This window comes from Zea mays, chromosome 6 (assembly GCF_902167145.1).
Source record: "Zea mays cultivar B73 chromosome 6, Zm-B73-REFERENCE-NAM-5.0, whole genome shotgun sequence".
In the NCBI taxonomy this organism is placed as follows: Eukaryota; Viridiplantae; Streptophyta; class Magnoliopsida; order Poales; family Poaceae; genus Zea; species Zea mays.
In genome coordinates this window covers 80331536-80403268 of record NC_050101.1, presented here as the reverse complement: position 1 = coordinate 80403268, position 71733 = coordinate 80331536, and the positions used below count along the sequence as shown (strand labels likewise).

The 71733-nt window shown below is 46.6% G+C and overlaps 2 protein-coding genes across 3 annotated transcripts in view; both read right to left on the bottom strand.

Moving 5' to 3' along the window:
• Positions 1-49648: 49648 nt before the first annotated feature.
• LOC541646 (chloroplastic iron-superoxide dismutase) lies at positions 49649-60359 on the bottom strand. The gene is made up of 9 exons (NM_001111401.2): positions 60264-60359; positions 59339-59422; positions 59046-59234; positions 58715-58886; positions 58517-58590; positions 58395-58421; positions 58299-58322; positions 58031-58187; positions 49649-50105 (listed from the first exon to the last, which is right to left on the bottom strand). Exons 1-8 carry the CDS (start codon positions 60342-60344, stop codon positions 58062-58064), a joined length of 777 nt encoding a protein of 258 aa, NP_001104871.2. The 5' UTR covers positions 60345-60359; the 3' UTR covers positions 49649-50105; positions 58031-58061.
• Positions 60360-65651: 5292 nt separating this feature from the next.
• LOC100384449 (uncharacterized) overlaps positions 65652-71733 on the bottom strand; it is a 10401-nt gene continuing 4319 nt past the window's right edge. Inside the window, exons 3-8 of one of the 2 annotated variants that reach the window (XM_008649971.4) lie at positions 67869-67974; positions 67581-67770; positions 66867-67049; positions 66690-66773; positions 66113-66295; positions 65652-65999 (exon numbers count right to left, since the gene is read on the bottom strand). In XM_008649971.4, the coding sequence (XP_008648193.1) occupies positions 66119-66295; positions 66690-66773; positions 66867-67049; positions 67581-67770; positions 67869-67974 (740 nt within the window). In that variant the 3' untranslated portion in view covers positions 65652-65999; positions 66113-66118. The remainder of the gene's footprint in view (positions 66000-66112; positions 66296-66689; positions 66774-66866; positions 67050-67580; positions 67771-67868; positions 67975-71733) is intronic. The other variant, NM_001176985.1, reaches the window with a different exon arrangement.

Here is a 71733-nt window from a genome sequence, read left to right as displayed (position 1 = left end):
TAGGGGTCCCTTTTATAGCCCCAAGGCAGCTAGGAGCCGTTGAGAGCATTCCAGGAAGGCAATTCTTGCCTTCTATCGCCTGGCGCACCGGACAGTCCGGTGCACCACCGGACACTGTCCGGTGCGGATCTCTTTCCTATTCTGGCGCAGCCGACCGTTGAAGATTCAGAGCCGTTGGCGCACCGGACACTGTCCGGTGCCCTCTTCTGACCGTTGGCTCTGCCACGCGTCGCGCGCGGATAACGCGGCCGACCGTTGGCCCGGCCGACTGTTGGCTCACCGGACAGTCTGGTGCACCACCGGACAGTCCGGTGATTTATAGCCGTACGCCGCCGTCGAAGTCCCGAGAGCAGCCAGTTCGCCAGAGTCAGCCTGGCGCACCGAACACAGTCTGGTGCGCCGAGACTGCGCAGAGTCTTGGCTGCTCAGCCAAGTCTTTACCAAATTGGTTTTTTCCTGTTTCTAGCACTTAGACACAATACATTAGTCTCCAAAACAATGTACTAAGTCTTAGAAACATACCTTTACTCTTGATTTGCACTTCTTAAGTCTTTGGCACAAATATTACTCAAAGCATTTGTGTGGAGCACTTAATCACCAAAATCTTATAGAAATGTCCCAAGGGTACATTTCCCTTTCAATCTCCCCCTTTTTGGTGATTAATGCCAACACAACAAAAAGCAACTAAAAGAAGTGCAACATCAATGCAAATGAAAACAAGAATTCGTTTTGTTTCAAATTTGGCATATTTGGATCATCCTTTGCCACCACTTGGTTTTGTTTTTGCAAATCAAACTCAATTTCCTATCTCTAAGTCAACCACACTTGTTGAGACATAAAGAGAGTTGTTCAAAGAGAAATTGATCAAAGATTTCAAAAACTCCCCCTATTTCCCATAATCAAATATTCTCCCCACAAGAGATCAACTTTTGACCTATTTCCTATAATCAAATATTCTCCCCACAAGAGATCAACTTTTGACAAAACGAGACATTTAGAATTTTGACAAATCAAAAGTCCTAACTCTACTATTTTCAAAATTCTCAAGTGGTAGCTGATCCATTTGTTGCTTTGGCCCTTAATTTCTCCCCCTTTGGCATCAAGCACCAAAACAGGATCATTTTTGGCCCTCGAACCCCATTGCCTCACCAAAATCTTCAATTAAGAGTTAAAAAGGCAATAAGAGCATGGAGATGAACTTGGAGTTAGTTACTCTTTCATCGGAGTGCAGTGGAAGTCTTGCGTGGTCCAAGTCCACCTTTTCCCTTCCAATCCTCCTTTGAGACTAAATTAAGAAAACTCAAGCACATGGTTAGTCTCAAAGAGTCAAGTTGTAGCACATCTCCCCCTAAATATGTGCATCACTCACACATGGACTTTTGAGGTCTGGGGAGTGTTTGTACAACTTGAACACCATAAAGCAACAAAATGCTTTTAAGGAACATGACCAAGGCATAAAAACACATGTATGCTATAAATCAATCCAAGTTCCGCGAATCTAAGACATTTAGCTCACTACGCAGCCTGCAAAAGGTCGACTCGTCTAGAGGCTTGGTAAAGATATCGGCTAGCTGGTTCTCGGTGCTAACATAAAACACTTCGATATCTCCCTTTTGCTGGTGGTCTCTCAAACAGTGATGCCGGATGTCTATGTGCTTTGTGTGGCTGTGTTCAACAGGATTGTCCGCCATGCGGATAGCACTCTCATTATCACATAGAAGTGGGACTTTGCACAGATTGTAGCCAAAGTCCCTGAGGGTTTGCCTCATCCAAAGTAGTTGCACACAACACTGTCCTGCGGCAACATACTCGGCCTCAGCGGTGGATAGGGCAACGGAAGTTTGTTTCTTAGAGCTCCATGACACCAGGGACCTTCCTAAGAATTGGCACGTCCCCGATGTACTTTTCCTATCGACCTTACATCCAGCATAATCAGAGTCTGAATATCCAATCAAGTCAAAGGTAGACCCCTTTGGATACCAGATCCCGAAGCAAGGCGTAGCGACTAAATATCTAAGAATTCGCTTCACGGCCACTAAGTGACACTCCCTTGGATCGGATTGAAATCTAGCACACATGCATACACTAAGCATAATATCCGGTCTACTAGCACATAAATAAAGTAGAGACCCTATCATAGACCGGTATGCCTTTTGATCAACGGACTTACCTCCTTTGTTAAGGTCGACGTGTCCGTCGGTTCCCATTGGAGTCTTTGAGGGCTTGGCGTCCTTCATCCCAAACCTCTTGAGCAAGTCTTGCGTATACTTCGTTTGTGAGATGAAGGTGCCATCCTTGAGTTGCTTCACTTGGAACCCAAGGAAGTAGTTCAACTCGCCCATCATCGACATTTCGAATTTCTGAGTCATCATCCTGCTAAACTCTTCACAAGACTTTTGGTTAGTAGAACCAAATATTATGTCATCGACATAAATTTGGCACACAAAAAGATCACCATCACAAGTCTTAGTGAATAAAGTTGGATCGGCTTTCCCAACCTTGAAAGCATTAGCAATTAAAAAGTCTCTAAGGCATTCATACCATGCTCTTGGGGCTTGCTTAAGTCCGTAGAGCGCCTTAGAGAGCTTACACACATGGTCGGGGTACCGTTCATCCTTGGAGCCAGGGGGTTGCTCCACGTACACCTCCTCCTTGATTGGTCCATTGAGGAAAGCGCTCTTCACATCCATTTGGAACAACCTGAAAGAATGGTGAGCTGCATAGGCTAACAATATACGGATTGACTCTAGCCTAGCCACAGGAGCAAAAGTCTCCTCAAAGTCCAAACCTGCGACTTGGGCATAACCTTTTGCCACAAGTCGTGCCTTGTTCCTTGTCACCACCCCGTGCTCATCTTATTTGTTGCAGAACACCCACTTGGTTCCCACAACGTTTTGCTTGGGACGAGGCATCAGTGTCCAAACTTCATTTCTCTTGAAGTTGTTGAGCTCTTCCTGCATGGCCAACACCCAGTCCGGATCTAGCAAGGCCTCTTCTACCCTGAAAGGCTCAATAGAAGAGACAAAAGAGTAATGCTCACAAAACTTAACTAGTCTAGAGCGAGTAGTTACTCCCTTGCTAATATCACCCAAAATTTGGTCGACGGGATGATTCCTTTGAATCGTCGCTCGAACTTGAGTTGGAGGTGCCGGTTGTGCTTCTTCCTCCATTACATGACCATCTTGTGCTCCCCCTTGATCACATGCCTCCTCTTGATGAACCTGTTCATCGTCTTGAGTTGGGGGATGCACTATTGTTGAGGAAGAAGGTTGATCTTGCTCCTTTTGTTCCTGTGGCCGCACTTCTCCAATCGCCATGGTGCGTATTGCGGCCGTTGGAATATCTTCTTCATCTACATCATCAAGATCAACAACTTGCTCTCTTGGAGAGCCATTAGTCTCATCAAATACAACGTCGCTAGAGACTTCAACCAAACCCGACGATTTGTTGAAGACCCTATACGCCTTTGTATTTGAGTCATAACCTAACAAAAACCCTTCTACAGCTTTGGGAGCAAACTTAGAATTTCTACCTTTCTTCACTAGAATATAACATTTGCTCCCAAATACACGAAAGTAAGACACATTGGGTTTGTTACCGGTTAGAAGCTCATACGAAGTCTTCTTGAGGAGGCGATGAAGGTACACCCGGTTTATGGCGTGGCAAGCGGTGTTCACGGCTTCCGACCAAAACCGCTCGGGTGTCTTGAATTCTCCAAGCATTGTCCTCGCCATGTCTATGAGCGTCCTGTTCTTCCTCTCTACCACACCGTTTTGCTGTGGTGTGTAGGGAGCGGAGAACTCGTGCTTGATCCCTTCCTCCTCAAGGTACTCCTCCACTTGAAGGTTCTTGAACTCGGACCCGTTGTCGCTCCTTATCTTCTTCACCTTGAGCTCAAACTCATTTTGAGCTCTCCTTAGGAAGCGCTTGAGGGTCCCTTGGGTTTCAGATTTATCCTGCAAAAAGAATACCCAAGTGAAGCGGGGAAAATCATCAACTATAACAAGACCATACTTACTTCCTCCTATGCTTAGATAGGCGACGGGTCCGAAGAGGTCCATATGAAGCAACTCCAAAGGTCTTGATGTGGTCATCACATTTTTGGTATGATGAGAGCTTCCCACCGGTTTACCTGCTTGACAAGCTGCACAAGGTCTATCTTTTTCGAAGGTTACGTTTGTTAGACCTATCACGTGTTCTCCCTTTAGAAGTTTGTGAAGGTTCTTCATCCCCACATGTGCTAAGCGGCGATGCCACAGCCAGCCCATGCTAGTCTTAGCAATTAAGCATGCATCTAGACCGGCCTCCTCTTTTGCAAAATCAACTAAGTAGAGTTTGTCGTCTAATACACCCTTAAAAGCTAATGAACCATCACTCCTTCTAAAGACGGACACATCTACATTTGTGAATAAACAATTATATCCCATATTACAAAGCCGACTCACAGACAATAAGTTATATCCAAGCGACTCAACTAAAAACACATTAGAAATAGAGTGTTCGGATGAAATGGCAATCTTCCCTAGTCCTTTGACCTTGCCATGATTCCCGTCACCGAATATGATTGAGTCTTGGGAATCCTTGTTCTTGACGTAGGAGGTGAACATCTTCTTCTCCCTCGTCATGTGGTTTGTGCATCCGCTGTCGATAATCCAGCTTGATCTTCCGGATGCATAAACCTGCAAGACAATTTAGGCTTGGGTCTTAGGTACCCAACTCTTGTTGGGTCCTACAAGGTTAGTAACAATGGTCTTAGGGACCCAAATGCAAGTTTTATCTCCCTTGCATTTTGCCCCTAATTTCCTAGCAATCACCTTCTTATCTTTTCTACAAATTGCAAAGGAAGCATTGCAAGCTTGATAAATTGTAGAAGGTTCATTAATTTTCCTAGCAACATTTCTCCTAGACATATGATGAATGACATTTTTCCTAGGCATATCTCTACCATGCACATAGGAAGAACATGAAGCAAACATGGCATTTGAATCATTACAGTTCCTGAGAGCACCTAGAGGGGGGGTGAATAGGTGATCCTGTGAAACTTAAACTTATAGCCACAAAAACTTGTTAAGTGTTAGCACAATAATCGCCAAGTGGCTAGAGAGTAGTCTCAACAAAACACAATACCACAAGAGATCAAACACAGAGATGACACAGTGGTTTATCTCGTGGTTCGGCCAAGTACAAAACTTGCCTACTCCACGTTGTGGCGTCCCAACGGACGAGAGTTGCACTCAACTCCTCTCAAGTGATCCAATGATCAACTTGAATACCACAGTGTTATGCTTTTCTTTTCTTATCACGTTCGCGAGGAATCTCCACAACTTGGAGTCTCTCGCCCTTACACTTGAAGTTCACAAAGAAACACAGAGTAAGGGAGGGAAGCAACACACACAAATCCACAGCAAAATGCGCACACACACGGCCAAGAATCGAGCTCAAAAGACTATCTCAAAGTTCTCACTAGAACGGAGCTCAAATCACTGAGAATGACAAACGAATGCGCAAAGACTGAGTGTGGATGATCAAGAATGCTCTTAGGTTTCTTAGTGTACTCCTCCATGCGCCTAGGGGTCCCTTTTATAGTCCCAAGGCAGCTAGGAGCCGTTGAGAGCAAATCTGGAAAGCCAATCTTGCCTTCTGTCATCGGGTGCACCGGACAGTCCGGTGCACACCGGACACTGTCCGGTGCCTGATTTCCTTCCTAAAATGGCGCAGCCGACCGTTGCTGATCTGGGAGCCGTTGGCGCACCGGACATGTCCGGTGCACACCGGACAGTCCGGTGCCCCCTTCCGACCGTTGGCCCGGCCACGTGTCGCGCGCAGATTCCGCGGTCGACCGTTGGCTCACCTGACAGTCCGGTGCACACCGGACAGTCCGGTGAATTTTAGCCGTACGCCGTCGGCGAATTCCCGAGAGCGGCCACTTCATGCCGAGTCAGCCTGGCGCACCAGACACTGTCCGGTGCACCACCAGACAGTCCGGTGTGCCAGACTGAGCTGAGTCTTGGCTGTACACAGCCAAGCCTTTTTCACTTCTTTTCTTCTTCTTTCTGTTTCTAACACTTAAACAAGTATATTAGTACACAAAACCAATGTACTAAGGCTTAGAAACATACCTTTACTCTTGATTTGCACTTTGTCTATCCATGAGCATAAATTCACATTTAAGCACTTGTGTTGGCACTCAATCACCAAAATACTTAGAAATGGCCCAAGGGCACATTTCCCTTTCAATCTCCCCCTTTTTGGTGATTTATGCCAACACAACATAAAGCAACTAGAACAAGTGCAATATCACTTCAAATAAAACTCAAATTTATTTTGATTCCATTTTGGCATATATGGATCATCCTTTGCCACCACATGGTTTGTTTTTGCAAATCAAACTCAAATCTCTATCTCTAAGTCGAACACACATGTTGAAGCATAAAGAGAGTCATTCCAAAAGAGATTGATCAAAGATTTCAAAAACTCCCCCTATTTCCCATAATCAACACTTCTCCCCACAAGAGGCCAACTTTTGACAAAAGAGACAATGCAAGAGTTTTGACAAAACAAAAAGCTCTATTTTACTATTTTCAAAATTTCTCAAGTGGTAGCTGATCCATTTATTGCTTTGGCCTTTATTTTCTCCCCCTTTGGCATCAAGCACCAAAACGGGATCAATCTTGGCCCTATAACCCCATTGCCTCACCAAAATCTTCAATTAAGAGCAAATGGCAATAAGAGTTCATGAGATGAACTTGGAAAAGTTACCCTCTCATCGGAGTGCAGTGGAAGTCTTTCATGGTCCAAGTCCACCTTTTCCCTTTCAAACCTCCTTTGAGACTAAAACAAGCAAACTCAAGCACATGGTTAGTCTCAAAGGGTCAAGTTGTAACACATCTCCCCCTAAACATGTGCACCACTTTGCAACAGACTTGTGAGGTCCAGGGAGTGTTTGTACAACTTGAGCACCATTATTAAGCAACAAAATGCAGAAGGAACATGATCAAAAGCATAAACACATGTATGCTACAATTCAATCCAAGTTCCGCGAATCTAAGACATTTAGCTCACTACGCAGCCTGCAAAAGGTCTTCTCATCTAGAGGCTTGGTAAAGATATCGGCTAGCTGGTTCTCGGTGCTAACATGAAACACTTCGATATCTCCCTTTTGCTGGTGGTCTCTCAAAAAGTGATGCCGGATGTCTATGTGCTTTGTGCGGCTGTGTTCAACAGGATTTTCCGCCATGCGGATAGCACTCTCATTATCACATAGGAGTGGGACTTTGCTCATATTGTAGCCAAAGTCCCGAAGGGTTTGCCTCATCCAAAGTAGTTGCGCGCAACACTGCCCGGTGATAGTCGCCTAGAGGGGGGGTGAATAGGGCGAAACTGAAATTTACAAATATAAACACAACTACAAGCCGGGTTAGCGTTAGAAATGTAAACGAGTCTGCGAGAGAGGGCGCAAAACAAATCGCAAGCAAATGAAGAGTGTGACACGTGGATTTGTTTTACCGAGGTTCGGTTCTCGCAAACCTACTCCCCGTTGAGGAGGCCACAAAGGCCGGGTCTCTTTCAACCCTTCCCTCTCTCAAACGGTCCCTCGGACCGAGTGAGCTTCTCTTCTCAAATCAAAGCCGGGAATAAAACTTCCCCGCAAGGGCCACCACACAATTGGTGCCTCTTGCCTTGATTACAATTGGGTGTTGATCACAAGAGCAAGTGAGAAAGAAAAGAAGCAATCCAAGCGCAAGAGCTCAAAAGAACACGGCAAATCTCTCTCGCTAATCACTAAAGCCTTTTGTGGAATTGAAGAGGATTTGATCTCTTTGGTGTGTCTAGAATTGAATGCCTAGCTCTTGTAAGTAGTTGAGAAGTGGAAAAACTTGGATGCAATGAATGTGGGGGTGGTTGGGGTATTTATAGCCCCAACCACCAAAAGTGGCCGTTGGGAGGCTGTCTGTTTGATGGCGCACCGGACAGTCCGGTGCACACCGGACATGTCTGGTGCCCCCGCCACGTCATCACTGCCGTTGGATTCTGACCGTTGGAACTCCTGACTTGTGGGCCCGCCTGGATGTCCGGTGCGCCAGTATGGGCGCGCCTGCCTTCTGCGCGCGCAGAGCGCGCAATAAATGCGTCGCAGGTAGCCGTTGGCGCCGAATAGCCGTTGCTCCGGAGTTGCACCGGACAGTCCGGTGCACACCGGACATGTCCGGTGAATTATAGTGGAGCAGCCTTCGAAAAATCCCGAGGCTGGCGAGTTCCAGAGTCGCGACCCGTTGGAGCACCGGACACTGTCCGGTGTACACCGGACAGTCCGGTGAATTATAGCGCGCCGGCTCCTGGAAAATCCCGAGGCCAAGGAGTTCAGCGCGAGGCCCCCTGGTGCACCGGACACTGTCCGGTGCGCCACCGGACTGTCCGGTGCGCCACCGGACAGTCCGGTGCGCCAGACCAGGGAGGCTTTCGGGATGCCTTTAGCACTCTATTTTGAACCCAACTTTGGTCTTTTTAATTGGCTTGTTGCGAACCTTTGACACCTGTATAACTTATACACTAGAGCAAACTAGTTAGTCCAATTATTTGTGTTGGGCAATTCAACCACCAAAATTAATTAGGGACTAGGTGTAATCCTAATTCCCTTTCAATCTCCCCCTTTTTGGTGATTGATGCCAACACAAACCAAAGCAAATATAGAAGTGCTTCACTGAATTAGTTTGCATAATGTAAGTGTAAAGGTTGCTTGGAATTGAGCCAATCTAAATACTTACAAGATATGCATGGATCGTTTCTTTCTTATTTAACATTTTGGACCATGCTTGCACCACAGGTTTTGTTTTTGCAAACTCTTTTGTAAATCCTTTTCAAAGTTCTTTTGCAAATAGTCAAAGGCAAATGAATAAGATTTTGAGAAGCATATTCAAGATTTGAACTTTTCTCCCCCTGTTTCAAATGCTTTTCCTTTGACTAAACAAAATTCCCCCTAAATGAGATCCTCCTCTTAGTGTTTAAGAGGGTTTTGATATATCATTTTTGAAATACTACTTTCTCCCCCTTTTGAACACAATAGGATACCAATTGATAATATTCTTGGAAAACACAAAGTTTTTGAAATAGGTGGTGGTGCGGTCCTTTTGCTTTGGACTCATACTTTCTCCCCCTTTGGCATGAATCGCCAAAAATGGAATCATTAGAGCCCTCGAAGTGCTATCTTCCCCTTTGGTCATAAATAAATGAGTTAAGATTATACCAAAGACGAAGTCCTTTTGCTCTCTCCCCCAAAGATGGAGAGTCTCTTGGAGCAACGGCGAAGGATGAGTTACGGAGTGGAAGCCTTTGTCTTCGCCGAAGACTCCAATTCCCTTTCAATGCACCTATGACTTGGTTTGAAATAGACTTGAAAAACCACATTAGTCATAGCATATGGAAGAGATATGATCAAAGGTATATAGAAGAGCAATGTGTGCATTTTAACAAAAGAAGTTCCTAGAATCAAGAATATTGAGCTCATGCCTAAGTTTGTTAAAACATTGTTCATCAAGAGGCTTGGTAAAGATATCGGCTAATTGATCTTTAGTATTAATGTATGAAATCTCGATATCTCCCTTTTGTTGGTGATCCCTAAGAAAATGATACCGAATGGCTATGTGCTTAGTGCGACTATGCTCGACGGGATTATCCGCCATCTTGATTGCACTCTCATTATCACATAGCAAAGGGACTTTGGTTAATTTGTAACCGTAGTCCCGCAGGGTTTGCCTCATCCAAAGCAATTGCGCGCAACAATGTCCTGCGGCAATGTACTCGGCTTCGGCGGTGGAAAGAGCGACCGAATTTTGCTTCTTTGAAGCCCAAGACACCAGGGATCTTCCCAAGAACTGGCAAGTCCCCGATGTGCTCTTCCTATTGATTTTACACCCCGCCCAATCGGCATCCGAATATCCAATTAAATCAAATGTGGATCCCCTAGGATACCAAAGCCCAAACTTAGGAGTATAAACCAAATATCTCAAGATTCGTTTTACGGCCGTAAGGTGAGCTTCCTTAGGGTCGGCTTGGAATCTTGCACACATGCATACGGAAAGCATAATGTCCGGTCGAGATGCACATAAATATAGCAAAGAACCTATCATCGACCGGTATACCTTTTGATCCACGGACTTACCTCCCGTGTCGAGGTCGAGATGCCCATTGGTTCCCATGGGTGTCTTGATGGGCTTGGCATCCTTCATCCCAAACTTGTTTAGAATGTCTTGAGTGTACTTCGTTTGGCTAATGAAGGTGCCCTCTTGGAGTTGTTTCACTTGGAATCCTAAGAAATACTTCAACTCCCCCATCATAGACATCTCGAATTTCTGTGTCATAATCCTACTAAACTCTTCACATGTAGACTCGTTAGTAGACCCATATATAATATCATCAACATAAATTTGGCATACAAACAAGTCATTTTCAAGAGTTTTAGTAAAGAGTGTAGGATCGGCCTTTCCGACTTTGAAGCCATTAGCAATAAGAAAATCTCTAAGGCATTCATACCATGCTCTTGGGGCTTGCTTGAGCCCATAAAGCGCCTTAGAGAGCTTATAGACATGGTTAGGATACTCACTATCTTCAAAGCCAGGAGGTTGCTCAACATAGACCTCTTCCTTGATTGGTCCATTGAGGAAGGCACTTTTCACGTCCATTTGATAAAGCTTAAAGCCATGGTAAGTAGCATAGGCTAATAATATGCGAATTGACTCAAGCCTAGCTCCGGGTGCATAGGTTTCACCGAAATCCAAACCTTCGACTTGGGAGTATCCCTTGGCCACAAGTCTAGCTTTGTTCCTTGTCACCACACCATGGTCATCTTGCTTGTTGCGGAAGACCCATTTGGTTCCTACAACATTTTGATTAGGACGTGGAACCAAATGCCATACCTCATTCCTAGTGAAGTTGTTGAGCTCCTCTTGCATTGCCACCACCCAATCCGAATCTTGTAGTGCTTCCTCTACCCTGTGTGGCTCAATAGAGGAAACAAAAGAGTAATGTTCACTGTTGGGGCGAAGGCAAAGACGCCACCCTTCGCTCGAGGCCTTCGCTGCAGCCGCTGGTCCGACAGAGACAAAGCGGGCAGGGACACCCTTCGCAGGACTCGGCACTTTGACGAAGGCCTGCGGCGACGTCCTCCCGCGGCGTGTCCTCGTTCAGTCCCAAGGCCCACGTGTGATCTGGCCCATTGTAACGGGCCCCGCGTGGCCGCCTCTGTATTACGGGCCTAACTCGTAAAGGAATACTTGTAATTACAGTTTGTAACCCTGCTTTATGGGAATATTCTGGGGATAAAATAGGTGTCCGAGGGCACATGCGTCCTTAACACAAGACGCTGGGCACTCAGATACCTATAAATACCCCCGCACAGTGCCCGTGAGAGGCTAGATCAACAGAGCTATTGCCCCCGTGCATGTAACCCTGTTATCACCACTGTTCACCCTCGTTGGCCTTCTTGCTGCTGAGAGCGAGTTCCAACATTTGGCGCCCACCGTTCGAGCTACGACAAAACCACCCGCGATGGCACCCAAGAGAGCTAACCCCAAGGCTGACGAGGCTGCGAAGGCAGCACTGCTGGCCGCAAGAAAGGGCAAGGCCCTCGTCCTCACCCAATCCACCCACCAAGAGCCCACTGAAGACAATGTCCCCCACACCGGCGAAGACGACACCTTCCGCACCTGCGGAACCGAAGGGCAGTCACAGCCGCCCCCAAGCTTCGCCCCACTGGAAGGCGCGGACCTCACCGAGGACGGTGAGGTCCTCGGCGTCTCAACAGAAGAACAGCTGCAGCTGCGCGCCCTGCGCCTCAGGAACCGCAATCTCCAGAGGCAGAAAGAGATACTGGAGGCCAAGCGCCAGCGTGTGTCCGCATTAGCCAAAGTGCGGCAAATGATACGCGACGAGGAGCAGAAAGCCCAAGACCTTGAGCGCGAGTTCGCCTTCGTAGCCGTCGAATACTTCACCAAATGGATTGAAGCGAGGGCCGTTTCCACAATCACATCAAAGACTGCCCAAAAATTCGTTTGGCAGAACATTGTTTGCCGCTTCGGAGTACCGTCCGAGCTAACAGTTGACAACGGCAAGCAGTTTGACAACCAAGATTTCAAGGATTTTTGTTTTTCCATCGGCACCAAGCTTGCCTTCGCTTCAGTCTATCATCCGCAGTCCAACGGGGTCGTGGAGCGTGCCAATGGGAAAATCTTCACAGCTGTCAAGAAGATGCTCCTCGATGAAAAAAAGGCAGATGGACCGACTTGTTACCGGAGGCAGTCTGGGCGCTAAACACAACCGAATGCAGGGCGACCGGGTTCACTCCTTTCCGCCTTCTATACGGATCGGAGGCAATGACCCCGCAAGAAATAAAGCATGGGTCTCCGCGCACAGCTCCGTCAGCCGCCCCTGACGTGGATGAGCCAACCTCCAAAGATCTCATTGACGGAGACCGGGTCTTCGCCCTGCAGGCCTTAAACAAATACCAAGCCCAGACCAAAGCATGGCGCGACCGCGCAGTCATCCCAAGGGAGTTCAGCGCGGGGGACCTCGTACTCATCCGAACAGCTCGGACGGAGTCCAAGGGCAAGTTGGAGCCCAAGTGGGAGGGCCCCTTCATAGTCAAAACAAAAGCCTCCCCCAGCGCTTACAGGCTCACAACGCCAAATGGCGAGGACCTGGAGCACTCCTGGAACATCGACAACCTTCGTAAATTTTTTGTTTAAATACTTAGGGCTGAGTTCGCCCTTGTAATTCACCACAAAACAATCTTGTACCGGCCCACACTCTTTTCCTCCCGGGGGGTGAGGTTTTTAACGAGGCGGAGCCATGTAATATATGTGAGAAAAATCCCCCGCAAAAGCATGTGTCGAAAAAAGACCGCAACAACGGTCTTCGGCATTCGACCAATTCGAAGTCACCGCGAGGCTAAGCGCTAGCCACCCTCGCGTGCGACCAATCCGCGCAGAAGTCGCCTAAGGGTGCAGCCGGACTTAGCACAACAAGTGCGCAAAAGCCGTAGTCTATCGCGAAGACTACCCGCGCAGAAGTCGCCTAAGGGTGCAGCCGGACTAAGCACAACAAGTGCGCAAAAATCCGAAGTCTATCGCGAAGACTATCCGCGCAGAAGTCGCCTAAGGGTGCAGCCGGACTAAGCACAACAAGTGCGCAAAAATCCGAAGTCTATCGCGAAGACTATCCGCGCAGAAGTCGCCTAAGGGTGCAGCCGGACTAAGCACAACAAGTGCGCAAAAATCCGAAGTCTATCGCGAAGACTATCCGCGCAGAAGTCGCCTAAGGGTGCAGCCGGACTAAGCACAACAAGTGCGCAAAAATCCGAAGTCTATCGCGAAGACTATCCGCGCAGAAGTCGCCTAAGGGTGCAGCCGGACTAAGCACAACAAGTGCGCAAAAAATCCAAAGTCTATCGCGAAGACTATCCGCGCAGAAGTCGCCTAAGGGTGCAGCCGGACTAAGCACAACAAGTGCGCAAAAATCCGAAGTCTATCGCGAAGACTATCCGCGCAGAAGTCGCCTAAGGGTGCAGCCGGACTAAGCACAACAAGTGCGCAAAAAATCCGAAGTCTATCGCGAAGACTATCCGCGCAGAAGTCGCCTAAGGGTGCAGCCGGACTAAGCACAACAAGTGCGCAAAAATCCGAAGTCTATCGCGAAGACTATCCGCGCAGAAGTCGCCTAAGGGTGCAGCCGGACTAAGCACAACAAGTGCGCAAAAATCCGAAGTCTATCGCGAAGATTATCCGCGCAGAAGTCGCCTAAGGGTGCAGCCGGACTAAGCACAACAAGTGCGCAAAAATCCGAAGTCTATCGCGAAGACTATCCGCGCAGAAGTCGCCTAAAGGTGCAGCCGGACTAAGCACAAGCGCGCAAAAATCCGAAGCCTATCGCAAAGACTTCGCGCAAGAGCCGCCTAAGGGCGCAGCCGACCCAGTACAACAAAAGCAGAAACGACACCAAGACCAATTATAATCATACTGGCACAGCATAATCAATCACACCAGACAAAGTACACAGCGCCCTCGCAGGCACAGGCACGCGAGGGCACACAACTCCATTTTACAAGCCCTTACACATACACAAGCGAGGGCACCACGCCCTACATCGGCTCAACCTTAGGAATAATCCCCATCTCTCTATAATTAAACAACATTATCCTAAGCTCCTCACCCGCAAAAAGGCTTCGCAGCTCCCCTTCCCCTGCACCCGCGGCGGCCGGCAAAGACAGCAGCTCCTGCCGACCAGCCCTACTAACGCGAAGTCGGGCCCCTTCCTCCGCACTAATCCTACGCTTTGCAACCGCCCTTCGTCGTCGGTGCCCGGTGCTAGGACCGGGCACGTCTGGCGCGTCCGCAGCGTGTGGCGCAGCCTCCGCCGCAGCCACGTCCAAGGCCGCAAAATAATCCAAGTCCTCCTCCGAAGACTCCTCAGTCCACTCAACCGAGCTCCCAGAGTCAGCAAAATCAAAAAACTCAGAAACAGACCCACCATATTCATTTCCATCTTCCGCGGTCGAAGCCGCCAAAAACTCAGTAGTAGCGGTTGCGTGCGCAGGCCCAAAATCTTGAACCTGCGCAGCAACCAAAATTCAGTACAACATCCAAAAATTCCTCAACCCTGAACACCACCTATGCCACCTGCGAAGGCCCTGCCGCTGCGGGAGCCTCCGCCGAGGCCTCCGCCGCTGCCTCCGCCCCCACCTCCGCTGGATCCTCAGCGCTCGGCACAGCAGCTGCGGGGGCATCGGGCGCGCCTTCGGCCACCTTTGGGGGAAGGTCTTCGCCGGCCGCAGCAGGCGCAGGGGCGCCTGGTGCATCTTCCGCAGTCTCCGGGGTCGGTCCCGGGGCGACTCCAGTCGCGGCCTCCGCAGGGGTCGTCTCCGGGTCAGGCAGCGCGCTGTTCAGCGCCCCGAAGTCGTCCACCCGCTCGCCGCGCTCCGCCTAAGACAAAACGCACAAAAATTCAGCAAACACATGCACAGACCGCATCCAGCAAACGCCGAGCAAACGACAACGTTACCTGAGCCCTCGCAGCCTCGGCCCGCGCCCGGACCACCTCACAACCGTATGAACCCCACATCCGGTCATAGAGGGCCCCGGCGGATTCCTTCACCATGGGGTCTTCGACCTCAAAGATATCTCGCCCAAAATCCTCATCTGCCTGGTCGAGGGCCTCAAAGTGCTGGCAGCCTTCGCGAGAGAGCGCGTTCATTGCTGCCTCGCAGGTGACCAGGGAGGTGAACGATATCAACCCCGCCAAGACAGCGGGGAGCTCCTGCAGCTCCTCCTGCACCCATTCCAGACAGCGAAGTCCGGCCTCTCGCTCCGGCACCTCGAAGTCACCCGTCCGCACACCCAGCTCGCGATATGTAGTCATGAGCTGCGTGCGCGTCCGTTCGGCCTCCGCTCGCATCGCGGCCTCGGCCCCCTCCGCGCGGCTCTCCAGGGCAGTAAGCCGCCGCTGCAGCTCTCCGGCGAGCTCCTTGGCGATATTGCCTTCCGCCCGCGCCAGCCTGGCCTCCGCCTGAGCAGCCTGCTCTTTGGCGATGGCTTCGTTGGCCTCCCTCCTCTCCCCCGCCAGCTGGCGCCGGAGGTCAGCCTTCTCCTTCTCCAGGGCGGCCACCTTCTCCGCCAGTTTGCGGCACTTGCTGTCGGAGGCCGACTTCTCACGGACAGCGTCAGCATGTTGCGTCCGAAGTCTCTCGACCTCGGCAGACAAAGCTGCCGTAAGGGCCCCCGACGCGGTGCGGCTGGTGAAGTCAGCCACCTGCAGAACACACGTAAGGCCGTTGCGTAAAAAAAAAGAGGGGGGCGGAGAGGGCATAGCTCGGCGGACCTGACTCAGCGCCTCCGTCGCTCGACTCAACGCCTCCGTCGCTCCCTTCAGCCGGCGGGTCGCCACGCCCGCCTCGTCCCTGACCAGCGCAAGGGCAGACACCTCGCCTCCGGCGCCAAGGGTCTCTCCCCCCGCCTTCGGCGCTGGCGCAGCCGTCGCGATCGCCGCGCCAGGCACAACTAGAGCAAGCGGGCCCTCGTCCGACCCTGCAACGCGTCAACAAATTAAAAAAAATGTATATATATTTATATAGACTTACCCCCAAGATAATCCTCCACATTAATCTCGGTGCCGAAGTCGGCAACGCGTTTGCCGGGCGGCGGTAACGTTCGGGCCGCCTTCGCAACCTCCGCCACTCCGCTGACAGACGGCACCACCTTCGTCAGCTTGGGGCCTCCGGCGCCCACCGTCACCTCCGGCGCCTTGCCAGGCGCAGAGGCGCCCACCTTCGCCGGCAGCGGCGGCTTGCCTCCGCCGGAGGCCTCAGCCTTCGCCGTTCCCCGCTGCCTTTTCGGCCAAGCTTCGTGAACCCTCACAGTCGCCTGGCGTTTTCGCGCCGCCCCTTGGCGATCCTTGTCCATCACTGCCCACACAACATGACCGATATTTCGTCCATAAGGAAAAACTCTCCACCGATGAACCATACGAGATGTAAAACAGTCCTCCTCAGCCGCGCAGGGGATAGGAATGTCTTTAGGCCAACAACCCCCGGTAACCCTCAGCATCCGAGCCGAAGACTCCCGGAGCTCGGGCGAAGACATCCTCTCCCCCGGGGCCGCACACGTCCTCATTAACTCTCTAGCGAAACTATCAGACACCCCAAGTCTTCCCATCGCAGTACCTAATTTTCTCTTTTTCGAGGAGGCGGCGGCCACCAGCGCAGGGTCGCCTCCAGTCTCCACCGCCGGTTTCTTCCCACGGCGGTCCGCTTCGTCTTGACCAGGGTAGCCGTCGTACGGCAGTTGATTTAATTCGAAGACCCTGTTCAAACGTTCATTTGACCCGCGGATGTCAAAGCTGCGCTGGCCTTCCGTCCTCGGCACGTAACGCCCCACGAGCCGCACCGCCAAGTCCTCCACATCACGCACAAAGGCGGCCGGGTCACGGTTTCGCAAATTCAGTGCGAAGGCAGGACTTCGCACCACCCTTCCTCCGTGAAAGGGCATCTGGCGAGGGCATACTTCGCCCAGCGCCCAGCCGTGCGCCAAGGGCCAGACCCCGTACGCCACGAACTCTTCAACTAAATCTCGACCGCTGCTCTGACCGGCGGCGCACCGAAGGGCCCCTTCGTCTGCATCCTCTTCTGCCACTTCAAAAGGCGGATACGCAGAGTAATAGTGAGAGCACATTTCGGACACGGGGAGCCCTTCATGGCCTTCGACAGTAGCCTCAGCAACATAAAACCAAAATTCATTCCAATTGCCCCACTTGTTGCGGGCGCACGGGACCAACTCCACTACTGGCATTGTGGTCTTGCCGGTCTTCGGCGCGAATGTGCATGACCCGAACTAGGCAACTCCGTCCTCAACCATCCTTTTCTGCCAATGCAAACAATAATTCTTCGCAAAAACTTCAACTGACGGCTGTCCGCCGTACGAAGTCGTCGCCCAGACATACTTCGCCAGCGCCACTATGGCGTTCGGTGTCAGCTGATGTATTTGAACGCTGAATCTACGCAGGACTTCGCCGACAAACCGGTGCGCAGGCAAGCGGAGTCCGGCGACGAAGAACGCCTCGAAAACAACCAACTCGCCCTCCGGCTCGGGGACTTCCTCCGTCCCCGGAGCACGAGCGACTCCACCGCCAAAGTAGCCCAACCGCTGCATATCTTCAATACGGGCTGACGTCATCCGTGACACACCAAATTCAACAGAGTCGCCGGCGCGCAACTCCTCCACCATCACGTTACTCAACGTCTCCTCAGACGAGGCGGCGGCCGGCGGCGTGGCGTCGGCGGAAGAAGAAGAGGATGGCATGGCTACGTACCGTCGTCGGCGGCGGGCGGCCTGCTTCACTCGAGCCAGAACGCCGGCGAGCAAAGGGAGCAGCGGAGGAAAAGGAGCAGCAAGACGGCGGGCGGCTAGGGTTTTACGGAGCGCGGAAGGCAGAGTTCAAACAGCGCCGCCCCCGCCCCCTTTTATAGGCAGGCCGCGACGCTTCGGGAAACCCGCAATCCAACAGTACGCCGTCCATCAACGGTCACATCAAAAACCCCCGCGGAACCACTTCGAGCGAGGGCAGCGTCTCCGCCATCTAGCGACGTCTTCGGCACCAGGTGACTTTGTCGAACTGGTCCCTCGGAGGGCAAATGTTGGGGCGAAGGCAAAGACGCCACCCTTCGCTCGAGGCCTTCGCTGCAGCCGCTGGTCCGACAGAGACAAAGCGGGCAGGGACACCCTTCGCAGGACTCGGCACTTTGACGAAGGCCTGCGGCGACGTCCTCCCGCGGCGTGTCCTCGTTCAGTCCCAAGGCCCACGTGTGATCTGGCCCATTGTAACGGGCCCCGCGTGGCCGCCTCTGTATTACGGGCCTAACTCGTAAAGGAATACTTGTAATTACAGTTTGTAACCCTGCTTTATGGGAATATTCTGGGGATAAAATAGGTGTCCGAGGGCACATGCGTCCTTAACACAAGACGCTGGGCACTCAGATACCTATAAATACCCCCACACAGTGCCCGTGAGAGGCTAGATCAACAGAGCTATTGCCCCCGTGCATGTAACCCTGTTATCACCACTGTTCACCCTCGTTGGCCTTCTTGCTGCTGAGAGCGAGTTCCAACATTCACAAAAATGTGCAATACGAGATCTAGTAGTTACCCCCTTATGAATGTCGCCGAGGATGGTGTCGACGGGGTGATCTCGTTGGATTGCTTGGTGGACTCTTGGGTGTGGCGGCCTTGGTTCTTGCTCATCCTCCTTTTCTTGATCATTTGCATCTCCCCCTTGATCGTTGCTGTCATTTTGAGGTGGCTCATCTTCTTGATCTTCTTGTTCAACATCTTGAGCCTCATCCTCAATTTGAGTTGGTGGAGATGCTTGCATGGAGGAGGATGGTTGATCTTGTGCATGTGGAGGCTCTTCGGATTCCTTAGGACACACATCCCCAATGGACATGTTCCTTAGCGCTATGCATGGAGCCTGTTCTTCACCTATCTCATCAAGATCAACTTGCTCTACTTGAGAGCCGTTAGTTTCATCAAACACAACGTCACAAGAAACTTCAACTAGTCCTGAGGACTTGTTAAAGACTCTATATGCCCTTGTGTTTGAATCATATCCTAGTAAAAAGCCTTCTATAGTTTTAGGAGCAAATTTAGATTTTCTACCTCTCTTAACAAGAATAAAGCATTTGCTACCAAAAACTCTAAAATATGAAATGTTGGGCTTTTTACCGGTTAGGAGTTCATAGGATGTCTTCTTGAGAATTCGGTGAAGGTATAACCGGTTGATGGTGTAGCAAGCGGTGTTGACCGCTTCGGCCCAAAACCGATCCAGTGTCTTGTACTCATCAAGCATGGTTCTTGCCATGTCCAATAGAGTTCGATTCTTCCTCTCCACTACACCATTTTGTTGTGGGGTGTAGGGAGAAGAGAACTCATGCTTGATGCCCTCCTCTTCAAGGAAACCTTTGATTTGAGAGTTCTTGAACTCCGTCTCGTTGTCGCTTCTTATTTTCTTGATCCTTAAGCCGAACTCATTTTGAGCCCGTCTCAAGAATCCCTTTAAGGTCTCTTGGGTTTGAGATTTTTCCTGTAAAAAGAATACCCAAGTGAAGCGAGAATAATCATCCACAATAACTAGACAGTACTTACTCCCGCCGATGCTTATGTAAGCGATCGGGCCGAATAGGTCCATGTGTAGGAGCTCCAGTGGCCTGTCACTAGTCATGATGTTCTTGTGTGGATGATGAGACCCAACTTGCTTTCCAGCTTGGCATGCGCTACAGATCCTGTCTTTCTCAAAATGAACATTTGTTAGTCCCAAAATGTGCTCCCCCTTTAGAAGCTTATGAAGATTCTTCATCCCAACGAGGGCTAGTCGGCGATGCCAGAGCCAACCCATGTTAGTCTTAGCAATTAAGCATGTGTCAAGTTCAGCTTTATCAAAATCTACCAAGTATAGCTGACCCTCTAACACACCCTTAAATGCTATTGAATCATCACTTCTTCTAAAGACAGTGACACCTACATCAGTGAATAGACAGTTGTAGCCCATTTGACATAATTGGGAAACAGAAAGCAAATTGTAATCTAATGAATCAACAAGAAAAACATTTGAAATGGAATGGTCAGGAGATATAGCAATTTTACCCAAACCTTTGACCAAACCTTGATTTCCATCCCCGAATGTGATTGCTCTTTGGGGATCTTGGTTTTTCTCATATGAGGAGAACATCTTCTTCTCCCCGGTCATGTGGTTTGTGCATCCGCTATCGATGATCCAACTTGTGCCCCCGGATGCATAAACCTACAAAACAATTTTAGTTCTTGAATTTAGGTACCCAAACGGTTTTGGGTCCTTTGGCATTAGACACAAGAACTTTGGGTACCCAAACACAAGTCTTGGAGCCCTTGTGTTTGCCCCCAACAAATTTGGCAACTACCTTGCCGGATTTATTAGTCAAAACATAAGATGCATCAAAAGTTTTAAAAGAAATGTCATGATCATTTGATGCATTAGGAGTCTTCTTCTTAGGCAACTTAGCATGGGTTGGTTGCCTAGAACTAGATGTCTCACCCTTATACATAAAAGCATGATTAGGGCCAGAGTGAGACTTCCTAGAGTGAATTCTCCTAATTTTGCTCTCGGGATAACCGGCAGGGTACAAAATGTAACCCTCGTTATCCTGAGGCATGAGAGCTTTGCCCTTAACAAAGTTAGACAAATTTTTAGGAGGGGCATTAAGTTTGACATTGTCTCCCCTTTGGAAGCCAATGCCGTCCTTGATGCCCGGGCGTCTCCCATTATAGAGCATACTTCTAGCAAATTTAAACTTTTCATTTTCCAAGTTATGCTCGGCAATTTTTGCATCTAATAATGCTATATGATCATTTTGTTGTTTAATTAAAGACATGTGATCATGAATAGCATTGATATCAACATTTCTACATCTAGTGCAAATAGAAACATGCTCAACATTAGATGTAGAGGGTTTGCAAGATTTTAATTCAACAACCTTAGCATGTAACATATCATTCTTAGTTCTAAGGTCGGAAATAATAGAATTGCAAACATCAAAATCTTTAGCCTTAGCAATCAAATTTTCATTTTCTACTCTAAGGCTAGCAAGAGAATCATTCAATTCCTTAATCTTAGCAAGCAAGTCATCATTATCATTTCTAAGATTGGGAATTGAAGCATCACAAACATGAGACTCAACCTTAGCAATTAAACTAGCATTTTCATTTCTAAGGTTGACAATGGTGTCATGGCAAGTGCTTAGCTCACTAGATAGTTTTTGACATTTTTCTACTTCTAGAGCATAAGCATTTTTAACCTTAACATGTTTTTTGTTTTCTTTAATTAGAAAATCCTCTTGGGAATCCAAAAGGTCATCTTTTTCATGAATAGCACTAATCAATTCATTTAATTTTTCTTTTTGTTCCATGTTAAGATTGGCAAAAAGGGTAAGCAAGTTATCCTCCTCATCACTAGCATTATCATCACTAGAGGACTCATATTTTGTGGAGGATTTAGATTTAACCTTTTTCCTTTTGCCGTCCTTTGCCATGAGGCACTTGTGGCCGACGTTGGGGAAGAGAAGCCCCTTGGTGACGGCGATGTTGGCGGCGTCCTCGTCGGAGGAGGACTCGGTGGAGCTCTCGTCGGAGTCCCACGCGCGGCACACGTGGGCATCGCCGCCCCTCTTCTTGTGGTATCTCTTCTTCTCTCTTCTCTTGCCCTTCTTGTCGTTGTCCCTGTCATTGTCACTTGATAATGGACATTTAGCGATAAAGTGACCGGGCTTACCACACTTGTAGCAAACCTTCTTGGAACGAGATTTGTAATCCTTTCCCTTCCGTTGCTTAAGGATTTGCCGAAAGCTTTTGATGATTAAGGCCATCTCTTCATTGTCGAGCTTGGAGGCGTCAATTGGTTGTCTACTTGGTGTAGACTCCTCCTTCTTCTCCTCCGTCGCCTTAAATGCCACCGGTTGCGCTTCGGACGTGGAGGGTTCGTCAAGCTCGTTGATCTTCTTTGAACCTTTAATCATACATTCAAAGCTCACAAAATTCTCGATAACTTCCTCGGGTGTCATTAGTGGGTATCTCGGATTACCACGAATTAATTGAACTTGAGTGGGGTTAAGGAAGATGAGAGCTCTTAGAATAACCTTAACCACCTCGTGGTCATCCCACTTTTTGCTCCTGAGGTTGCGCACTTGGTTCACCAAGGTTTTGAGCCGGTTGTACATATCTTGTGGCTCCTCCCCTTGGCGAAGACGGAAGCGACCGAGCTCCCCCTCGATCGTTTCCCACTTGGTGATCTTGGTGAGTTCATCACCCTCGTGCGCGGTCTTGAGTAGGTCCCAAATCTCCTTTGCATTCTTCAACCCTTGCACTTTGTTGTATTCCTCCTTGCTTAAAGAGGCGAGGAGTATGGTTGTAGCTTGGGAGTTGAAGTGCTCAATTTGGGCCACTTCGTCCGTATCATAATCCTCATCCCCTATGGATGGTACCTGTGCTCCAAACTCAACAACATTCCATATACTTTTGTGGAGTGAGGTTAGATGGAATTTCATTAAATCACTCCACATAGCATAATCTTCGCCATTAAAGGTTGGCGGTTTGCCTAATGGAACGGAAAGTAATGGAGTATGTCTAGATGTACGAGAATAGTGTAAGGGGATCTTACTAAACTTCTTGCGCTCTTGGCGCTTAGAAGTTACGGACGGTGCATCGGAGTCGGAGGTGGATGTTGATGAAGTGTCGGTCTCGTAGTAGACCACCTTCCTCATCCTCTTGTGCTTGTCGCCTTTCCGATGCGACTTGTGGGAAGAAGATTTTTCCTTCTTCTCCTTGTGGTGTGAGGAAGATCTTTTCTCCTTCCGTTTGGAGGAGTCCTTCTTTTTCTCCTTCCTCTTGGTGTGGGACTCTTCCGATGAAGTGCTCCCTTGGCTCGTAGTGGGCTTATCGCCGGTCTCCATCTCCCTCTTGGTGTGATCTCCCGACATCACTTCGAGCGGTTAGGCTCTAATGAAGCACCGGGCTCTGATACCAATTGATAGTCGCCTAGAGGGGGGGTGAATAGGGCGAAACTGAAATTTACAAATATAAACACAACTACAAGCCGGGTTAGCGTTAGAAATGTAAACGAGTCCACGAGAGAGTGCGCAAAACAAATCGCAAGAAAATGAAGAGTGTGACACGTGGATTTGTTTTACCGAGGTTCGGTTCTCGCAAACCTACTCCCCGTTGAGGAGGCCACAAAGGCCGGGTCTCTTTCAACCCTTCCCTCTCTCAAACGCTCCCTCGGACCGAGTGAGCTTCTCTTCTCAAATCAAAGCCGGGAATAAAACTTCCCCACAAGGGCCACCACACAATTGGTGCCTCTTGCCTTGATTACAATTGGGTGTTGATCACAAGAGCAAGTGAGAAAGAAAAGAAGCAATCCAAGCGCAAGAGCTCAAAAAACACGGCAAATCTCTCTCGCTAATCACTAAAGCCTTTTGTGGAATTGAAGAGGATTTGATCTCTTTGGTGTGTCTAGAATTGAATGCCTAGCTCTTGTAAGTGGTTGAGAAGTGGAAAAACTTGGATGCAATGAATGTGGGGGTGGTTGGGGTATTTATAGCCCCAACCACCAAAAGTGGTCGTTGGGAGGCTGTCTGTTTGATGGCGCACCGGACAGTCCGGTGCACACCGGACATGTCCGGTGCCCCCGCCACGTCATCACTGCCGTTGGATTCTGACCGTTGGAACTCCTGACTTGTGGGCCCGCCTGGATGTCCGGTGCACACCGGACATCTCCTGTTCATTGTCTGGTGCGCCAGTATGGGCGCGCCTGCCTTCTGCGCGCGCAGAGCGCGCAATAAATGCGTCGCAGGTAGCCGTTGGCGCCGAATAGCCGTTGCTCCGGAGTTGCACCGGACAGTCCGGTGCACACCGGACATGTCCGGTGAATTATAGTGGAGCAGCCTTCGAAAAATCCCGAGGCTGGCGAGTTCCAGAGCCGCGACCCGTTGGAGCACCGGACACTGTCCGGTGTACACCGGACAGTCCGGTGAATTATAGCGCGCCGGCTCCTGGAAAATCCCGAGGCCAAGGAGTTCAGCGCGAGGCCCCCTGGTGCACCGGACACTGTCCGGTGCGCCACCGGACAGTCCGGTGCGCCAGACCAGGGAGGCTTCCGGGATGCCTTTAGCACTCTATTTTGAACCCAACTTTGGTCTTTTTAATTGGCTTGTTGCGAACCTTTGACACCTGTATAACTTATACACTAGAGCAAACTAATTCCCTTTCACCCTGCGGCAACATACTCGGCCTCAGCGGTGGATAGGGCAACGGAGGTTTGTTTCTTAGATTTCCACGACACCAGGGACCTTCCTAAGAATTGGCACGTCCCTGATGTACTCTTCCTATCGACCTTACATCCAGCATAGTCGGAATCTGAGTATCCAACCAAGTCAAAGGTAGACCCCTTTGGATACCAGAGCCCGAAGCAAGGCGTAGCAACCAAATATCTAAGAATTCGCTTCACCGCCACTAAGTGACACTCCTTAGGATCGGATTGAAATCTAGCACACATGCATACGGTAAGCATAATATCCGGTCTACTAGCACATAAATAAAGTAAAGACCCTATCATTGACCGGTATGCTTTTTGATCAACGGACTTACCTCCTTTGTTGAGGTCGGTGTGTCCGTCGGTCCCCATCGGAGTCTTTGCGGGCTTGGCGTCCTTCATCCCAAACCGCTTCAGCAAGTCTTGCGTGTACTTCGTTTGAGAGATGAAGGTGCCATCCTTGAGTTGCTTCACTTGGAACCCAAGGAAGTAGTTCAACTCGCCCATCATAGACATCTCAAATTTCTGCGTCATCACCCTGCTAAACTCTTCACAAGACTTTTTATAAGTAGAACCAAATATTATGTCATCGACATAAATTTGGCACACAAAAAGATCACCGTCACAAGTCTTAGTGAAAAGAGTTGGATCAGCTTTCCCAACCTGGAAAGCATTAGCAATTAAGAAGTCTCTAAGGCATTCATACCATGCTCTTGGGGCTTGCTTAAGTCCATAGAGCGCCTTAGAGAGCTTACACACGTGGTCGGGGTACCGTTCATCCTCGAAGCCAGGGGGTTGCTCCACGTACACCTCCTCCTTGATTGGCCCATTGAGGAAAGCGCTCTTCACATCCATTTGGTACAACCTGAAAGAATGGTGAGCGGCATATGCTAGCAAGATACGAATGGACTCTAGCCTAGCCACAGGAGCAAAAGTCTCCTCAAAGTCCAAACCTGCGACTTGGGCATAACCTTTTGCCACAAGTCGAGCCTTGTTCCTCGTCACCACTCCGTGCTCGTCTTGTTTGTTACGGAACACCCACTTGGTTCCCACAACATTTTGCTTAGGACGAGGCACCAGTGTCCAAACTTCATTGCTCTTGAAGTTGTTGAGTTCCTCCTGCATGGCCAATACCCAATCCGGATCTAGCAAGGCCTCCTCTACCCTGAAAGGCTCAATAGAAGAGACAAAGGAGTAATGCTCACAAAAATTAACTAATCGAGATCGAGTAGTTACTCCCTTGCTAATGTCACCCAAAATTTGGTCGACGGGATGATCCCTTTGAATCACCGCTCGAACTTGGGTTGGAGGTGCCGGTTGCGCTTCTTCCTCCATCACTTGATCATCTTGTGCTCCCCCTTGATCATACGCCTCCTCTTGATGAACCTGTTCATCTTCTTGAGTTGGGGGATGCACCATTGTTGAGGAAGAAGGTTGATCTTGTTCCTGTGGTCGTACATCACCAATCACCATAGTTCGTATAGCGGCCGTCGAAACATCTTCTTTATCTACATCATCAAGATCAACAACTTGCTCTCTTGGAGAGCCATTAGTCTCATCAAATACAACGTCGCTAGAGACTTCAACCAAACCCGATGATTTGTTGAAGACTCTATACGCCTTTGTATTTGAGTCATAACCTAACAAAAACCCTTCTACAGCTTTGGGAGCAAATTTAGAATTTCTACCCTTCTTCACTAGAATGTAGCACCTGCTCCCAAATACATGAAAGTAAGATACATTGGGTTTGTTACCGGTTAGTAGCTCATACGAAGTCTTCATGAGGAGGCGATGAAGGTAGACCCTGTTGATGGCGTGGCAAGCCGTGTTCACGGCTTCCGACCAAAAACGCTCGGGGGTCTTGAATTCTCCAAGCATCGTTCTCGCCATATCGATTAGCGTCCTGTTCTTCCTCTCTACCACACCATTTTGCTATGGTGTGTAGGGAGCGGAGAACTCGTGCTTGATCCCTTCCTCCTCAAGGAACTCCTCCACTTGAAGGTTCTTGAACTCGGACCCGTTGTCGCTCCTTATCTTCTTCACCTTGAGCTCAAACTCATTTTGAGCTCTCCTGAGGAAGCGTTTGAGGGTCCCTTGGGTTTCAGACTTATCCTACAAAAAGTATACCCAAGTGAAGCGGGAAAAGTCATCAACAATAACTAGACCATACTTACTTCCTCCTATGCTTAGATAGGCGACGGGTCCGAAGAGGTCCATATGTAGTAGCTCCAGGGGTCTTGAAGTGGTCATCACATTCTTGCTATGATGCGCTCCTCCCACTTGTTTACCTGCTTGACAAGCTGCACAAGGTCTATCCTTTTTGAATTGCACGTTAGTCAAACCTATCACGTGTTCTCCCTTTAGAAGCTTGTGAAGATTCTTCATCCCCACATGTGCTAAGCGGCGATGCCACAGCCAGCCCATGCTAGTCTTAGCAATTAAGCATGCATCTAGACCGGCCTCCTCTTTTGCAAAATCAACTAAATAAAGTTTGCCGTCTAATACACCCTTAAAAGCTAGTGAACCATCACTTCTTCTAAAGACAGACACATCTATATTTGTAAATAGGCAATTATATCCCATATTGCATAACTGACTAACAGATAACAAATTATATCCAAGAGACTCAACTAAAAACACATTAGAGATAGAGTGCTCATTAGATATTGCAATTTTACCTAACCCTTTTACCTTGCCTTGATTCCCATCACCGAATATTATTGAATCTTGGGAATCCTTATTCTTGACGTAGGAGGTGAACATCTTCTTCTCCCCCGTCATATGGTTTGTGCATCCGCTGTCAATAATCCAGCTTGAACCCCCGGATGCATAAACCTGCAAGGCAAATTTAGGCTTGGGTCTTAGGTACCCAACTCATGTTGGGTCCTGCAAGGTTAGCACAAATATCCGTAGGGACCCAAATGCAGGTTTTGTCTCCCTTGCATCTTGCCCCTAATTTTCTAGCAACTATCTTCCTATCCTTTCTACAAATAGCAAACGAAGCATTTAAAGCATGATATATTGTAGAAGGTTCATTAACTTTCCTAGGAACATTAACAACATTTCTCCTAGGCATATTATGAACAACATTTCTCCTACCAACATTTATATCATGCACATAAGAAGAACTAGAAGCAAACATGGCATGAGAATTAAAGGCATTATATGCATTACAACTCCTATAACCATTTCTAGATTGTCTCCTATCATAGTACATAAAGGCATGGTTCTTTTGCACATTACTAGCCATAGGGGCCTTCCCTTTCTCCTTGGCGGAGATGGGAGCCTTATGGCTTGTCGAGTTCTTGGCTTCCCTCTTGTAGCCAAGTCCATCCTTAATTGAGGGGTGTCTACCAATCGTGTAGGCATCCCTTGCAAATTTCAGCTTATCAAATTCATTCTTGCTAGTTTTAAGTTGGGCATTAAGACTAGCTAATTCCTCATTTAATTTGGAAATTGAAACTAAATGATCACTACAAGCATCAATGTCAAAATCTTTACACCTATTACAAGTTTCAACAATTTCTACACACGAATTAGATTTATTAGCTACTTCTAGTTTAGCATGTAAATCATCATTAAAACTTTTTAACGTAGCAATAGTTTCATGACAAGAAGATAATTCACTAGAGAGCATTTCATTCCTCTTAATTTCTAGAGCAAGAGATTTCTGTGCTTCTACAAATTTATCATGTTCTTCATACAACAAATCTTCTTGTTTTTCTAAAAGCATATTCTTGTCATTCAAGGCATCAATTAATTCATTAATTTTGTCTACCTTGGTTCTATCTAATCCCTTGAATAAGCATGAGTAATCTATCTCATCATCATCACTAGACTCATCCTCACTTGAAGAATCATAAGTACTAGTATGAGTGCTTACTTCTTCTCTCTTGCCATGAGGCAAGTGTGACGCTCGTTGGGGAAGAGGGATGACTTGTTGAAGGCGGTGGCGGCGAGTCCTTCATTGTCAGAGTCGGAGGAGGAACAATCCGAATCCCACTCCTTTCCGATATGTGCCTTGCCCTTGGCCTTCTTGTAATGCTTCTTCTTCTCCCTCTTGTTCCCTTGGTCCTGATCACTATCATTGTCGGGACAGTTAGCAATAAAATGACCAAGCTTACCGCATTTGAAGCATGAGCGCTTTCCCTTGGCTTTGGTCTTGCTTGGCTGCCCCTTGCGACCTTTAAGCGACGTCTTGAAACGCTTAATGATGAGGGCCATCTCCTCATCATTGAGCCCGGCCGCCTCAACTTGCGCCACCTTACTTGGTAGCGCCTCCTTGCTCCTTGTTGCCTTGAGAGCAATGGGTTGAGGCTCATTGATTGGACCGTTTAGAGCGTCGTCGACGTATCTTGCCTCCTTGATCATCATCCGCCCACTTACGAATTTTCCAAGTACCTCCTCGGGCGTCATCGTCGTGTACCTGGGATTCTCACGAATATTGTTTACGAGATGAGGATCAAGAATGGTAAAGGACCTTAGCATTAGGCGGACGACGTCGTGGTCTGTCCATCGCGTGCTTCCGTAGCTCCTTATTTTGTTGATAAGGGTCTTGAGCCGGTTGTAAGTTTGGGTTGGCTCCTCTCCCCTTATCATTGCGAATCGTCCAAGCTCGCCCTCCACCAACTCCATTTTAGTGAGCATGGTGATGTCGTTCCCCTCATGAGAGATCTTGAGGGTGTCCCATATCTGCTTGGCATTGTCCAAGCCGCTCACCTTATTGTACTCTTCCCTGCACAAAGATGCTAATAGAACAGTAGTAGCTTGTGCATTTCTATGGATTTGTTCATTTATAAGCATAGGGCTATCCGAGCTATCAAATTTCATTCCATTCTCTACAATCTCCCATATGCTTGGATGGAGAGAAAATAAGTGACTACGCATTTTGTGACTCCAAAATCCGTAGTCCTCCCCATCGAAGTGTGGAGGTTTGCCAAGAGGAATGGAAAGCAAATGCGAATTCGAACTATGTGGAATACGAGAATAATCAAATGAAAAGTTCGAATTGACTGTCTTCCTGTAGTCGTTGTCGTCGTCCTTTTGGGAAGAAGTAGATTCATCGCTATTGTCGTAGTAGACGATCTCCTTGATGCGCCTTGTCTTCTTCTTCTTCCCATCTTTACGCTTGTGGCCCGAGCCCGAGTCAGTAGGCTTGTCATCCTTCTGCTCGTTGACGAAGGACTCCTTCTCCTTGTCGTTGATCATGATTCCCTTCCCCTTAGGATCCATCTCTTCGGGCGATTAGTCCCTTCTTGAAGAGAACGGCTCCGATACCAATTGAGAGCACCTAGAGGGGGGGTGAATAGGTGATCCTGTGAAACTTAAACTTATAGCCACAAAAACTTGTTAAGTGTTAGCACAATAATCGCCAAGTGGCTAGAGAGGAGTCTCAACAAAACACAATACCACAAGAGATCAAACACAGAGATGACACAGTGGTTTATCCCGTGGTTCGGCCAAGTACAAAACTTGCCTACTCCACGTTGTGGCGTCCCAACGGACGAGAGTTGCACTCAACTCCTCTCAAGTGATCCAATGATCAACTTGAATACCACAGTGTTATGCTTTTCTTTTCTTATCGCGTTCGCGAGGAATCTCCACAACTTGGAGTCTCTCGCCCTTACACTTGAAGTTCACAAAGAAACACGGAGTAAGGGAGGGAAGCAACACACACAAATCCACAGCAAAATGCGCACACACACGGCCAAGAATCGAGCTCAAAAGACTATCTCAAAGTTCTCACTAGAACGGAGCTCAAATCACTGAGAATGACAAACGAATGCGCAAAGACTGAGTGTGGATGATCAAGAATGCTCTTAGGTTGCTTAGTGTACTCCTCCATGCGCCTAGGGGTCCCTTTTATAGTCCCAAGGCAGCTAGGAGCCGTTGAGAGCAAATCTGGAAAGCCAATCTTGCCTTCTGTCGTCGGGTGCACCGGACAGTCCGGTGCCCGATTTCCTTCCTAAAATGGCGCAGCCGACCGTTGCTGATCTGGGAGCCGTTGGCGCACCGGACATGTCCGGTGCACACCGGACAGTCCGGTGCCCCCTTCCGACCGTTGGCCCGGCCACGTGTCGCGCGCAGATTCCGCGGCCGACCGTTGGCCCGGCCGACCGTTGGCTCACCGGACAGTCCGGTGCACACTGGACAGTCCGGTGAATTTTAGCCGTACGCCGTCGGCGAATTCCCGAGAGCGGCCACTTCATGCCGAGTCAGCCTGGCGCACCGGACACTGTCCGGTGCACCACCGGACAGTCCGGTGTGCCAGACTGAGCTGAGTCTTAGCTGTACACAGCCAAGCCTTTTTCACTTCTTTTCTTTTCTTCTTCTTTCTGTTTCTAACACTTAGACAAGTATATTAGTACACAAAACCAATGTACTAAGGCTTAGAAACATACCTTTACTCTTGATTTGCACTTTGTCTATCCATGAGCATAAATTCACATTTAAGCACTTGTGTTGGCACTCAATCACCAAAATACTTAGAAATGGCCCAAGGGCACATTTCCCTTTCAGTTCCTATGAACATTTCTAGAATATCTCTTATCACCATAAATGAACGCATGATTCTTTTGACTACTATTAGTCATAGGAGCCTTCCCTTTCTCCTTGGCGGGAATGGGAGCCTTATGACTTGTTAAGTTCTTGGCTTCCCTCTTGAAGCCAAGCCCATCCTTAATTGAGGGGTGTCTACCAATAGTGTAGGCATCCCTTGCAAATTTTAGTTTGTCAAATTCATTCTTGCTAGTCTTAAGTTGGACATTAAGACTAGCCACTTCATCATTTAACTTTGTAATAGAGACTAGGTGTTCACTACAAACATCAACATTAAAATCTTTACACCTATTGCAAATTACAACATGATCTACACAAGAGTTAGATCTATTTGCTACTTCTAGTTTAGCATTTAAATCATCATTAACACTTTTTAAACTAGAAATGGTCTCATGGCAAGTAGATAGTTCACAAGAAAGCATTGCATTCCTTTTAACTTCTAAAACAAGAGATTTTTGTGCCTCTACAAATTTATCATGTTCTTCATACAAAAGATCCTCTTGCTTTTCTAACAATCTATTCTTATCATTCAAGGCATCGATTAATTCATTAATCTTATCAATCTTAGTTCTTTCTAAGCCCTTGAACAAACGAGCATAATCTATTTCATCATCGCTAGATTCATCATCACTAGAAGAAGCATAAGTAGTCTTTCGAGTGTTTACCTTCTTCTCCTTTGCCATGAGGCAAGTGTGATGCTCGTTGGGGAAGAGGGACGATTTGTTGAAGGCCGAGGCTGCGAGTCCTTCATTGTCGGAGTCAGACGACGAACAATCCGAGTCCCACTCCTTGCCAAGGTGTGCCTCGCCCTTAGCCTTCTTGTAAGCCTTCTTCTTTTCCCTATTCTTCTCTTGTTCCTGGTCACTATCATTATCGGGACAATTAGCGATAAATTGACCAATCTTACCACATTTGAAGCATGAGCGCTTCCCCTTTGTATTGTTCTTGTTGGGATGCTCCTTGCGACCCCTTAGCGCTGTCTTGAAACGCTTGATGATGAGGGTCATCTCTTCCTCATTGAGCCCCGCCGCCTCAACTTGTGCCACTTTGCTGGGTAGCACTTCCTTGCTCCTCGTTGCTTTGAGAGCAACGGTTTGAGGCTCGTGGATTGGGCCATTCAACGCATCATCAACGTATCTTGCTTCCTTGATCATCATCCGCCCGCTTACAAACTTCCCAAGTATTTCCTCGGGCGTCATCTTGGTGTACCTAGGATTCTCACGAATATTGTTTACAAGATGTGGATCAAGGACAGTGAAAGACCTTAGCATTAGGCGGACGACGTCGTGGTCCGTCCATCGTGTGCTTCCATAGCTCCTTATTTTGTTGACGAGGGTCTTGAGCCGGTTGTACGTTTGGGTTGGCTCCTCACCCCTGATCATTGCGAATCTCCCAAGTTTGCCCTCCACCAACTCCATCTTGATGAGCATGGTGACGTCGTTCCCCTCATGCGAGATCTTGAGGGTGTCCCAGATCTGCTTGGCGTTATCCAGGCCGCTCACCTTATGGTATTCATCCCTGCACAATGATGCTAGAAGAACAGTAGTAGCTTGTGCATTTTTGTGAATTTGTTCATTGATAAATATGGGACTATCAGTACTATCAAATTGCATTCCACTCTCTACTATCTCCCATATGCTTGGATGGAGAGAGAACAAGTGACTACGCATTTTGTGACTCCAAAATCCGTAGTCCTCTCGATCAAAGTGAGGAGGTTTACCAAGTGGAATGGAGAGTAAATGAGCATTGGTACTTTGAGGAATACGAGAATAATCGAAAGAAAAATTAGAGTTAACCGTCTTCTTTTTCTCGTGGTCATTGTCGTCGTTGTCCTTTTGGGAAGAAGAGGACTCGTCGCTGTCGTCGTAGTAGACGATCTTCTTGATGCGCCTCTTCTTCTTCCCTTCCTTCTTCTTTTGACTTGAGCTAGAGTCAGTAGCTTTGTCGTCCCTCGGCTCGTTGAAAATAGTCTCCTTCTCCTTATCGTTGACCACCATCCCCTTTCCCTTAGGATCCATCTCTTCGGGCGATTAGTCCCTTCGTGAAGAGAACGGCTCTGATACCAATTGAGAGCACCTAGAGGGGGGATGAATAGGTGATCCTGTAAAAACTTGAAACTTAATGCCACAAAACTTGATTAGGAGTTAGCACAATAAAGCCAAGTGGCTAGAGAGTTCTTGCAAGACACGATAACCACAAGAAGATCAACACAGATAGGCACAGAGGTTTATCCCGTGGTTCGGCCAAGTCCAACACTTGCCTACTCCAAGTTGTGGCGTCCCAACGGATGAGGGTTGCAATCAACCCCTCTCAAGCGGTCCAAAGACCCACTTGAATACCATGGTGTTTTGCTTTGTTTACTATATCCCGCTTGCGAGGAATCTCCACAACTTGGAGCCTCTTGCCCTTACAATTTGATGTTCACAAAGAAGCACAAAAGTAAGGCTGGGATGAGCAACGCACACAAGACACAAAATCAGAGCACAACACGCACACAAGTCACAACTCGAGCTCACAACACAACCCAAAGAGTTCTCTACTCAAATGGAGCTCTAGTTGCTATCACAAAGAATCGAATGCGCGGAATTGGAGTCTTGGTGCTTAGGAATGCTTAGAGAATGCTTGGTGTACTCCTCCATGCGCCTAGGGGTCCCTTTTATAGCCCCAAGGCAGCTAGGAGCCATTGAGAGCATTCCAGGAAGGCAATTCTTGACTTCTGTCGCCTGGCGCACCGGACAGTCCGGTGCACCACCGGACACTGTCCGGTGCCCCCTTCTGACCGTTGGCTCTGCCACGCATCGCGCACAGATAACGCGGCCGACCGTTGGCCCGGCCGATTGTTGGCTCACCGGACAGTCCGGTGCACCACCGGACAGTCCGGTGATTTATAGCCGTACGCCGCCGTCGAAGTCCCGAGAGCAGCCAGTTCGCCAGAGCCAGCCTAGCGCACCGGACAGTTCGGTGTGCCCAGACTGCGCAGAGTCTTGGCTGCTCAGCCAAGTCTTTACCAAATTGGTCTTTTCCTGTTTCTAGCACTTAGACACAATACATTAGTCTCCAAAACAATGTACTATGTCTTAGAAACATACCTTTACTCTTGATTTGCACTTCTTAAGTCTTTGGCACAAATATTACTCAAAGCATTTGTGTGGAGCACTTAATCACCAAAATCTTATAGAAATGTCCCAAGGGTACATTTCCCTTTCAGGTTGTAACAGGCCGGGCAGACGAGCTCGGTCAGCTTTGGATTGTTGACAGATGAGGCAATGCGAAACGAACTGCTCTACTGCTTTTTTCATACCTTTCCATGCAAACAGTTGCTTCAAGCGAGCATATGTGACGGGAAACCCGGAATGACCACCAACTGCTGACGCATGCAATGCTGCAATTAGGTGATCCTGAAGAGGAGCTGACTGTCCCACCCATATTCTTCTTTTATAACGAAGAAGACCATCTCGTAAGGAATAATGAGGCACAGCCGATGCATCAACTACTAGTTTGACAAGGAGATCTTTGGCAAATGGGTCATGTGTATATGAATCTATAATTTCTGAAACCCATTGAGGAGTACACGAAGAAATGGCCAAATAGTCACTTGACATCTGTGGATTGCGAGACAACGCATCAGCAGCACCATTATCTATTCCTTTTTTATACACAATGCGATATTGTAATCCCAACAACCGTGTAAACATCTTCTTTTGCCATGGAGTGTGCAACCTTTGCTCATCCAACTGTGCCAAACTTCGATGGTTTGTATGAATAATGAATTCCTTGAGTTGAAGATAATGCCTCCAATGGTCAACTGCAAGGATGATGGCCAAAAATTCTTTCTCACATGTGGACAAGCCTTGATTGCGAGGACACAATGCCTTACTCAAATAAGCTATGGGATGGCCGGCTTGCATGAGGACAGCACCTACTCCAATGTTGCTGGCATCTGTTTCCAAGATAAACGGTAGATTGAAATTTGGTAATGATAATACAGGGGCCGACACTAATGCCTCTTTCAGAGCTGTAAACGAATATTCATGAGAAGATGTCCAAACAAACAAGACTCCTTTCTTTAAAAGTGACGTTATCGGTTTTGCAATCACTCCAAAGTTTCTCACGAACCGTCGGTAATATCCTGCCAATCCCAAAAAACTTCTTAATTCTTTCACATTGGTTGGACTAGTCCACTTAGCCACTGCCTTAATTTTTTCTGGATCTATTGATACACCGGCAGCAGAGATTATATGCCCCAAGTAAGCTAACTGCTGCTGTGCAAATTTACACTTAGAAAGTTTGATCTGCCAATGATCCTTTCGCAACAGTTCCAAGACCAACTGCACATGCTCGATATGCTGTTCAAAACTGGTACTATAAATAAGAATATCATCAAAAAATACCAACACACAACGGCGCAATAAAGATGATAAAGTTGCATTCATTGCCCGTTGGAAGGTAGCCGGGGCAATAACTCGAAATTCATATTGCCCTGAGTGAGTTTGAAATGCAGTCTTATGCGTGTCACTGGAATGTAGCCTGATTTGGTGATATCCAGCTATTAAATCCAAGCTTGTAAACCAAGAGGCTTGACCCAACTCATCCAATAATTCTTCAATGACCGGTACTAGAAATGACATCTTGACAGTGATAGCATTGAGATGCCTAAAATCCACACAAAATCTCCACGTGCCGTCCTTCTTCTTGACTAACAGGACCGAAGAAGAAAAAGAACTGGAACTTGCTTGAATAATGCCAGTGTCAAGCATGATGGCAATTTGGCGTTCAATTTCATCCTTAATCGCTGGAGGATAGCGATAAGGTCGGACGTGCACTGGAGTCGCACTGACGATCAATGGAATGACATGATCACAGTCACGGATTGGTGGCATACCAGTAGGTGGTTCAAAAACATCTAAAAAATTGGACAGCAGCTGCACCATGGGTGTGGGCAAACTCATTTCATTGAACCTGGGCAACTCCTTTGCAATCGTAGCCACCTGCACCACCGCTCCAGGTTGCAGAACAGCCGAAACACCATATAAAGTAACTAATGACTGTTGATAAGGAATGCATACCCACTTGTGTAACCAATGAATGTGCATGGGGCTGTAAGAAGATAACCAATCCATGCCCACAATAATGTCGTAGACAGGTAAGTCCAGCACACATAAATCGGTAATAAACACACATTCTTGCAGGGACCAACAAGCACTCTTGATTTGATGAGAACACTTAAGACGAGTACCATCAGCCACCTGAACTACTACCGGTGCCAGCAGCTTTGTAACAACAGATAGTTGGGATGCAACTCGAGCTGCAATGAAAGAGTGAGAACTGCCAGAATCAAGCAAGATACACACTGGAATATTCTGAATCAGCCCTTGAAATTTGATTGTCTGATTTGCTTCATTTCCTTGCACAGCCGCGAGTGACACTGCTAAGCATTGCGGCTCCACTGGTGTATCCTGAACACAAGCAGTAACTGAAACAACATCATCCTCTTCGGAAAATAATCCCCACACTTCCTGTAATGCATGAAGCTGCACTGTCGGAGGACACTGGTGGTCCCTCGACCACTTCTCAGCACACCGTTGACATAATCCTCGAGCTCGACGATAGGCATGGAGACCAGCCATCTTGTCATCAGAAGCACGAATTCTGCTTGGTTCAGTGTGGTTGACATCATCAGCCAGAGAAACATTCCTGTCACCCCTTGGTGGTAACGGTAGAGGCAGAGGTTGCTTTCCCAAACTTGAATTCAATACTGGTACTGAAGGACGACGAAATTCCATCCGTTTCTCCGGCATCGCCACCTCTTCCTGCAACAATGCGAGAACACAAGCAGTATCGACGGAAGATGGGCGTTGCAAAAGCACAATAGCACGAATATCTGAACGCAATCCATCCACAAATCGTTGCACAAAATATAATGGATCCATTGGCTTGTCGTACGCCACCAAATTATCCATCAGCTGCGAGAACTGATCCACATACTCGGCCACTGAAGCAGTCTGCCGAATACGGAATAATTTGCGAATTAACGCCTCATGTTCATCCTTGCCAAAACGTTCCAGCAGCAAGCGGCAAAACTCGTGCCAATCCAACACACGCGACGACTCTTCTAGAGATGATAACCAGCGCGCCGCCACCCCAACAAAATTCATGTACGTTACCCGCACCCAAAGCTGAGGCTCAACTGAATACATAACGAAATAATCCTGACTGCGATGGATCCACAGTTTTGGATTCTCGCCATCAAACACAGGAAAATTCAGTTTAGGTAAGCGACCACGAAGTTCACCACTTAGCCCCCCCCCATGAGTATTGGATCAGTGCTCTGAAACTGAACAGGCGTTTGATGTACAACTGGAGAAGCAAACAATGGTGGATTCATAGAGGTGAACGTACCCTTGTCCGGGGGAGGGAGAAGAGTCGTTACCGACCCAAATCCCATCTCCCGGTTCCTTGATTTGAAGCGGTGCCCACAGGGCGAAGCAGCTGTCGATCCAGCCGGAGGACGCTCGCCAGCTGATGGAGCAGGCGCGAGGACGCCTGGCATGGATGACGGCTTGTCCACCAGCGCGCGCTCCTAGTGCTTGGAAACCCTTCCGACTTCCAATCGCAAATCGTCGACGATTCCCTCCAAGTTCTGGCGCCAATCTTCGAACAGGCCTGTGGTCTTCTCCAAGGCGTTGATACGACCTTCCTGCGCCGCCACCAACCCTTCCTGTGCCGCCACAAGTGTGGAGATCGCCTTGTCCTGTGCAGCGAGGCGTCGACCCACTTGGCATCGTTATCGGTGAAGCGCCTTGCGATCTCGTCGAGGATGATTTGTGTGTCGGGGTTCATGATGACTTGACGACGGCGCAACCTGGTGAAGTGCTCGTGATGCGCCGATGAATCCAGTGCGCGGAAACTCAATTTGCCAGAGATCGGTACCTCTGATACCAATTTGTTAACACTTCTCTTGAGATTGGATGGAATTATAGAGAAGAACAACAGAGAGAACAACGAGGGAGACAGAGGGTAGTTCTTCAGTTTAGAAGTGGAATAATATTCTGTTACAAGTTATTCCCTCAATCTCTCTCTCATCTATTTAAGTCTCACGCAATACTTCCATGAAGTTGATCCACATCGGCCCAGTCACCATCTTGTTGCTACGCCTGGGCCTGGTCGACCGCGCGGCCCATTGGGTGCATCATCTGGTCTAGAATGCTCCCGCTCTTTGCTTTGTTCCTCGAGTGCCTCGCCTGTGTCACTTACACGAGCGCACGGGTGGTGGCCGCCGGCTGTGCCGAGCACCGTCATGGCCGCGCGCGGTATCCGTTGACGCGGCAGCGGCAGAGCACCTGCCGTCTGGCGGAGATGTACAAGGAAGGAGGTGATTCGGATGGTGTCCGGCGCGACGATGGAGGTAGAGAGGAGCCTGCATTAGGATCTTGAGTTAACTAAAGGGAAGAACGGATTGGACAAGTAGTGGGGATGATAGAAGCTCTACATTAGGATAATGTGTATTTCTAGGAGGCACAGGCAATCTTGTCTCACTGCGCAGCAAGGCAACGTCATTGGGCTTGTGTGAGATAATGTGGTTAAAAGACTTTTTCAAGCTATCTCGAGTAAACAGCGTAGCTACAGTTCAAAACAGTGTTCTGCACGCCCAGTTTGCAAGATTTTGCTGGAGATAGCCTGAGCTATGAGTGCTGACGAATGGGACTATGATGCTTTATTGTGACAACACTGTGGCCATCAATATAATATGCAAACAACCTTACTCAACTCGACCGTACAAAGCATGTAGACATTGACAGGTTCTTTATTGAACAGGAGCTAGCTAGATAGTGGAGTGTTAAGGCTAGAGCACATCAAGAGCCGAATGCTTAAAAGACATAGATCCTAGAATGAGTTAAATTATTATAACAAGAGAGATATGACGAATATTTTTGTTCTATCTCAACAAGTGTTGCTGGTATAAAAAAAAAGAATCTTCGTAAAAGGTCTTTGCGAAAATGGTATGAATAAAGAGGAGCGAGCGTGTTGAAGAAGGCACCACAGTCAAAAGCAGCTTTGCTACAGTACAGTCGACAATGATTTGCAGCAATTACAAGGGGATGAGGAGGATTGGGGACTGAACAATGCGCAGGCCTCAACTTTTTACGATGGGTGCAGAGAACACCCATGGCATTCGATCGACTGTTCACCAGGCTTGGAAGTTGGAAGTGCAAATTGGACGTCAAGATCAGGGGAAACAGAACAGCTGGGAAAGGGTGTGTGTTCTTTGTCAGCTAGATAGGAATATTATGGTATCAAATTCACCAGGAATGTCTGCTCACCATCTTACTGGCGTATTTTGAGTACGCTCACAGTGATTCAGAAGTTTCCTGCTGAACTATTACAGAATCTGGCGCCAGAAGCATCCAAGCATAGCTCAGTCTGCTTTCTCATGCTCGTCTCCAGTCGTGTTCTCTGTACACTTTATATTCTTCTCTAAGGGCTAGTTTAGCAACCCCAATTTTACAAGGAATTTTCATTTTCTCAAAGAAAATTAGTTTATTTTCACTTAGAAAAATAGAAATCTCTTGAGAAAATAGAGTTCTCAAACTAGCCTTCAAAGATTTTTTTTTCTCTATATCACATTCCTCATTGGCAATAATCTCTATATTTCGTCCTCTATATATAAATACATATATTAAATACATGTTTTGTTCTAGATTTTATATACGTATTTGTCAATATTAAAATGGATAGGGAGAACGAAAATCTCTATATATAAAGGATAGAAAATCGTGTTACATATTTAGAAAACTCTATTGGAGGATATAGAGGAGAAAATATTTCCTATATATAGGGCGTAGACTCTTTTATCTCTCTTTGATGGAGTTAGAAATGCATTGTCGATCTCCTTTTCAGCTAAGCTTGATGTGCATATTATAGGATGTTTGGGACTGCTTCATTTCACGAAATCCTGCTTAACTCCAGAAAACAGTAGCCAAACACCTTCAGCTTCAACGACTCAACTTTATAGAAAAAGGTGAAGTTGGGGCTAACTTCACTTTTTTCACGAAGCAGCAAAAAAGGTGCTTCACAAACGCTGAACTTTAATAAACTCGTGAAGTTAGAGGATAATTACCCATCATTGCCGATAAAAAACGTTTCATTCCGGTGTTATGTTCTCTTATCACATACTGTTATCACCATGGAGCCAACCCTAGACGATTCTGCAACCAAGAAGAGATCGTGCCGACGGAGGTTCCTTCGTGTGGTTCAGGCGTGGCGGCACTCGGCGCAGAGCCTTCTTTAAGCGCCGCAGGGCCGGCTCTAGCCCTAGGCGAGAGGGGCGTCTAGGGCCCAAGCATCTAAGGGGCCCATAAAATATATGTTTCTTATAAGTTTTTGGGTAATCATGATCTATGGAAGTGTTATATAATTTTTATAAATACTTTTTATGATAACTCATCTGATGTTGATAATAATAATTTTATTAGTGAATTTTAAGTCTTGCAATAACTTTGTTGGATGCTTTGATGACAGTATTCAGTAACTTAGATTCTTCAATTCATTACATGGTAGATTGTTATCCAAATATCTGTATTACATATTGGATTTTTGTAACACCCTAAATCTCATTTTGAGAATATAGTAAAAAAAATCTCTTTAGAACTCCCATAACATTTGAAGTCTCATCTCCCTACTTAAAAACATTTCCTTAAGTGGATAAAATAATAAATAGAACCATATTTGGCACTCATGTTGGAGTTTTAATTGTATGAGCATTTAATAATAAAAAAAATAAATATAATAATGGAATTGAGAATTTAAAGCTAACCTAAAAATGTGCACTTTAGAAAATTGGAAATAATATGTAAAGCAAGAGAGGAAACACGATGCAAAATAGAATAAATCGAGGAATAAAGAAAATGTATCCATACTATATTAAGAGGAATTGTGCATATAAATGTGAAGACAAATTTTCCATGAACTTTGAATTTCAATAGGAATTGGAAATTGAAAACCAAATTCAAATTAGTAAAGGGAAATTCAAATAGAATAAAAGAAAAGGAATTATAACCTACCTGGGCCGCAGACTATTGATTTTGGCCCATCATCCCTTCACTCCCGCGCAGCCCATCTCCTTTCCTTTCCCTTTTCTTTATTCCTGGCGCTTACGGGTGGACCCGGTCTGTCAGCCGTGTGGCGTGTGCTCGCGCTCCCTTCTGTCACCGCCACGCGGGCCCGCTCGTCAGCAAGCCCCTTCCACGCGCGCAGACTCATGTTTCTCTGTTTGTGAGCCCCCTTTGTCAGGAGCATCTTCCCTACCGTAACAGACGCAGCGATTTCTCTGCGGTCCGTTTCGCCGGGATCTTCCGCAGCTTTCGGATCTCGCTGTTGCTCCGCTCGGACTTCCTTGCTCCCTATAAGACCCGCCCGACCGCCGTCGTGAATCGCGTCACAAATCGAGAAAAGGAGAAGGAGAGTTCGTCGTCATCGGGTACGACTGTGGGAGCCGTGGTCGCCGTCTCTCGCGTGTGCCGTCGTTGAACCTTCGATGACTGCTCTGTGAGGTTCGATGGGATTCAACGAAGATGTACAGGGGCTTACCAGGGCCGGGCGTCAAGCACGGCGTGGCCAATTGCTCACCGGAGCTCGGCGGACAGCTCTGGACTGCATCCTGCCGTGGGCGGGTGCCTTCGCGACCTACTACCCCGGTATAATCCCACCCCTAGCTTTGCCTCCCTCTGCTCCTCGTGATGCCCTAAACCGCATAAGAAATAGCTCGTGGGGACTTCGATTTGGGGCTCGCCGGCCATGGGCGCCGCCGTAGGGGTCTGCGTCTCCGTCCTCTGCCAGGTGTAGAAGACGAAGCTTTCGCGACCGTCGGATCGGGCGCGGGCGGGTAGGATTAAAACGTGGGATACCCCTTCGCGCTTTAGATCTAGACCGTAGGATGGAGATCGTAAAGTTCAGATTAGATCGTATCTATTTAAATCCGTGCCATTGATTCCTAATCCAGCGCTCGATATCGTGTACCGATTCGTAAACCTCAGCGATCTAATCCGGGCCCCTGATTTCCGATCGGACGGCCGAAAATCCTAGATACCCCCTTCGCGGTGCCATTTTGCTAAAGAGCCCCTCCACTTGCTAGAATTAGAACCCGCCGTCCACCCTAGGGCTAGGATGAGTCTGTGGACTACTTCTGATTTTGCCCCTATGCTTTCCTGTATTTGAGGCGCAGTCCAGGAATTAAATAAAACAGGAAAAATAGATTTAGAAATTGAATTTTGAGTATAAAAACAGTTGTAAAACTTGTATAATTCATATTTTATTCATGTTAACTCCAAATTAGTACATTCAAATTTCTATAATTCTATAATGTTATTGTTTATCGCCTAGTGCCTCTATTTTGACATAAAAGCCACTTTAAAATTTATATCCTAATTAATCTTGTATCAAACACATAAAACCCTAGTAAATTCATAACTTCTCCGTTCTAACTCCGATTTGATCTGTTCAAGTTGCGTTAGTCTCATAGCAATGTGTAGATTATTATCACGCAGTTTATTCTCATGTTGGGTATAATGTTAATTTTGCCTATACCATGTTTGTCTGTATTGATACGTTTAGCAGTGAGGACACGTGTCATCTGAAGAGCAAGTTGGTACCTGGAATCTCAAGTGCCAGGCAAGTTGTGCCCTTGATCACTTCTTTTTACCCAGCCATGTTCTGATTAATCATAATGATCTGCATAGGTTAATTTTGATGGGACCCAATAGGTTACCCTAGTTTGATTATCTTTATACCTTGTTACCACTGAACTTTTTGGGTAGTACTTGCTAGTGCTTTATGTGGTTTTGGGTATGAAGATACATTACTCATGATTATATTTTTGTTACCCGTTGTTATTTATCGTTCATGATAAGATCATTATGTTAATTGGAACATGGAGCGACCACCCGGGAAAACAGTGCTACCACAAGGGTTTAATGGGACGCCCTTGGCTGATTAATTAGGAAAGCTAGTGGAAGACTACCTTACCCGAAAGGGGCAAGGGCAGTAGGGGAGTGGTCAGTGTAGGGAGGCCCTCGGGAGGATTTTGCTGCGATGGCGGTCCTGCAAGGGATTCCTGCATTGGAGCTTCCTATAAACTGTAGCGGGTTTTCTGAAGCTAGTGGAACTTTGTAAAGGCCTCGTAGTGTTACCCTGCCTCGCCTCCTCGGTAGAGGTGTATGGGAAGTCGCGATCCCTTGGCAGATGGGTAACATGACTTGTGGGTAAAGATGCGCAACCTCTGCAGAGTGTAAAACTGGTATATCAGCCGTGCTCACGGTCATGAGCAGCTCGGACCCTCACATGATTAAATTATGGAATTAAACTCAATTTGTCATATGCATTGCATCGCAGGTGATGTTGTACAGGTGATGTTGTTACTTTTGTTCTACTATTTAATTGGGTTGGTATTTACTTATACTTAGTAATTGCTAATAAAATTTTGACCAACTTTAAAAGCAATGCTCAGCTCTAACCATCCTCTTTGGTAAGCCTTACACTTCACGTGAGCTCCCACCTTTGGCGAGTTCATGCACATTATTCCCCACAACTTGTTGAGCGATGAACGTATGTGAGCTCACTCTTGCTGTCTCACACCCCCCCCCCCACAGGTCAAGAGCAGGTACCACAGGATGAGGCGCATGGAGGATGCTGTGACGAGTTCGTGAGAGGTCTAGGTCGTCGTCTCCCAGTCAACTTTGGGTTGCTGGATCGTTTCCTCATATGATGTAATTATTTAATTATTTTGTATAGAACTCCTGTTATATAGTAAAGATGTGACATTCGATCCTGTGCCACTATGCATCATATGTGTGAGACTTGGTCCCAGCACACCTGGTGTTTATGTTCGCGCCCGGGCTTTGGACCCCTAAAATCCGGGTGTGACAGAAGTGGTATCAGAGGAATGTTGACTGTAGGACGAAACCTAGATAGAACTGGACAACCATTATCTACTTACCTTTACTTTCTTTACTACTCTGATTCTTTCTAAACTTTTCTTAATCTTTCTCATCTATTTCCGCTTTACTCTGATTATTCTTACCTTTTCTTTCTAAAGACAAATGTGGATTTCACACTTTGAAATCCGGTGCCTAAAGTGACTTTTAGGATAGGAGACCTACTCTTAGGAACAAAAAAAACAAATTTTTTTTTATTTATATGCTTGAGTGCTTGTTCTTATGATACTTGTTTGATTTGGATCTTTGATTGAGTGTGATTAGTTGTGGAGTAATATCCACAATTACATCTGCACATACATATAGGCATAAATATAAAAAAAATAAAATTCAAGATAAAAACAACCTAGAATATATCAAACCTAATGTATTCATCTTATCTTAAAAGATTCTCTCTTATCCTAACAGATACATCTTATCCTGATATACCTATCTAATCTAAACTAGTCTTGTCACATTCAGTCTAATCTAGATCCCATCTAAATTAATGTAATCTAATGTGATCTAAACTAATATGGTTAATATGATCTAATCTAATATGATCCAGTCTAAAGTGAGTTACTAACAGGTTAGTTAATCTGGTGATATGGGTTAGACGCTGCTTCAACAAACATAACCTAACCTAAATTAATGTCATAGACCAACTTGTCTGTAAACAACAATATAACCTACATCACAGGCTGCCTAGTCCATTTGTTCCAAAAGCAAAATACAACTCTGTTCAAACCTACCTACCTCGTGTACCCCGACTATCCTAACCATATGTCCTTAACTCGGATGGCACCTCCAAGAAGAAAGACCAAAGAAGACCAACCACGTCAAAGAAGGATAAGCATCAACCCAAGCCTTCAAAGATCAAGCCAAATCATCAGATGAATCAAGATCCGCAATCTGGGATGAAGTCTTTCTTTACCCTACTCTTTCTTACCCACAACTATTCACACCTCTAGGACATCTTTTATCCTACATAATGGGGTGGCCATACATATGCCTTCCTAATCACCTGATAATTTGATATAGTCTGGAAAAAAAATCTTTGGCACTAGAACTAATTAGAAACTGAAATCTAGACTACAAGCTAAACTTGTTGTATCCTCTTTCTTACAAATCTCGAGGACGAGATTTCTTTTAAGGGGGGTAGGATTTGTAACACCCTAAATCTCATTTTGAGAATATAGTAAAAAAATCTCTTTAGAACTCCCATAACATTTGAAGTCTCATCTCCCTACTTAAAAACATTTCCTTAAGTGAATAAAATAATAAATAGAACCATATTTGGCACTCATGTTGGAGTTTTAATTGTATGAGCATTTAATAATAAAAAAAATAAATATAATAATGGAATTGAGAATTTAAAGCTAACCTAAAAATGTGCACTTTAGAAAATTGGAAATAATATGTAAAGCAAGAGAGGAAACACGATGCAAAATAGAATAAATCGAGGAATAAAGAAAATGTATCCATACTATATTAAGAGGAATTGTGCATATAAATGTGAAGACAAATTTTCCATGAACTTTGAATTTCAATAGGAATTGGAAATTGAAAACCAAATTCAAATTAGTAAAGGGAAATTCAAATAGAATAAAAGAAAAGGAATTATAACCTACCTGGGCCGCAGACTATTGATTTTGGCCCATCATCCCTTCACTCCCGCGCAGCCCATCTCCTTTCCTTTCCCTTTTCTTTATTCCTGGCGCTTACGGGTGGACCCGGTCTGTCAGCCGTGTGGCGTGTGCTCGCGCTCCCTTCTGTCACCGCCACGCGGGCCCGCTCGTCAGCAAGCCCCTTCCACGCGCGCAGACTCATGTTTCTCTGTTTGTGAGCCCCCTTTGTCAGGAGCATCTTCCCTACCGTAACAGACGCAGCGATTTCTCTGCGGTCCGTTTCGCCGGGATCTTCCGCAGCTTTCGGATCTCGCTGTTGCTCCGCTCGGACTTCCTTGCTCCCTATAAGACCCGCCCGACCGCCGTCGTGAATCGCGTCACAAATCGAGAAAAGGAGAAGGAGAGTTCGTCGTCATCGGGTACGACTGTGGGAGCCGTGGTCGCCGTCTCTCGCGTGTGCCGTCGTTGAACCTTCGATGACTGCTCTGTGAGGTTCGATGGGATTCAACGAAGATGTACAGGGGCTTACCAGGGCCGGGCGTCAAGCACGGCGTGGCCAATTGCTCACCGGAGCTCGGCGGACAGCTCTGGACTGCATCCTACCGTGGGCGGGTGCCTTCGCGACCTACTACCCCGGTATAATCCCACCCCTAGCTTTGCCTCCCTCTGCTCCTCGTGATGCCCTAAACCGCATAAGAAATAGCTCGTGGGGACTTCGATTTGGGGCTCGCCGGCCATGGGCGCCGCCGTAGGGGTCTGCGTCTCCGTCCTCTGCCAGGTGTAGAAGACGAAGCTTTCGCGACCGTCGGATCGGGTGCGGGCGGGTAGGATTAAAACGTGGGATACCCCTTCGCGCTTTAGATCTAGACCGTAGGATGGAGATCGTAAAGTTCAGATTAGATCGTATCTATTTAAATCCGTGCCATTGATTCCTAATCCAGCGCTCGATATCGTGTACCGATTCGTAAACCTCAGCGATCTAATCCGGGCCCCTGATTTCCGATCGGACGGCCGAAAATCCTAGATACCCCCTTCGCGGTGCCATTTTGCTAAAGAGCCCCTCCACTTGCTAGAATTAGAACCCGCCGTCCACCCTAGGGCTAGGATGAGTCTGTGGACTACTTCTGATTTTGCCCCTATGCTTTCCTGTATTTGAGGCGCAGTCCAGGAATTAAATAAAACAGGAAAAATAGATTTAGAAAAGGAATTTTGAGTATAAAAACAATTGTAAAACTTGTATAATTCATATTTTATTCATGTTAACTCCAAATTAGTACATTCAAATTTCTATAATTCTATAATGTTATTGTTTATCGCCTAGTGCCTCTGTTTTGACATAAAAGCCACTTTAAAATTTATATCCTAATTAATCTTGTATCAAACACATAAAACCCTAGTAAATTCATAACTTCTCCGTTCTAACTCCGATTTGATCCGTTCAAGTTGCGTTAGTCTCATAGCAATGTGTAGATTATTATCACGCAGTTTATTCTCATGTTGGGTATAATGTTAATTTTGCCTATACCATGTTTGTCTGTATTGATACGTTTAGCAGTGAGGACACGTGTCATCTGAAGAGCAAGTTGGTACCTGGAATCTCAAGTGCCAGGCAAGTTGTGCCCTTGATCACTTCTTTTTACCCAGCCATGTTCTGATTAATCATAATGATCTGCATAGGTTAATTTTGATGGGACCCAATAGGTTACCCTAGTTTGATTATCTTTATACCTTGTTACCACTGAACTTTTTGGGTAGTACTTGCTAGTGCTTTATGTGGTTTTGGGTATGAAGATACATTACTCATGATTATATTTTTGTTACCCGTTGTTATTTATCGTTCATGATAAGATCATTATGTTAATTGGAACATGGAGCGACCACCCGGGAAAACAGTGCTACCACAAGGGTTTAATGGGACGCCCTTGGCTGATTAATTAGGAAAGCTAGTGGAAGACTACCTTACCCGAAAGGGGCAAGGGCAGTAGGGGAGTGGTCAGTGTAGGGAGGCCCTCGGGAGGATTTTGCTGCGATGGCGGTCCTGCAAGGGATTCCTGCATTGGAGCTTCCTATAAACTGTAGCGGGTTTTCTGAAGCTAGTGGAACTTTGTAAAGGCCTCGTAGTGTTACCCTGCCTCGCCTCCTCGGTAGAGGTGTATGGGAAGTCGCGATCCCTTGGCAGATGGGTAACATGACTTGTGGGTAAAGATGCGCAACCTCTGCAGAGTGTAAAACTGGTATATCAGTCGTGCTCACGGTCATGAGCAGCTCGGACCCTCACATGATTAAATTATGGAATTAAACTCAATTTGTCATATGCATTGCATCGCAGGTGATGTTGTACAGGTGATGTTGTTACTTTTGTTCTACTATTTAATTGGGTTGGTATTTACTTATACTTAGTAATTGCTAATAAAATTTTGACCAACTTTAAAAGCAATGCTCAGCTCTAACCATCCTCTTTGGTAAGCCTTACACTTCACGTGAGCTCCCACCTTTGGCGAGTTCATGCACATTATTCCCCACAACTTGTTGAGCGATGAACGTATGTGAGCTCACTCTTGCTGTCTCACACCCCCCCCCCCCACAGGTCAAGAGCAGGTACCACAGAATGAGGCGCATGGAGGATGCTGTGACGAGTTCGTGAGAGGTCTAGGCCGTCGTCTCCCAGTCAACTTTGGGTTGCTGGATCGTTTCCTCATATGATGTAATTATTTAATTATTTTGTATAGAACTCATGTTATATAGTAAAGATGTGACATTCGATCCTGTGCCACTATGCACCATATGTGTGAGACTTGGTCCCAGCACACCTGGTGTTTATGTTCGCGCCCGGGCTTTGGACCCCTAAAATCCGGGTGTGACAATTTTATTGGCCATTTTTATGATCATAGCCTCAACTGAAACAAGTTTCTCAAAGTTAAAGTTATTAAAAAAAAGTTAGAGGTCAACTATGTTGCAAGAAAGATTAAATGGCTTAGCTACGTGTTCTATCGAGAAGGATACGTCGAAAAATGTTGATATGAACATTGTCCTCAGATTTTGCTTAAAAAGGTTTTCGACGAAGTTATTTATTTTAAGAGATATTAGAGCTATATGTGATCTAAAATTATAATTTAGAATACTCTAAATTTTGTTCTCACTTATATTTGTAATAATTCACCATTATTTTATGGTTCTTATTTTCTCTATATTTTACTATAATTATTATTACGATTAAAAAATAAGAGGCTCAAACATCTGCATTGGCTAGGGCCCTCCAAAACCGAGAGCCGGCCCTGGTGGCCGGGCGGGGTATCCAGCTCAGTGGCAGGCGGTTCAGTCGCGACGGGTCAACACGGCGAGACGGTGCTCCTCTTCGTGGCGGCTCACCACATCGCGGCGGCGCCCGGTGGCGTGCCATCGCTGAACGCAGAGTATGAATCAGGATCTGATGTCTCCATGGATGGCCTACGGGATGGTCCTGTTGGAGATGTTTACTGGAAGAAGGCCAACTGGCAGCTTCATCGACGCTGTGGCAAATCTTATCGGCTTTGTGAAGATGGCTTATTCTGATCATCTACTTGAGATACTTGATACGCTGTTTAGATGAACTAAGCTAGCAATCAGGTGGCTACAAGTTTGCTAATTTCCATTGTGAAGCTCCGATTTATGGAAGGTCTTTTGTTGGTTATTGGTAAATCAAGTATATATTTTTTTTGAAGCAAAATCAAGTATATATATTGAAGCTGTAAATAAAAACAGCTACATACATCATTCAAGGGTACAAGAGACTTTTCTAAACAAAATCTCATTTTAGTGAAATTGAAGTTGGTCTGCAAACCAAACAGTTTTATAAACTGTGCAACTTCGAAGCAGAGCTGCTTAACTCTAAAAGTTTATGAAACTAAGCTAGTTTGTATGGAGCTGAGCAGTGCCAAACACTGAAACACCCCCTCATCTTAAACACTGAAACACCCCCTTATCTTCAACAGACCAACCACTGCCGCTGTAATAAACTACTACACGGTTACACGGTTCTCAAGGTCTGCACGTTTTGGAATTGGATGGCTATAGTATTGCATTCAAGTTCAGAAGTTTCAACTTCCTTCCAGACAAAAAAAGTCCATGCTTGCAGCGTCTGATACAAGTAAAAGATTTCCCTGCAGTCCAAAACTAACAGGTTTCTCAACCAGTAAAACAAGAATATTGTTCCGTTCCATTCTGCGTTACGCTACAACAGAACCCTAGCATGATGAAGTTATGAAAACACAGAACCAGGATTATTCTAACAACACTATGGAAATAATAGCCGTCTAGAGAAAGCACCATGGCTTCAAAGCCCAAGTTGGATCACTGCCTCACTGCCAACTCCAGAATCTACCAGCTCCATAGCTTCTAGAGCTGTTTTGTTGCATGTCTTCAAACTGGATGCTGACTAGTGATTTCCTTGTAGCAATATCCAAGGGCAATGGTGAAATCCCAGCAGCTTATCTTGGCGTGTATGACATTGGGGTGATAAGCATTTCTTGTGAGACATGAGATTTTCCAACTCTCTGGTTCCTCCAGCAGGATTTGATCCGATGTATCCGAAGAATGCCTATTCAGTGGATGGAAAACAAGGGATCAAACTCGTAAAAATTGCACACTGAATAACATCATAACATGATAGAAGATATAAATGTCTGCTTTTAGATGAGGTGACAAAAGGGAAGATAACTGGACCATTAGCCATCCTCTGTGGGCCTGAGTATAGTGGATGCAAGAACATCGCATCAACTAGCTAAAGGTAGTTAATGCATGGGCATCCAAACAAGCCCAGTATAGTGGATGCCATTGTTTAAAAGGCGTCGCCTGGCGTCCAGCCAGGCGACAAATTTGGCTAGGCGTCCGCGCCGCCCAGGTAACATCGAGTATGGCATCCGCCTAGGCGCGGTAGGCGTCTCGGCGACGCCTTTCTCCCTCTGGGCGACGCCTTAGCCTAGGGTTTGCATTGGGCTAGGGTTTGCACTGGGCTTTAGGCGCGTTTTGGGCTTCCCTGTGCGCGCGCGGCAAATCCTCTTTCATGTGCGCCGCAAATTTCTTTGCGCACGCTCTCTGTCCTGCGTGCGGCTGCCCTGCGCGCGGCAAATCTCTCTGCTCCCTGCGCGCGCTCTCCCTCTCCCTGCGCGCGCTCGCGGCTGCTCCCTGCTCTGGGCGCGCGACTGCTGGTGTGCTGGCTGCTGCTCGTTGGTAGGTCTCCTCCCCATCCCCGCTTCCTCCTCCCCTGCGCGCGCTCTCCCTGCGCGCGGCGGCTGCTGCTTGCTCCCTGCGTGCGGCTCCCTTTGCTCCCTGCACACGGCTGCTGCTGGGCGCGGCTGCGGCTCCCTGCGTGCGGTTCCCTGCTCCCTGCGCGCGGCTGCTGCTCCCTGGCCGCGCCCGCTCGCGGCTGCTGTGCTAGCTGCTGGTAAGTCCTACTCCCCTCCTCATAATGATGTTTCTCATCCCCTCCTCCCCTGCTTCCCCTGTTTTCAGACTGTGCAGCGAGTAGGTTTCTGTCAAGTGTCAAGACTGCAGCGACTAGTGACAAGCCGACAACATAATGTCTTCTCGAAATGAAGCTCCATCTTCTGTGGCTGGTGAGTATGACTGTAGAAAGGAAGAATGGACTGAATCACCACACACCCATTGAGGGTGGGGAGCCTGTCATATATAGCCAATAGGCATGCATGGAAAGTACATGTATGGAAGGCTATTCCCTGTACAAGGAAACAGACCTAGGCTATAGATAGAAAGTAATCCTAGGCTATACAAGGCAGCTAGCCAATCTAGGGGATTACAATCAATCGCAATCAGGCTCTGATTGATCCTGATATATACATATCCTAATACCCGCCCGCAGTCTGAGCGGGAGAATCACGGACGCAAAGACTGGTCCGAAAATCGGTGAAGAGCTGTACGGGCAGACCCTTGGTCATGATGTCGGCAAACTGGTGCGTAGACGGAACATGAAGAACTCGGAACTGCCCCAGAGCTACCTTCTCACGGACGAAGTGGATGTCGATCTCGATGTGCTTCGTGCAGCGGTGATGGACTGGGTTGGCTGCCATGTACACAGCGCTCACATTGTCACAGTAGACCACGGTCGCGTGCGGGATGGAGATGTGCAGCTCATGTAGTAGCTGACGCAGCCAGCAGCACTCGGCAACAGCATGGGCCACAGCACGGTACTCTGCTTCGGCGCTGGAGCGAGAAACAGTCGTCTGACGCTTGGACGACCATGACACCAGATTGTCGCCGAGGTAGACGCAGAAGCCGGAGGTGGAGCGACGCGTGTCGGGGCAGCCGGCCCAGTCGGCATCGGAGTAGGCTGTGAGCTGATCAACGGCGCCGGGTCCCAAGTGCAGACCTGCCGACAGGGAGCCCTTGACATAGCGCAGGATGCGCTTGATTAGCGCAAGGTGTGGCTCGCGAGGGTCGTGCATAAAGAGGCAGACTTGCTGGACAGCATAGGCCAGGTCCGGCCTTGTCAGGGTGAGGTACTGGAGAGCACCAGCGAGGCTCCGATACTCCGAGGGGTTGGCGACTGGAGCGCCCTCGGAGGCAGACAGCTTGGTCCGGGCATCCACTGGAGTAGCTGTCGGGTGGCATTCAGACATGCCAGCGCGCTGGAGGAGATCAACGGCGTACTGCCGCTGAGAGAGGAACAGTCCACTGCTGTCTCGTGTCACCGAGATGCCGAGGAAATGGTGGAGATCCCCGAGGTCCGTCATGGCAAACTCCGACGATAGGCGGGAGGTGACGTGCTGGAGAAGAGCTGGTGATGATGCGGTGATGATGATGTCGTCGACGTAGAGGAGGAGATAGGCCATGGCGTCTCCCGTCTTGTAGATGAACAGGGAGGCATCCGTTTTGGAGGTGGTGAAGCCAATGCTTCGGATGAAGCTGGAGAAGCGCTGATTCCAGGCTCGCGGTGCCTGCTTAAGCCCATACAAGGACTTCTGCAACAGGCAGACAGAGTTAGGTGCAGCGGGGTCGACGAATCCTTTCGGCTGCTCGCAGTAAACAGTCTCCTCGAGGTTGCCGTGGAGGAAGGCATTCTTCACGTCGAGCTGCCGGATGGGCCAGTCTCGGGACGCAGCAATGCTGAGGACGGTGCGGATCGTGGCCGGCTTGACGACTGGGCTGAATGTTTCGTCGTAGTCGACGCCTTCCTCCTGGGAAAAGCCACGAACGACCCAGCGTGCCTTGTGCCGGGCGAGGGAGCCGTCGGAGTGGAGCTTGTGTTTGAACAGCCACTTTCCAGTGACAATGTTCGCACCAGGCGGCCGAGGTACAAGGCGCCAAGTGCCGTTGTCAATCAACGCCTTGTACTCGTCCGCCATCGCAGCACGCCAATTTGGATCGGCCAGGGCACTGCGATAGTTCGCCGGAATTGGCGAGGCGACGGAGGCGGAGAAGCCGAAGCGCTGGACAGTGCGGAGGGAGCCAGTCTGTGAGCGTGTCACAGGCCGGTTTGCTGCAGTAGATAGGAGCCGAGCCGCTGGAGCCGCTGGGGGCGAAGCTGGTGCAGCCGCTGTTGGCGCTGGAGGTGCAGCAGGCACAGGAGCCACCTCCTCGGTGACCGGTGCTGCTGGGGGCTGGGCGCGGCGAGTGTAGGTGCTGCCGAAGCGTTGGCCACCAGGCGGAGGAGCCGCCGACTGCCCCACTTGGGGCCCTCGAGCGCCCAGCTGTGGCCCGCCCGCAGGATGAACCCGGGGGCCGAGCTGAAGGATGGCCGGGTCTAGGAGCACCTGGAGATCATCCTCGCTGCTGGCAGCGAGCGATGGAGGAGTGCTTGCTGGTGCCGGCAAGGAGGTGAGGTCCTGCATCAGAAAATCAAGTGACGACGGCATGGAGCCCGCCGATGGTGCAGCCGAGAATGGGAACACAGACTCATCAAAAATGACATGGCGCGAGGTAATGATGCGGCGAGTGGACATGCCAAGACAGCGATAGCCCTTGTGGGAAGATGGGTATCCGAGGAAGACACAAGGAGTGGATCGAGGGGCGAGTTTGTGGGGGGAGGTGGCAGTAAGGTTCGGATAGCAGAGACATCCGAAGATGCGAAGGGAGGCGTAATCTGGGAGTGTGCCGTGAAGTATGTGGTGAGGTATTTGGTTTTGTATGGAGGAGGGGCGCCTATTGAGGAGGTAAGTTGCTGTTGCGAGGGCCTCAGCCCAGTATGGAGGTGGCATGAACGCATGGAGCAGCATGGTGCGGATGGTGTTGTTGGTAGTGCGGAGCATGCGTTCGGCCTTGCCGTTTTGTGGTGAGGTATAGGGGCAGGAAAGGCGGAGAGTAATGCCATGACTAGTGAGGAAGGAGGTGGTGGCATGGTTGACAAACTCGGTCCCATTATCAGCTTGGAAGGATTTAGGTGTGGTACCAAACTGGGTCTGAGCGTATGCAATGAAGTCAATCATGTGGCGGTGCACCTCAGATTTGTGACGAAGTGGGAAGGACCAGCTGTAATGGGAATAATCATCGAGTATAATAAGGTAATATTTGAACCCAGAATTGCTTAGTACGGGAGATGTCCAGACGTCGCAGTGAAGTAAATCAAACGGAGCATGAGTTACAGATGTTGAATGACTAAATGGGAGGCGCACATGCTTGCCTAGTTGACAGGCATGGCAGAGGCATGGCGAGTTTTTATTGTAGGAAATGACCGACATGCTGCGAAGTTTGGCGAGGCTGGAAGGACCGGGGTGGCCGAGGCGATGATGCCACAATGACGACGTGGTGGCGAGGCTGCAGGAGGGAGCTGTGGTGGAGGGGTAGGTGTAGAGGTCGCCACCACTATTGCAGCGAAGAGTCACGCGCCCCGTCCGGTTGTCCTTGACAGAAAAACCGGAAGCGTCAAATTCAATTGAACAAGAGTTGTCACGGGTGAATTGACGAACAGAAAGGAGATTGCGCACAAGTGCAGGTGCAACCAGAACATTGTTAAGACGGTAGGTAGAGGTGGGGGAGGAGAGTGTGGATGTGCCACGGCAGGTGATAGGTATGGTGGTGCCATTTCCAACTGTGATGCCGAATGGGGGAGGGGGGAGACGGGACAGGAGTATACCAGCCGAAGACGACATGTGAGTTGTGGCGCCGGTGTCAAGGACCCAAGGAGAGGACCCCTGGAGGGACATCTGGTTCAGTGCGGCTATGAGGCCAGCCTGATCCCAGCCGCCCTGCTCTGCCATTGGTGGAGCAGGGTTGTCGGAGTACTGGACAGGGGCCAGCGCAGTGTGCGCCTGGGCCTGAGTGAAGGGGCCGAGGATGCCAGGACTGCGCCAGGCTGGGGTCGGCACCGGCGGGCGCCAGGGCTGCTGATGCACCCCGGCGGTCCAGGGGGGGTAGCAGTACCAGGGGGCGGCAGGAAACCTGGGACCGCCGCCGGAGTGGGATCCGCCCTTGCCTTTCTTCTTCCAGCGACCGCCGCCACCACCTGGGTTGCCGCCGCTGTTGGAGCGACTGCCGTGACCGCCCGGTCTGCTGGCTGTGGAACCGCTGCCGTTGGTGGTGGGGGCGGTGCGGCAGCCGGTGCCGCATGATGCGTGGAACGCCGTCTGGTCCGCAACCGTGCCTTCGTTGGCGAGGCGGAGTTCCTTTAGCACGAGCTTCTCGCGAGTGGTGGCGAAGTCCGGCAGCGGGTGTGAGTCGGCGATGTTGTCGGCGGTGCTGGCGAAGCGTGGGTTGAGGCCACGGAGGAGGTTGAGGACGAGCTCCGCGTCAGTGATGGTGCGGCCGACATCGCGGAGCGCGTCGGCGGTGGCCTTCATGCGCTGAGCGTAGTCGTTGATGGAGGAGTCGCCCTGAGTCATCGAGTGAAACTCGTGGCTCAGAAAAATGGCGCGTGGAGCCTTGTTGGCCTCGAAGAGGCGCTTTATGGCGACCCAGAGTTCGCGCGCGGTCTGGTTTGGAGCCGCGGCGAGGCCGATGACGTCGGGACCAGCCGAGCCGAGAAGCCAGCTGCGAACGCAGGCATCGGCGATGCCCCAAGAAGGATCTGTGGGACGGGCTTCCTGCAGTCCGTCAATATGCGAGAGGAGAGCGAATTTGCCACAGAGAGAGGTGAAGAATGGTTCCCACTGGTTGAAGTTGGGTTTTGCCAGCTCAAGAGTCACTGGGATATGATTCTTGACATTGATCGTCGCATAGGGGGCGACAAATACAGCGGGGGCAGGATTGGTGGCTGCGTCGGTCATGGCGACCTAGGAGGGAGAAGAGGCGGCGCAGCAGGGAGGTGGTGGCGCTGCGGCACAGCAGGGTGGGGATGGTGCGGCAGCAGGGAGGGAAGCGCAGGATCTAGAGAGCTGATACCATGTAGAAAGGAAGAATGGACTGAATCACCACACACCCATTGAGGGTGGGGAGCCTGTCATATATAGCCAATAGGCATGCATGGAAAGTACATGTATGGAAGGCTATTCCCTGTACAAGGAAACAGACCTAGGCTATAGATAGAAAGTAATCCTAGGCTATACAAGGCAGCTAGCCAATCTAGGGGATTACAATCAATCGCAATCAGGCTCTGATTGATCCTGATATATACATATCCTAATAATGACCCGAAGAGCGATCCTGCCCGGAAGCCACGGAAGTCTACTGATCCAGGGTGGAAGTATAGATTTTGGCCAGATCTTCAAAATAAAGATAAGGTGGAATGCACCCTATGTGGTCAGGTTGTTAGTGGAGGGATAAAGAGGTTAAAGCAACATTTGGCAGGGGCATATGGAGATGCAAAGTTATGTCCCAAGGCTAGCAATGGAATAAGGAAGGAGATGACAAGTTATTTGGAGGCAAACAATAGAAAAAGACCAATGTTTCTAGATGAAGATGATGAAGATGATGAAGTGGTGGAGGTGGCAGCAGCAGATGGGGCGAATGATACATCTGTTGTGGAGTCTCAAGCATCCAAGGTACAGCCTAGTTCTGGTACAGCAGCCAAAAAAAGACAATCGACCTTGCAATTTAAGGCAAACAGTAAAGCACAGCCAAAGACAGCCAAGTCCGTAGCTGAGATGTTGCGGAGAACACCAGAGGAGGTGGTGGATGAGAGACTTTCAGGCTCTTATCAGCCCACAATCTTGTCCAGGTGGTGGATGAGAGACTTTTGTAACCAATATTTCAGAATTAAATGACCAGGTGTTTTCTCTTTTCTTATTTTGTAGATCCATACAGAGAAAAGAAACCGATTGTTGCATAAGAGGTTGAATTCTATTGTCTTCATTTCCTACAACAGAAAGATGAAAGTTAGGTTCCAAAAACTACGCCGGAAGAAGTGGAAAAACTTTGATCCATTGGTTCATGAGGACTTCAACTGGGACAATGAGTGGGCTGATTCTTTGCATGTAGTCCCTGAAGGTGGGCGTGGGTGTAAGTGTGACCTTACATGGGACCTTGTGGATAATGCCATTGGAGCATCACAAGCACTTCATGGCCGAAACTTACCAAGAAGAGCCCATAATGTGTATTCAAGAAGAAATTCTGTTGCTGCACAAAATATGTCAGAGGCTGAAGAGGAAGATGAAGATGAAGAAGATGTTCCACATGATGATGCGGAAATCACAGATTGTGAAGATGAATCTAATGGTGGCAATGATGGTGAAGAAGGGGAGGCACCCAATATCCCAGGAGAGTTTGATGATGATTTTTGAGCGACGGGAAAATAGCTATTGCTAGATTGCATTAGCATATTTGCTGCATTACTAACTGCAGCTAGTTACTATTAATTATGTCATTACAAACTATCTATGTGGCTATTTCAGATTTGGTATTGTGCTGTTTTAAATTTTGTGACTTGCTATTGTTCCTTTAGAAACTACTTTGTGGATATTTCAGATCCACTATTGTGCTATTGTGAATTTGTGATGATTTCTAGTTTATGAGTTGTAACAGCTGTTTGGTTGCTTGGTATTTGGCTACTAAGGCGTCGCCTAGGCGGTCAGGCGGTGGCTGGGCGCCTAGTTCCGCCTAGCCGCCTTTTAAACCATGGTGGATGCAAGAACTAGCTAAAGGTAGGATGCTTTTTTTTGATTTATTTAGTTTATGAGGGACTGGGTGCTTTATAGCAGCATTCCTTGCCAATAAAGATCAACCAAGTGCTACTAATGTGACAGCGACAGCCTCTAATTGTCATCTCAGTTCAGTGGCAGGTTAAGCCTTGGGCACGCACGACTCCCTGGCCTTAGCTAAAATAGAAAAAAGAAAACCTTTACATAAAACCTCCATGTAACCTGAAATCTCATGGTGCATGAACATCAATCTCAATACTAGTATTCTGTTTCGTCATGTACTAGTTTTCCAAGAAAAAGTTTTGTCGTGCCATGAGAGAGCACTACAAACCTATGAATATGAATTGAATTTCCATTAATTTCTACTATTAAAGGTTACTCAATAGCTGGGAAAAAAGCACAAAGAAACTAAACAGTGTCCCTGTTTCCTGCATTGAAGTACGTGATTAAGATATATATGTGCTAGGTGCAATGCATCAAAGTACTGAATTCTTACCTCACGATGATAACTAGGGTGTATCTGTAGCTCAAGCCTCTGGGATATTTGGCTCACCAAGGTTCACAAAAGACTCTGCACGCATCATGCGTAGAGTGACAGTATGCCAAGAGACAAGATGGTCCATAAAGTTTGTGACATATGTTAGCTTATCATCCTGAAAAGTTGACAAACAAAGAACCATAGAAGTTTTCTGCTAAGCTATAACTAACTTGTCAAAATTCAAAATTAAGTGTTAAGGACCAAAAAAGAGAACTGGAGCACACACCTTGTAGTCTAAGTAGTAAGCGTGCTGGAGATAAAAGGAGAAGAGTCAATATTTGGCACGAAATAAAATCTAAAAACTCATAGTCCATGTCCTTACCTCCCACAAGTCTAGGCTGATGATTGGCTGCAATTAGAGAATATGGGATGTCATTGCAAAGTTTGTACTCTAAACATTTTAGAAAACACAAAAAGAGGAAAAAGGGAGTCTAGTAAACATACAATGTCACCAAAAGCAAGTGGGGAGATAGCATTTCGTGTATGAACAACCGAAAGCTTTCTCTCATTTCTCTTCACTGCAACAAATATTCAATGGAATATAAACTGAACTTATAAACTTGCTTTAGAAAGAGCAATTCAGGAAATCAGTAGCTTGAATCAGTGGTGCCTGTACTTCAGAAAAAATAGAAAGAAACTCACAGACAAGCCAAACCCAACCAGACCCTAACAGCTGTAAGGCTGAGCGGATAAACTCTTCCCTAAAATTAGTAAACGAGCCAAAATCCTTTTCAATCTGCTGCAGCACACCTCCCTCAGGTAAGCCACCACCTTCTGGTTGCATTGATTCCCAGAAGAAGTGATGGTTCCAGACCTGCATGTCAGAAGACAGAAGCTTGGAACTCCAAAAACCATCCTACTATTGGCGAAAGCACAAATTGCATTATTTTTCTTTTTGAAAGAAAACAAATGACAGGCAGAAGATGGTCAGTGCAAGCAAAATATAATGAACGGGGTATCATAAACGAGTTACCTGTGCTGCGTTGTTATACTCTGGTAATGGATTGCCATTGTTATAAGCTTCTTTTATCAGATCCTCCAGAGTGTATCCATACAGAGGGCTGGTAGCCAACTGCTTATTCAAGCCATCCACGTAATCTTGATGGTGCTTACCCCAGTGAAGTTCAACTGTCCTCTTGCTCATATAAGGTTCCAGAGCATCCTGAACGCCGTACCACAAAACAAAGGTACACAAAGTTTAAATCAGGGCATTCCTTTAATGGCAGCACGCAAATCTTTGTGACTGGAGTCAACAGGCTTACAGACCAGTTTATATGGTGGGGTTGTGAGACCGTAATAGGACACAACTTTTGAAAATCTTCGAGATAGGCCACCCTGCCTCTGTATTTTCTGCAATAAACATCAGGCACAAACAGCATATAATCTCAAAACATATGTCTGCACAGCAATTTCATTGATTTCACTGCTTTAAGGTTTGTGAAAAGTCAGCAAAAGCTCAAACAAACTGGGCCTTAAACCAGCAATATCAATTCAAGGCCAAGCATGCTCATTGAATAATGAAAAGTGCAATTTAGCCTCGTAAAAAGCTAAGGTCATCTGAGCAAATTAGGACATGTTTGGATGAGCTCAATTCTAATTGATCAATAAAAATACAATTCAATGGAATTCCTTAGGACTAGTTACTAGTTGGGCTAAAAATTAGCTAAGGTTGTCTAGCTAGTTGGCTAACAGCTAGTTAAAAACTTGACTAAAAAAACTCACCTATTAGCCCTTCTGTTTAGATGCGCTAAAGTTAATTTATATCCAGTTAACAATTTTATCAAACACGCCCTTAGGCAGTCTCTTAAGAAGGAAAAGTCATCTAACTTGGCAGTCAAAATGACGTTAGTTTCCAAGTGACATAAGTGAGAGACTGAGAGTTCCTAAGCATGTGAAACACACGTCGAACATGCGGATCCTTATGCTAGAGCATTAGATTAGGTAGGCAGCCCGGCAAGCCTCCGGAACACCACAGCTAACGGCAGAATCATCCCACACCACTCACTCTGCCCAGTCGCCGCGAAGCGCCATGGCGGGCAGCGTACTGGGTTCAGGGTGGGGGCACAGGGGCAGCGACCACAGTAGGAGTGGCTCCGCCTCTCGCAAAATCAAAACGAACAGGAATGCAGCGAGAAGGGGGTAGAAAAAGAAGGGGGGGGGGGGGGGTAGTAGAGGGTCCCACGGGGCTCACCGAGCGCAGTTTCCGCTGCTGAAGCTTCACACCCGCCGGCGGCGAGGGGTGGAGGCGGAGGTGGAGAGCGGAAGCCGCCATTTTTCCTGCGCCGCGCTATCCAAATTCCCACCCCGCGGAAGCCGAAACCGGAATTTCACCGCAAGTTTGCAGATCAGCCCAAAACACTTTCACAAAGACCCCTGTTGGATCGCGATTACTAATCTGGATCCTGTGTTTTTCAAAAAGACACCTAACTTGGATTGCGACTAGTATTAATCATTGTCCACATATTTTTATAAAAAAATCCCTAATTTGGATCTCGAGCATAAATCGCGACTCGATAGTTTTGCATATTACCCCTAATTAGATTTGTTCGATGCAGTTTTCGTAGATTAGCCCCCGTGTAGGGAAAAGTCGCCATAGTTTGATTGTAGTCGACCACACTAACCAAAGGAGACTTGGAGGAACCATTACTAGAACTTTGTGTTCGAAGTAGCTTGTCTATCATTACCAATAGAGAGTGGTCACTATATCTTCTTCTTCATCACTGTCACATGAATACAAATCATTTGTTCAATCAATATCAGTAAGCCAAACACTAACAATGTAGTATTTATCAACCTTTTCTTTCTCGTGGAATTGCCTCTTCTTGCTATCTATTTTCTTGAAGGCTTTATTGGTTTTCTTCTCATAGTCACTCAAGTCATCTTTCTTGTCTTTGAACTTATTTTTCTTCGGATTAAAACATTGGTAAGCAAAATGATCAAGTTTATCATAATTGTAGCAATCCATCTTTAATGTGGGGTTTCTCTTGCTACTAGTAAAGAATTTATTATTTCTTGAATCAAATTTGATATCTTATTTGTTAGATTCTTTTAATATCTATGTTTTATTCTTCACCAACTATTTGTACTAGACAAATCTCGCGCTTTTCCAATGGCTAGTTCCAAAAACTAGTTGTTACTGTAACAGTATTTGGTGTTCACATCAATGCCACACCGAACACGTTGAGTGAATGCAACGCTCGAGTGCACGGTTGTAGACCTCTTTGAGAACCATATTTGGTGGCACATCGGACATGTTCGGTAAGTATTCGGTCTCTCATACATAGTTTACAACATCTCTAAGTATCTTGTCTGATAACTCTTTGAGAACCATATTTGAGAACCATATTTGATGTCCACCAGACATGTTCGGTGCCACTGCAACACCGCCAACTCACTTGTTATGTTCACTTTTTGAGTTGGGATTGGTTTCAAACTTCTCGTAGACTCCCATGGGTTTACCTAGCACTAGTTTTCACAAGTGTGCATCACCACTTCTAACTAGACTTGCCTAGGCCAAGCTATCTGTTATATGCCCCCCTTTATAGTACACCAAAGGAAAAAAATGAGGTCCTAACACTATTCTAAGGGCATTTTTGTTTAAGCTTTTTTCTAACGAGCTTTTTTTAGAATCTGGTTGTGGGGAGAATCTAAGTATCGTGGGGATTATATGCGGAGGAAAATGAAGGGGGTCCATAGGGTTTAGGATCTAGGAAGTGGTTGATTGCTCTAATCGCGACGATTATGTGTTCACGTTGATTTTGGATGGTTTTTACCAAAGCGATTCCCATAGAAGCGGGCAAAAAAGTTGAGCATTTGGCAATCGTAGTACCTTCTAGTGGCCAGAATCAGCAAAAAACTGAAATAACAGGCCCTAAGTGTCTAACAACTACATTGATACTTGGAACTAGTTGGTCATTAACCTTCTCGTTTGTCCTTTGGAAACCAAAAATTGATTTCTATCAATAGAGGCACAAAATACCACATAAGCCCAATCCTTCTCCATTATCACGGCCTAACCCACTTTTTTTGCAAAACACATGTTAGTCATAATAATCCTATGTTTTCATTAATCACCAAACTCAAGTAGGGTCTCAGATGCTTTCACCATTCTCAGATGTGTTATTAGATCCTCCATAGTTAGTCATAACTCCTCCGATTGGTTAGCCAAAGTATGAGACAACATATAAAAGCAGGGGCGGATATTGGGCCTGGGCCACCTGGGTCGTGGCCCGGGTCGTAGCCCAAAAAAATTTTATATATATAGTAGAGATTTTGGCCCAAAAAAACCCTAACAGGTTGTTTTCTGTGTCCCTGTGCCAAAGCCAGCCGCCAACCGCGAGATCGACGAGAGCACGGCTAGCAGAGAGAGGCGCAGCCGCGCAGAGGCGGTACTGCGGCATAGCACGCGAGCTCTGAGCAACAGGGAGCAGCACACCACTGCAGAGGCCAGAGGGCGCAGCCGCGCAGGGGCTAGGCCGCCAGGTCGTAGTCGCGTGCCCGCGTTACCCGCCATTTGCGTCTGCTAGCCGCGTAGGCCGAGCAGCAGACTAGCAGAGCGCCTCTGCTAGCCGTCAGGGACCAGGCCAGCATGCTGCGTGGCTGCGTGGCTGCGTGCCTTCTCTGCATCTATGAGACTCTGCTAGTCTACCTCTCTGCGCCGCTGCGCGCTAGGCAGCCAGGCAGTTGCTGACCGGTACGTTCTCTTGCGTCTCTTTTTCTCATATTTTTTTAACTAGTAAATAACAAGCTAAATACTAGATTGTTAAATGTTTCTCAAAATTCAGAATCAAAAATGAAGAGGACAAAAACATTGAGATCGTTTTATTGTCCGGCTCCTACACCTTTGAGAGTCCACATGCTTTTTACATACATTGCTTTGCACACCAATTGCAATTAGTGGTTGTTTCAGTTGCTAAGCCCCTGTTTGTTTCAGCTTTTTGGAGCTTCTGGCCACCAAAAGCTGCTGCGGACTGCCAAACGCTTAGCTTTTCAGTCAGCTTATATAAAATTTGTTTGGGTAAAAACCATTTAAAATCAACATAAACATATAATCGGTTGAGTCGTTGCAATAGTAGGAATCCATCACTTTCTAGATCCTGAGTCTTATGGACACCTTTATCTTCCTCCGCACGTAATCCTAATGATACTCAGATTCTCTATACAGCCAAATTCTCCGCACAGCTAGATTTTCAGAAAAGCTGGTCAGAAAAAAGTTGAACCAAACAAGCCCTAAGTGTTGCGTTTCTGTATTTGATTTCTTCCAAACGTGCAACTTGATTGTGAATAGTGTTAATGCTTCTTGTAAGAGAAGGGATCAATTGGCTCAACAACACCATGACAAACTTGTGAACATGTTGGAAAGGGGGGAAATTTTTTCAGGTAGAGGGAAAATCAAGAAACCAACCTAGCACGACCTGGGGATACTCGATGGGGTTCACATCATAAAACTTTATGTCGTATTGTTCTCATGTGGGATGCTATTCTAGAGGTATTAGAGATTGTGGCTGATGATGGCTCTAATGGGGATAAGAAATATATGGCTTCTAGTTTGTTGAAACAAATGGAGAGCTTTGAATTTGTGCTTATTATGCATCTCATGATGAGGTTATTAGGCAAGACTAATGATTTGTCACAATGTTTGCAAAGAAAAGATCAGAATATTGTCCTTGCTATTGGATTGATTGGAGCCACATTGCGGAATATTAGTTAAGTACGTGATAGTGGATGGGAAGAATTGTTTGAGGAGGTAAAGACCTTTTGTAACCAACATAACATTATTGTACCAAAGATGGATGATACAATTACTGTCCGAGGTCGCTCAAGGGGGCGTGGAGGTCAATTAGTGACTTACTATCATCATTTCAAAATGAGATATTTATTGTTGTGTATGATCAAGTTATTGTGGAATTAAACAATCGTTTCACTGAAAGATCTACTCAATTATTGAGATGCATTTCGTGTCTAGATCCAAGAAATTCATTTGTCAGCTATGACAAAGCTCAGCTGATAGAATTGGCTAAGATTTATTCTGCAGCCTTCTCTCAATATGACCTCTTGATCCTTAGAGACTAACTCGATATATTTATTGTTGATGTGAGGGGTAATTCTGATTTTGCAAATTGTGAAGACCTTGGTAATCTGGCTATTAAGATGGTGCAAACCGAGAGACACCTAGTTTTTGCATTGGTTTATCGTCTCATTGAATTAGCCTTAATTTTGCCTGTTGCAACTGCCACGGTTGAAAGAGCCTTCTCAGCTATGAAAATCATCAAGACAGAATTGAGAAATAAGATGGGAAATGATTGGTTAAATCATAGAATGGTATGCTATATAGAAAGAGATATCTTTGCAAGAATTCAAAGTGATGATATTTTATATCATTTTCAAGAATTGAAGAGTCGTATGAAAAAGCTACTTCCGCAAAGTTCAAGTGGTATATGTTTGTGGTCACTTATACATTTTTGTATTCATTAGTTATATTGTCATGTTGTATCTCTCATTTTATACAAATATTTAACTTGCAATGTATAGGTTCAAATTCACGTGCTAATGTTGATGAAGTTATTAGAGGTGGGGAAGGACCAAATCATCTCTAATTAGGTATTTTTAAAAAAATTTACCAAGTTTATTGTATTTTTGGATGCTGAATTGAAGTAAATACTATCTTAATCTATGTTTATGGTATATTTTGTTTTAGCGGTATATTTAGCCGCACAATATATTAGAGGTTGTTTAAAGTAACCTTAGAGTGGCCCGGGACGTTAATTTTATAGAGCTCCGACACTGATATAAAGTATCAGAGCTTGTTGGCCAAATAGAGGACTCTTCGGATACAAACAAGGATGCACTTCTCATAGAGATCCAGGTTTCACCGTGCACCTTAGTGCTTGATGACATGACAACATCTACCCCTCTAAAGCATCAGAGTTTCCGGTGCTTGACAGCCAAGGAGGAGAGAAGAGAGTATGTGAGGCGTTATCAGATCCTCCATAGTTAGCCAAGGTCTAGATTTGATTGCTTTAACCTAAGTAAATGTTACATGTGAAATAAAGGAACCAGTAGCAGTCACGGAAAAAAAGTAGGTAAAGCAAAGGGGGGAATCCAACTTATTGGCCATTCTCTAACGACTCTCAGAACGGTTGTCGAGCGAGCCTTTGCACTGGTCAACAAAGCCACAAGCACGGAGTAGGATATTGGATGGCTTGATTCATGGTGTAAACAATTTTAGGTGATCCACCATGTCAAAATGGCAAATAATGAACCATACTTGATCCTTATACAGATCAAGAACCACACCCAATCCAAAGTGCCAAATCTTAAATCATTGTGTTTATAACCCCTTTTCGTTACTCATTCTTTATTTACTTTAGACATTTACTTTTGTTCGATTAACTTTTTGCTTTTATATTATTTGAATTGTCAGTCTAGAATAAGGTTATAAGAATGAATAATACTTTTATTAAAAGGGGGGGGGGGGGGGTGAAGCGAGTTATACGATAAAATTTGATTATTGTGAAGACTTCTATATTAATCCAACGCACTCTATCCTTTTGATCAGAAGAAGATGCTTTCATCGGACTTCACAAAGACAACAAAATTCCGCACTCAATGTTTGCTTAAAACGGCGATGTGGTTATCTGCTAACACATCGATGTTGTGATGAAACAATGGCTCACCCCGTTAATTGGGCAATCAAACAATATATTACTAATACAACATAAATGGTCTCAATGTACCCATCATGGGTGTAACAAGCACACTACATGCTCAGCTTCTGAGCAAAGGTTTCAGCAACGGCGTCGTGAGGTTCCGTCTTTCCATCTGATTGATGATGAACAAGGGTAAGATTGAACCATGTTATCAACTAAAGCAATGCAGCATGCTTCATGTGTGAGCATCTGTGTCACAGATCATTATGCTGGCGAACCTGAGGTAATTTCTCAGGCAATAGTAAATACTGTGGCATATCTCCAATTTCTGTATGATACTACTACTAAAAATTTGAATGTGCGAAATTTGTAAGCATATTATAGTCTTTACCTTGTTCTACTCTAAGTACATCTTGGTTTTGACTGCTGGGTGCTTCCTGCCAGATAACTCGTGCAATTCATATGTGAACTCCATATCCATAAGCCGATGATTTTCCTTCGAGCGAACCATCGAGAAGGAAACGTTAACGTTGTCTCCTTTAGTCACACTCAGAGGTGGAGTCAGCAAGAATACCTTGAGAAGGAAAAAAAACAATGTTCTGATCAAGTTTTCTAGACCAGTTAACTGTTCCATGAGCAGTGTGCATTTCAATAACGGCAAAACCAGCTGAAAGAGTAGCTTGTTTTGCAAAAGTTAACGCCTCAAATAAAAGCATTCATTTGTAGAGCAGTTCTGGTGAAATCAACATGTTTTTTTAAAGTTCCTTTTTTCCCCTTCTCTTTTATTTTTTTAAGAGAAGCTTTGCCCTCTGCCTATATAAATTCAAAAGGGAAAATATATAGTTCTTTTCCCTCCATTCGCAAAATTTCTTTTGTTAGCAGTCAATGTTTAGAGGTCGCGGGAGAAGAGAAGATCGAAAATTTAGTAACTACAGGCTATAGCTGGTAACAGATTCCAGGAAACCAACCTGCTGACCCCAATGAGTTCCACCATGCTCATCTGGCGCTGTAGTTAATTCAACTTCCTCCACCCCAGGGTTTTGAGCACTACCCTGAAAATTATCGTAAACATAGCAAGCACCATTCTTAAGTAAAGTGTAGTTCAGTCATAGCATGTAGTGGGTTGCAGTTTAAGTCTGACATACTCGAAAATGAACATCAAACCATCCAGCCAGTGCTGATAATCTAGCTTCCATTCTGATTGGCAATGTGACTTGTGCTCTGACTTCTCGGATCTCATCGACAGTGGCTGTCAAGCAATCAATTTCCTTGATAGCTGCAGGTTGACCGATAACTTGGTTTGGATGAAGATTGTTCCATATTGAAGACTGCAGCAGAACAAAACCATATGCACATTTAAGTGTGTGGAAAAGAAACACTTGCAAGCTGATTCCCCAGCAAGAATCTATTGATCCCCTTAAGCAAGTGCAGAACTAGCAACTGAAATTATACCCAGACTTCAGGTTAAACAATCTAGGGCATGATTCAATGTGTACTAAATCAATAGAGTTCAAATTTCAGTGGAGATAAATGTAGGCTGTATAACTTTGCAAGCAACAGTTCATCCAAAATATTGCTAAAGATTCGAAGGATCATTGTTTCCCTAAATTGAGTGTCGTAATTACTCAGAAAGTGCAACAAAGAACATTATTATACTTAAAAGACATATACATTACCATAATAACAATATACTACCTCCGTTCTCGAATATTTGTCACCAGCTAGTTTATTTTTGAACTAAAACACGACAAATAAAAAAGAACGGAGGGAGTACAAGTCATTCATAAGTTAAGATAACCTGAATTTTACATTCCAAGACTACAGTCATGAACTAGAAGAGAGAGATAAAGGTGTCATGCCTTCAAATAGTATTTTTCATGTTCTGCACGATATGCCTTTGTCAAAGCATTCATGTTGACACCATAATAAGTTTGAGTGTCCTGAACAAACAGGCTCCAGTCATCCATAGCAATATCAAAATCTTCCCTCTTCTTGTCACCCAAACCAGTTCTTATGGGTGCTAGCCACATCCGAGCATGGCTAGGATACCTGAAAAGGAATGATCTTACGCTTAGTAAATCTGTGTTCTGCCTGCGACAAAGAACTCTGGTAGGTGCTTATTAACATAACTTCCAGGATAGACTTACATCACACCATCTGGCTTCAACCAGCGGTCACGTGCGCAAATGACGGAATCAAACATGGACTCTCTCAAAAGAAAGTAGCCCATCCACTCTGATATAATGACATCAACTGCCATCAGAGACAACAAAAAGTACCAGTAGTCAGTATTCTGAACATCATAACTTCCATGTTCAGATTAAAAAATTTAACTTTTATCTTGATATGAGCAACCACGCCTATGTTGTCTCAGCATATGATGGTGCAACATAGCCTGGTCCCAAGTCCAGGTACAAGGAGGAGGGTTGCATTAGGCATGGCGAGACAGCTATAAAAATTTAGCCACTTAAAATGGAGATGAAACCCAATAAAAAACCGTTGGGCGTAACCTCTTAGCGACGCGCCATGAGCCCGGGGTATGGTGTTAAATGGGCAAGGGCCGGGACGCCACCCCCTTGGTGGCGCGCCGTGTCGTGATCTGGATGCGGTGTCAAGTGAGCAAGGATCAGGTTGTCGCTTCCTTAGTGGCGCGCTACATCGGCGCCCGGGTGTAGTGACAAATATGCAAGGGTCTTCACATCTGTCTCAACGGGTGTGAGGGGTAAGGAAGCTAGTTGAGCCGACTAGGATCCGTGTAGGTAGTTGGAACGTAGGTCCCTTACAGGTAAGCTAAGAGAGTTAGTCGATGCAGCGAGAAGGAGGCATGTTAGTATCCTATGTGTCCAGGAGACAAAATGGAAAGGGCAAAAAGCAAAGGAGGTGGAGAACACTGGTTTCAAACTATGGTACTCAGGAACAGTGGCAAACAAAAATGGAGTAGGTATCCTGATTGATAAGACCCTCAAGGATGTAGTGGTGGACGTCAAAAGGCAGGGGGATAGGATTATCCTAGTCAAACTAGTTTTGAGGGATGTAGTCTTGAAAATTATAAGTGCATATGCCCCTCAGGTTGGTCTCAGTGAGAGCGAGAAGAGAAAGTTCTGGGAAGACTTAGATGGCATGGTCAGAGCGGTACCAACCAATGAGAAGCTTTTCATAGGAGATCTCAATGGTCATGTAGGTTCAACAAATGTAGGTTATGAGCTGGCTCATGGAGGTTTCGGGTATGGTAGTAGGTATCAATGAGAGGATATTTTGGACTTTGCTGTAGCCTACAACCTAGTGATAGCCAACACTTTCTTCAGAAAGAGAGATTCTCATTTGGTGACTTTTAGCGGTGGCCATCGTTCGAGCCAGATCAACTTCGTGCTCATAAGGAGAGAAGATAAACAACCCTGTTTTAATTGTAAGGTGATACCTGGAGAGAGTGTCGTGCCCCAACATAATCTTGTGGTGGTTGACTTCCGTTTTCGGTTCAGTACCCATAGGGTTTAACAAGCCAAAATTGCGAGGATGAAGTGGTGGAAACTCAATGGAGAGACATTCGAAGTTCTTAGTGAAAGAGTTTTTATGGAGGGCGCTTAGTTCGAAGAAGAAGATGCAAACAACATGTGGGTGAAGATGGCAACATGTATTAGGAAGGTGGCGTCAGAGGTGTTTGGAGTGACCAAAGGGAGCAGCGGTGAATCTAAGGATACTTGGTGGTGGATCGAAGATGTTTAAAAGGCAATAAAGGAGAAGAAAGAATGTTACAGGAGCTTGTTCAATGGCAGAAGCGCGGTCAACATAAGAGGTATAAGGTGGCAAAGAAGACTGCAAAGCGAGTTGTGAGTGAGGCAAAGGGTCGAGCCTATGATGATCTTTACCGAAGACTAAGTACAAAGGAAGGGGAGAAAGATGTCTATAAGATAGCTAGGATTCGAGAAAGAAAGACGAGGGACCTCAACCAAGTTAAATGCATTAAGGATGAGATGGATCAACTCTTAGTGAAAGGACAAGACACCAAACAAAGGTGGCAGAGGTATTTTGACAATCTTTTCAATGGTGAGAATGAGACTATGGACATCCATTTGGATGACTCCTTTGATGATATAAATAGATGTTTCGTACGTAGGATCCAAGAATCAGAGGTCAAAGAAGCTTTAAAGAGAATGAAAGGGGGCAAGGCGATGGGCACGAACGATATCCCAATAGAGGTGTGGAAATGCCTTGGAGATATTGCTATTGTTTGGCTAACCAAGTTGTTCAACCATATTTTTCAATCAAACAGGATGTCCGATGAGTGGAGGAGTACATTAGTACCAATCTTCAAGAACAAAGGAGATATTCAAAGTTGTACCAACTATCGAGGGATTAAGCTCATGAGCCACACTATGAAGCTATGAGAGAGAGTTATTGAGCATCGCCTGAGAGGAATGACGCATATCACCATGAACCAATTTGGATTCATGCCTAGAAGGTCAACCATGGAAGCAATTTTCTTAATGAGCGATATAAGGAGCAGAAGGACTTGCACATGGTTTTTATCGACTTGGAAAAGGCCTATGATAAAATACCTAGGAATCTCATGTGGTGGCCATTGGATAAGCATAAAGTCCCAACAAAGTATGTTACGCTTCCATAAGGTTAAACAAGACAAAATTGCGAGGACGAAGTGGTGGAAACTCAAAGGGGAGACATCCGAAGTTTTTAGGGAAAGAGTTTTTGTGGAGGACGCTTGGTTCGAAGAAGATACAAACAACATGTGGGTGAAGATGACATCTTGTATTAGAAAAGTGGTGTCAGAGGTGTTTGGAGTGACCAAAGGGAGCAGCGGTGAATCTAAGAATACTTGGTGGTGGACCGAGGATGTTCAAAAGGTAATAAAGGAGAAGAAAGAATGTTACAGGAGCTTGTTCCATGACAGGAGCGTGGTCAACATAGAGATGTATAAGGTGGCAAAGAAGACTACAAAGCGAGTTGTGAGTGAGGCAAAGGGTCGAGCCTATGATGATATTTACCGAAGACTAAGTACAAAGGAAGGGGAGAAAGATGTCTATAAGATAGCTAGGATTCAAGAAAGGAAGACGAGGGACCTCAACCAAGTTAAATACATTAAGGAATAAGGATGAGATGGATCAACTCTTAGTGAAAGGACAAGACATCAAACAGAGATGGCAGAGGTATTTTGACAATCTCTTCAATGGTGAGAATGAGACTATGGACATCCAATTGGATGACTCCATTGATGATTTAAATAGATGCTTCGTACGTAGGATCCAAGAATCAGAGGTCAAAGAAGCTTTCAAGAGAATGAAAGGTGGCAAGGCGATGGGCACGGATGGTATCCCAAAGATGCGTGAAAATGCCTTGGGGATATTGCTATCGTTTGGCTAACCAGGTTGTTCAACCATATTTTTCGATCAAACAAGATGTCCGATGAGTGGAGGAGTACATTAGTATCAATCTTCAAGAACAAGGGAGATATTCAGAGTTGTACCAACTATCGAGGGATTAAGCTCATGAGCCACACTATGAAGCTATGGGAGAGAGTTATTGAGCATCGAGAGGAATGACGCATATCACCATGAACCAATTTGGATTCATGCCTAGAAGGTCAACCATGGAAGCAATTTTCTTAATAAGGCAGGTCATTGAGCGATATAAGGAGCAGAAGGACTTGCAAATGGTTTTATCGACTTGGAAAAGGCCTACGATAAAATACCTAGGAATCTCATGTGGCGGCATTGGATAAGCATAAAGTCCCAACAAAGTATGTTACGCTTCCATAGGGTTAAACAAGCCAAAATTACGAGGACGAAGTGGTGGAAACTCAAAGCTGAGTCCAAAGTTTTTAGGAAAAGAGTTTTTGTGGAGGACACTTGGTTCGAAGAAGAAGTGCAAATAACATGTGGGTGAAGATGACAACTTGTATTAGGAAGATGGCGTCAAAGGTGTTTGGAGTGACCAAAGGGAGCAGCGGTGAATCTAAGGATACTTGGTGGTGGACCGAGGATGTTCAAAAGGCAATAA

Excerpts from the sequence above, each read along its gene's own strand:
- LOC541646 (NM_001111401.2), bottom strand. The coding sequence starts at position 60,344 with ATGGCGGCTTCCGCTCTCCACCTCCGCCTCCACCCCTCGCCGCCGGCG. Across the intron at positions 58,591-58,714 it reads TGGTTGGGTTTGGCTTGTCT|TGAAGAGAAATGAGAGAAAG; the intron begins GTGAGTTTCTTT and ends TATTTGTTGCAG. Across the intron at positions 58,323-58,394 it reads TCAGCCTAGACTTGTGGGAG|CACGCTTACTACTTAGACTA; the intron begins GTAAGGACATGG and ends TTTTATCTCCAG.